General features: G+C 34.1%; 5 protein-coding genes across 8 annotated transcripts; 2 read left to right on the forward strand and 3 right to left on the reverse strand.

The window, feature by feature from the left end:
- Window positions 1–3084: 3084 nt before the first annotated feature.
- LOC142610521 (uncharacterized) lies at window positions 3085–11776 on the reverse strand. Of its 4 annotated transcripts, none has more exons than XM_075782331.1 (7): window positions 7980–11776; window positions 6389–6728; window positions 6154–6240; window positions 5439–5560; window positions 5015–5093; window positions 4170–4565; window positions 3085–3468 (listed from the first exon to the last, which is right to left on the reverse strand). In XM_075782331.1, the coding sequence occupies exon 1, from the start codon at window positions 11740–11742 to the stop codon at window positions 9088–9090; it is 2655 nt and encodes an 884-aa protein (XP_075638446.1). In that variant the 5' UTR covers window positions 11743–11776; the 3' UTR covers window positions 3085–3468; window positions 4170–4565; window positions 5015–5093; window positions 5439–5560; window positions 6154–6240; window positions 6389–6728; window positions 7980–9087. The 4 variants fall into 4 exon arrangements, with proteins under 4 accessions (XP_075638446.1, XP_075638447.1, XP_075638449.1 ...); XM_075782332.1 differs by having other exon boundaries at window positions 5015–5098; XM_075782334.1 differs by lacking the exon at window positions 4170–4565.
- Window positions 3420–8104, reverse strand: LOC142609314 (cytoplasmic tRNA 2-thiolation protein 2-like). The gene is made up of 7 exons (XM_075780887.1): window positions 7980–8104; window positions 6389–6728; window positions 5435–5560; window positions 5015–5098; window positions 4837–4943; window positions 4170–4565; window positions 3420–3468 (listed from the first exon to the last, which is right to left on the reverse strand). The coding sequence occupies exons 1-7, from the start codon at window positions 8102–8104 to the stop codon at window positions 3420–3422; spliced, it is 1227 nt and encodes a 408-aa protein (XP_075637002.1).
- Window positions 11777–23579: 11803 nt separating the features above from the next.
- Window positions 23580–32806, reverse strand: LOC142611021 (cytoplasmic tRNA 2-thiolation protein 2-like). The gene is made up of 8 exons (XM_075783019.1): window positions 32681–32806; window positions 27636–28230; window positions 26910–27249; window positions 26645–26731; window positions 25930–26051; window positions 25520–25598; window positions 24675–25072; window positions 23580–23971 (listed from the first exon to the last, which is right to left on the reverse strand). Exons 2-8 carry the CDS (start codon window positions 27914–27916, stop codon window positions 23923–23925), a joined length of 1356 nt encoding a protein of 451 aa, XP_075639134.1. The 5' UTR covers window positions 27917–28230; window positions 32681–32806; the 3' UTR covers window positions 23580–23922.
- A 14754-nt stretch (window positions 32807–47560) lies between these two features.
- LOC142610378 (cytochrome P450 81E8-like) lies at window positions 47561–50296 on the forward strand. Its single transcript, XM_075782187.1, has 2 exons — window positions 47561–49081; window positions 49419–50296. The coding sequence occupies exons 1-2, from the start codon at window positions 48188–48190 to the stop codon at window positions 50043–50045; spliced, it is 1521 nt and encodes a 506-aa protein (XP_075638302.1). The 5' UTR covers window positions 47561–48187; the 3' UTR covers window positions 50046–50296.
- Window positions 50297–67953: 17657 nt separating this feature from the next.
- On the forward strand, window positions 67954–70545 carry LOC142610908 (cytochrome P450 81E8-like). The gene is made up of 2 exons (XM_075782889.1): window positions 67954–68881; window positions 69698–70545. Exons 1-2 carry the CDS (start codon window positions 67988–67990, stop codon window positions 70322–70324), a joined length of 1521 nt encoding a protein of 506 aa, XP_075639004.1. The 5' UTR covers window positions 67954–67987; the 3' UTR covers window positions 70325–70545.
- Window positions 70546–72089: the final 1544 nt, after the last annotated feature.

Below are 72089 nucleotides of genomic sequence, written 5' to 3' on the forward strand. Positions count from 1 at the left end.
TTACCTTTATTTAATTTTTTAGTTTGATTGATTTTGGTATTTTGAGAATTAATTTGGATGAACTTAGGAATTTTGAATATAATTTGGACATGTTATATGAATTATAATAATTTATACCTCCAACCCAACCCATGCGCACCCCTAAGTTCACTTGTTAATTTTGTGTGAAGATGCATTGCAAGCTAATAATTTATATTGTCTTGGTTGGAATATGGTTTGAATTGGTGACAGGAGAATATTCTTAAAAATGAACAATCAATTGTAAGTAACTGAACTCAAAAAAAAAAAAAAAAAAAAAATTGTAAGTAGCTGATGTTGGATGATATGATTATGCTGCAGGCATAGGCACCTCCCGTTAGCATTATATAAAAGTCATTGCTCTCAGTCTCAGGCACACCATGACTGAAGCAGCAAAGAAGAAAGAAGCGAGAAGGAAAGCTCACAGTGCTCCGGGAAGCATATCAATGTAACCATTACGTAAAAGAAGAATTGTCAAAAGAATCTGAGTGAATTTTTTTTTTTTTTTTTTTTTTTGTGTGTAAAGCAGCAGGTGCAACTTGGTTTTATATGTATGTTTTGATGAATCCAACAATTCTATTTTATTTGTTGGTACCAGAATTAGTTCAATTTCCAAAAATCAACTCATTTTATCCGTGAGTTACATTAAATTTATCTAATGACTAGTTGACAAAAAACAAGATTCTTGTGAGTCTTGCTAAAACTATACATTGACTAAAATCGGACTTGCATTGAGTTGTCATTGATATCAATTTTTATCGGGTCAATGAATGGAGATATAAATTGGGGTCATTTGCTTCAGTCCAACTAGATTAAAATAAATCTAATGCGTCTTCACCCAGTTCAACTCAGCAACCAATTTACAACTAAAACTTCCAAACTAAAATTGAGACGCAAATCTCGTCTAGCCCAATAGCCCTTACATGGATCCAAAGTACCATTTTCCAGCCCACTCTATTTGTGAGGCTCAACCAAAAACCCAGTTTTACTAAAAGCCTTTGCCTAGCAAACTTTATGACTCATCCCTAATTCAATTTTATGATATCCCCGTTACCTTAAAAATGATAAAAATGCCACAAAATCACTAGGTTACCTTCTTAAAAACCTTCAATGCTGAGAAGCCCAAAAACCCCTTAAGTGAGGTGAGGTGAGGTGAGAGAGAACCAAAATCACACAGACTCCTACATTGCCTATGTTGGAGGTCCTATACCTTATATGAAAGCTCGAAATTTTAATTAGTATGAAGCAATTTAAAATCTGAACTTGTTGTACAATTTGACACAGTACTCCACCTGGCTCATTTAATGCTGATTCTTTTTCTTTTCTTTTTTTCATCTTTTTTAATTCTCACCCCTTTTCCCACCATGACAACTCTGACTCGTATTATATATAATGGATAAGAACTAACATCATTCTCCACAAAAAAAAAAAAAAAAGAATGAATAGCATGTGTTGCAAGTTGCAAGTTGCAAGTTGCAAGTGGGTTATCAACAGAAAATAAAAATTTTGGCTCTCTTCATTCTCTGTTAATTTTAGCATTGGGTTTTAAGACTTCTAACAACTTGATGGGTATAGATATAGATTATATATAGTCAAAGAATCTCATTGAACACCCACCTAATTACATTTGTAAGATTTTGATGCGGTGCATTAAAAAATCAAACTATATAAAAACAATACTATAAAAGGTTGCTAACTTTGTCACCATGAAAAGAACTTCACTATGCATTTATGTTCTCTCTAATTTAAATTTTGAATAAATTTAAGGAGTTTTTCTTAATCTTAATTATTGTACTTTGACTTCTTAATTTAAATTCAAATACACACACACACAAATATATATACGAAATTATCTTCCAAAGGATACTAAAATTTACTAATGTAACTCAATGACAAATATAATACAATAACATAATTAAATTTAATTAGAGAATTTTAGACATCTTACTTAAGGGACTATGTTTTTTTTTTAAAGAACTGGATCGTGGGGACCCAAAAGTACAAAAGATCTCTTAATTGGGCTAAAGTAAGGGAGAAACAAATCATGATTAAATCCCACGTCACCTAGGAAAGGAAAGGTCTTGAGCCTTATATGGAAGCCTTACACTGTCAATCACCTTGGTAAACTTTACTAGTAGCAAATGAAAAAAATATGTATATGCATGATTTTAACAAGAGTTTCAAAAATATAATATCATCCCAAACATACCACAAATTCTAAATTCTAAAAAAATTTCCCTCCATTAGACCAAATCGAAAAAACTGTCAACAACCTAGCTCAATCATTTCAAATCTAATCATTCCATCTTAATCTCAACATTCTCATTTAAAGAACAATTAGTCCTATATATCTAATACACCACTCTTAATGCCAAGTAAATCTCATGTTCACAAAAGTAATCCAACAGAAAACCAATATTCAAACATCTCAAATTAATTTTAATTTCATCCAACGAGAAACATGTATGAATCTTAGGCCGTTGCTCACAGGCACACCATGACTAAAGCAACAAGGAAGAAAGAAGCGAGAAGGAAAGCTCACAGTACCCCTGGAAGCATTTTAACGCAACCATTCATTATGATAAAAGTAGAATCATCAAAGAATCTGAGTGAAGCAGGTGTACATTGTGTGCCTGTGCATATCCCAAATTGGATTTGGCTCGATGATTGAAAAAGTTGGTTTGAATTTGTGATCAGAAACAGAACTGCACAATATTGCTCCTTCCTCTTTAGATAACCAATTTGGTTAACTTGAAATACTTGAGCTGCAACAATGAACTATTTAATTACCCTTTGCAAGTAAAAACTCTTAGACCAATCATCTCTCACCATCTCTGGGAATTGTGGGTGTGCCACCCACAATGGTTGGAATCTGAAGGGTCTGGAGTCTCTGGACAAATGGAGAGATTGAGAGCCTTTGAACTCCATATGCGATAATTATTTGATCTCATTTTATTACTATGGATAACTGATAGAAACAAGTTGGACAAAAACAAAATTCTTAGGAACCAAGGCAAACAAGATTTATGAAGCGAAGGGAAAAAAAGAAAAAAAGAAGAATATAAGTTTTCAACCAATGGAGGGGGATTCAAATTGATTAATAGGTAAAATGATAAACACTGTAACCAACTAGTAATATCTTCCACTTCAAAGTACAAAAGATTTAAAAACTGTGATAACCGTTTATATATCATCTTAGACGGCAGGAAAGCTATGCTGTCATTCATAAGGCAGGCAATTGAACTGATGTGAGTAAATACTTTAGATTCTTGTTCATTTGTTACCGCATGTTGAAGCTATCTTTGTGTAACTGTCTAACTGAGCGATTTGTAATAGGATCCAACACCAAAAATGAATTATATGCTTCAAAAATTGAGGACCATAGGAAAGGGAAAGTCAAATCAACTTTCATCTTCACTGTCTGAAAGCAAGCAATCTTGTATCTGCTCCCTGAAAACAACACATAAAATAGGTTAAACCTGGTACAGAATGCTTGACGCTTTGTGTGTAGAAGATTTAGAGTTACAATGTACCCATAAATTTAGGGCACTCATGCTACTATTTTACACTCAGAATCGGACCAGGCCCACTAATAACAAAGTGCAGACAAGTAATCCCAAACAATTTCCCATATTGCTGTGGGATGAGAAAGACATAACTGAAGTACCAAAATACTTGTAGTGCAGAAGACAAAATGTGGCAAATATCTAGCATGTGATCCCAGAACCAAGTGCAGACAAGTGATCCCCATTATGTAGCAGATCAACATTTAGATAATTAGATTGCCTCCATTCAAAAATACAATCTCCATAAATCATTATCTAATGATTATGACAAATCCTAATTTAGAACTTCCCTTCCACATCTTCAAGTTTGCATTCAAAAAGGATGATACAATAAGCTCCAACATATTTTCTTCTTCCCTTTCTTTTAGCAGGTACAAAATCTGCTCCAAGTCATCTAGCATCCAACATTATTCTTTTATTTGCCAATTGACACCCATGTATGTATCTATCTATCTATTTACACACATATATATCAGCTATGCTATTATGCCCAATGTGAGATCAATGTGTTTATAAAAGTTCCAACCATGTGTAATCCCCAAATAAATCTAAGAGTTAGTGCTAATAGTAAATGAAAACTCTCACCTAAGAAAACTAAGATTATCATAGCTACTACGCTTCGCTCGGGCAACCAATGGCTGGGGTAAAAGGGAATAGAAGTGATCTATTGATGAGGGATCCTTTGGAAGTATCTGAAAGCGGCAACTTGAACAGCAGGCAGTACCAAAACTATCAGAATTTGTTTGGCAACTCCCAAGATTGCTCAATCTTAGCATGTAAGATTTGTTAAGTGGGCTATTGCAGATAGGACAGAATGACTCTGAGGATATTGACTCATTAGGCTTTAGATTATCTCTTTTGACACCTTCGGGTTGCCAAAGGGATGATAGAGTCATCGCTCTCCGGAATCCTGTTGAAATGAAATGGAGTAAGTTTTCCAGCTGTTCTGACATTTGTGCACTCTCGGGATGGATTTTCTTCCTGGACAAAAAAGATTCATAGAAAATTTGCTGATCAAGGTTCTATTTGGAAAAAAAAAAAATGTAGAAAGCTGGAGTGAATATTTCTAACAAGCTCAAAAAGGCATTCTCTTTTAAGGTGTAAAATTTGTATACAAGTAGCTTCAGTAAGTTAATCTATTCTGATCTCTAAAACCAACATTTCGATAACTACTTTTACAATCACATCTACAGATGCATTGGAACAAATCATATACTCTTTTTATTGGTCCAAAGGCAATATTGGACTTTACGGTGGGGTAGCCTTAACAGATCCATAAATCCTCTCAGCAGTGATGAACACCACAAGAATCATACTTTTCAACCAGTCAAAAGAAGCTAATCTTCCAATGAGTTTCCCCTAAAGACACTCTAAAAAATATTTGAGACCACCATAAAAGAATTAGAAGATATGCAATCCCATGTGTCTACCTGCACTATCCTTACAAGTGACGATACCAAGCCATTAATGCCAGAGCAAGGACCTTTAAGCAACTCCACTGTCTTTAAACTGTCCTGTCAAGATAAGATGAGAATCATCATCAATTAGTAAAAGACCAGGTTTATTCATAGTCCTATTTGATGTACGTGGGCGCGTGAATTAAATAAAAAAATGTATACAAAAAATAGGTGCAAAAGAAATAAATATGACTCGGTTATAACAGCATTTTATTAATAGTCATGTAAACAAAAGTTTTTTTTTTTTTTTTGATAATTCAAGAGTTGGAGGTGGGGGAATTTGAACCCTGATGTCTTCGTTGGAAGCACTAGGAGGTGCTAGTTAATTTACAAGGCTCTTTACATATATTAGAACAAAAGATTATAAGATGAATGGACAAAAGCATGACTTACAAACCCATCAAGGTGGCAAAGCATGTTCAGCTCTTGCACAAGACAGTCACGGAGTGGAAGCACTATTGGTATCTCCCACCTTGAATCAACATATTGTATATCTGCCGGCAAAGAATATCCTTGGCCCTGTTAAGAGGGGTAAAAAGCAACTATAAATTTATAACAGCACAAGGTGCCAACCAACATTGAGCAGTATTTTTCAATGAGCTGAAATTTTAATTGGTGCTTACTAAAAATTCAGCCTTTTTTTTTCATGCAATATTTGATGCGAAAAGAAAGCTGATTAAGAGAAAATGGATGAAATTAAATATAATGATGCAGCATTCCTGATAAAGGTCAGACAGATTGATAAGCAAGTTGAAAAGTTGTCAAACGATGCATTATATTGTTTTCTAGGAAAGTCGGTATCGTATATACATCACTTCTTAAGGTGAGTTTTTCTTTGCTAAATGTTTAATTGAAGTTGATTGACAGGGTGTCGGTCACCACAACAACTTTAGACAATACGAAATTCTGGAAATAATTTCAATAGGATATTAGGAATCCATGTCTGAGAGAAACATAAAATTGCATCTCACAAATGGACATGACGCTAAATTGCAGTAGTAATATACCCACCGTGTGAAAAGAATGCATGTTCCCAAGTTAAACAGGTGGTCAATTGGCCTCCATACGTGATTATGAGTTTATGACACATTGAAGAGTATATAAAAGCAAACCTTTACTGTGGCTGAAATCACATGGCAAGCAATCCTCGATGTGCACAATCCTAGTACAATCTAGTTGTATCCACTTTCAGAGGCAACCTGCAAAACAAACAAAAAATTATGCGATTAGTCAATTTTTCTTACCTTTCTTATATGCTTTATATTGTTTTTTTTTTTTGAGAAATGCTTTATATTGAAATTGAAATGTCTATAATGAACTTTTTTTTTATAAGTATCTAGAACGAACCTTTTGCAAGGACGACATCTGTAAATGTAGCAAAAGATCTTCTTTTCCAGTGGTATCACTAACAGCATCTAGCAAATTCTTCAATCTGTTCGTCCCATCACCAGAATAGATGTTTTCGATGGGAACCACATGCAACTGTTTTATTGGCGGGGCTAGATTGGATACGATCAATCTGATGTCTTGAATTGCTCTGTCGATATCGTGAGAAGGAAGTGGAGAAATGGTTGTTTCATCAATAAAAGCAACTCCAACACGAAACACTAGTAACGACCTATCTCTACTTGCGTCAAAGTTCTTCAGGGACTTGTGTTGCAACTCATGTACAAACTGTAAAGCCACCCTGAAATAAAATAAAATGAAATAAAAACATATTTACATAAGGTTGCATTTGGATTTGAAGATTTATTCTTTTTTTTTTTTTTTAAATCAAGGGATTTGAATGTTTGCTGCTTGGTATGAATTAGATTTTGCTCCAACAAAAACACTTAACATGTATGTTATGGATCTGAAATAACACCAATACACCTAATCATTTGTAATCCACATATTACAAATTTATACAATATTAGTAGAACAAGGGATGCTTGGGTCTCTGAGGTTATGTGCTATGCAAATGGGAGTATTTTTGGGAACCTACAATTTTGCCGTTTTGTGAATGATCAAGAGTCACACTCTTTGGATTCGTGTATGGCTTTAATCTATTCCACAAAGGTGCGGGGTGTAGGTTCTGACAAGCTTTGTTGGAAGCTAGCCAGCAGCCGTGGTTTTGTGGTGAGTGGGTATTATCACTCCCTTTCCCCTCCCCCCATTGCCACTCCCTTCCCTTGGAAAATGATATGGCAATCGAAGGTTCCCCCCGGGTTGCTTTTTTCTCTTGGATTGCTGCTCTAGGCAAGATTCTTACTATTGATAATCTTTGGAAAAGGCACTTTGTTGTCCTTGAGTGGTGTTATATGTGTAAAAGGTGTGGGGAATCTGTTGATCATCTCCTCCTTCACTGTCCTATAGCTTTTGAGATGTGGAGTATGGTCTTTTGCTTGTTTGGTACTTGTTGGGTGATGCCGCAAAGGGTAGTGGATCTATTGGATTGTTGGGCTTGCAATTTCAGGCGTCATCACAATATAGTGATTTGGAGGATGGTGCCACACTGTTTGATGTGGTGTATCTAGCGGGAACGGAATTCTAGAAGTTTTGAGGGTCGCGATCGGTCCATTCTTGAGATTAAGTCTTTTTTCTTTTTTACTCTTCTGGAATGGTGTTTAGTTTTACCATCTTTTTCTTGTCTTTCCCTTCCTATTTTGCTTGATCATTGTAATTTGGTTTCTTGATGTTTTTGCCTCTTTAGTACATTTCCTATGTACGGGGCTGTGTTCTTCTCTAATATATTTTTTTCGTTACTTATCAAAAAAAATAAATAAATAAATAAAGCTTAAATATACCCAATGAATTTTATCAATAGAGAAAATTTGCCCTTTTTTCAACTTTATTGGAAGTTATTGAAACCAAAAACTAAAATCCAAATCATTCTCTTGAAATAATTGCATCCAAATGAACCATCAATTTAGAGTTCTGAAAAGAGTGAGAGGGAAACCTGGAGGAAGGGCCGTCAGAGAAGGCAACAAGGACGTTATCGGTAGGTGTAATCATGGCATGGGAGGTGACAGCCAGCCTGAACTTTCCATATAAGTTGCTTCGAAAGCATTCGATGCAGAACATCCGCCCCTCATCGCCACCAATGGGCTCCTTGCTCTTGCATTTTATACACAGATTCTGATTCTGATTGGCAGAGACATATTCTTCTCCTACTACTACCTTTATTTTGCCTTTGGATGTTGAAAACTAAACCTAAAACCCCACCTCTTTACAAACCGAGTGGAGGCTTATGCACATGAAACAAAGTGGTCTCCTAACAACCAGTTTATGAAAAATGATAATAAGAATCCCGCACAAATGGATTAAGCTTCTCGTCTGCTCTCACATAAAGCAGTATAAGATATGCAGTATGCAATGTAAGAAAGCTACAACAGTGGTTTATGCACACAATTACATTATGCCTAGACTTGGTTTATAGTGGAAACTTACACCATTCATATAGTCATGACAGGTATCCAAGTTCAAATGAATGATAAGCATCTTACACACAACTATGAGGACATACAACAACAACCAAAAAAAAAAAAATCTCATCAATTTCCTTTCAGCTAAGTTACCGTTTGAGGATTTATTTCCTCCTCCGCTAATTCTTCAAGTATAGCACGCTGGTGTTCATTTAATTCACTAAGAAATAGAAAAAAAACAGAACACAAGCGAGTCAATACAGCTCACTGAAGCAAATTAGCTCCAGACCTTTAAAATATCATAGGAAAGAGAGAAAAGATATTGTGCACACCAACTGACATGGCCTGGCATATTTTTACATAAAAAGGTAGGAACTTACAGAATTATAACAATTAAAAAAATTTCAGAGCTGCCATCATATCACTAAAATCATCTTCCGATTCTCAGAAAACTAAAAAAATCTTTCTTGATGTATTCTGTACAAAAGCAGTTTCTGAAGTTTCATCAGATCACATGTAATCTTTTCCTCATTCTTCCTAAATAAAACTAAAAGGAGGGGAAAAAAAAGAAGAAGAAGAAGAGATGGGAGAAAAAAACTTGGGAGGGGAATGTTTACAAAATTTGGGGAGAAAACCTAACTGTCATGCCGATTGCTTTTGGAATTTAGACTCTGTGCAAAATTGCTGATATAAATTAAATCCGTCTTGCCATTTAGACCATTTCTTCTTCAAAACTTTGTATATCTTTAATTCATTTGGCCCGAAGTTCTTGGCAGAAGTATCAAATCTCATATCAGCAGGGCAGAGATCATCAAACAGTTCTGGTCCAACGGTTTCCACCAAGCCATTAGGAACATGCTTCTTCTCAGGCACTTTAAAAATCAGGTTATCAAATTTCTCATCCTTAAAGACATTGTCCTGTACGTGATCCATGGTAGAGCACTTAAATGCAACTGGATGGTATAAACAAAAAGGTTTTGGTTTTTGAGTCCTGCCCCACATATCTTCTCTTTCGTCAGCCAGGGAGACAGCTTGGTCACCATGAAGCTCACAACTGGAATCTGACAAGGCCATTTCACTGGCCACCTGCTTGATTTCATCACATTGCAGGCTAATTTCCCTCTCTAATGAAAATACACCTGCTTCTTCTTCCGATTCTGAGTGGCCATTACGATACTCATGAAGTGTAAGTAAAATAGGAAGAGGAAGTACTGGACCCACTAGAGCGTCATCTCGCTGCACTTTGTGTGACCACTTATTGCTACGGCATGAAGGCCTTCTTAGGAAGAAAGGAGGCAATTGAGGTAGGTCAGGGACAACTAGAAATTCCAAAGATACTTTTTTCTGGTCCAAAAGTACCTCAAGGAACTCTGAGTAGTTGGAATAGGCCAGTTGTAAGAGATCCATTGGCAGGCCTGCCCACAACCTTCTCAAAGCAACCTCATGTATGCTTGCTGGCGAGCTGATGTCATTAAAAACAACAGAGACTGCAGGAGGCGATCTCGATCGACCAAACCCACAAGCCTTCAACTTCTCACACAAGATTTCATGAGATTCTGAGCTAAAAGATTCCTTTTCTCGAGGACCCTTGCAAGGCTTTTTCAATTTTGAAACCAGGACTTCAGTTAGACTACCATTCAAATATGCAGAGAGTTTATCAAGTTTCACATACTTAAATCTTCTAGGAAATTTGTACTCCTCATCATCCAAAATATACAGGGAATTATCTTTAAAATGGAACCGTTCTGTGTGAAGTTCTTTCAACTTCCACGAGGCACAATAGCTTTGTGATTCAAGCTTCCCTGATGACATAAGTCTTATCAACGTAAAACCACCAAATTCATTCGACTCAGAAAGCATTGCTGATAGATCTTTGTTTAAAATGACAAAACCCAAAGCCAATTCCTTCTTATGCTGCCAATCAATCCATTCAGGAAGATCATCCTTCAAAATCTCCTCTCTCACAAGACAACTTCCACATTGACACTCACGACCCGACAATAAGAGATCTGAAGGAAGCTCCCATGCATAATGGGTTTTCAAAACTTTCGAAACTTCAGAAACAATGGATCCTCTCGGGGTTGGTATAGCAGGTCCATAACAAAATAGATTAAACTCACAATTCCGAAAAGATCCCAATATTATACAAAAACCCGATTTAGAAGCCCACCTATATTTATCATCCCTTGAGTTTGATCTCAATTCCGATAATCTAAATACATTAATATGGCACGGATTATCAAGACCGTGAGCCCATTGCAACAACGGCATCATTGGTTTCCGCACATCACAAAGAACCAACAAACTATCTGAGGCCAATGCAAAACAGAAACCATCAGATCCCGCCATTGTAAACGTAAGGAACCGTTCATTTTGAACGGAAGTATACATCCTCAGCATCTCAACCTTAGCTAAACAACTCACAGCACACCCATCAAACCTCAAATCGACCAAGAAAACAGCATCAGACCGGGCAACAATCAAAATCCTAGGATGCCAACTGAATTCACAGCTCAACCATTTACAGTTCCCCGAATCAGCATCCCACGATACAGGCAACTTAGTCCCTCTAAAACGCGCATTGGAATTGGAATTGGAAGTCCTACTACTACTTCTTCTAAAACAAGACTCCAAATCAAACAAGAACAAAGCACCACTTTCTAACAAAACTACACTCTCTTCGGGTATATGTGGACTCCAACAAGCATACACAACAGAACTAGTCTTAAAAACCTTAGAACCCAAACAAGAAACTCTGGGAAATTTAGCAGAATTATGAATTTCCTGAACAACAAACCAATGCACAGAGCACAATGTAGAAGCCAGCAAATACCCAACAACAGTAACAGTGGAATGATTTTGATTATGATTATTACCTGGAAAGGGGTTGGGGTTGGGGTTAACCGCAATCCTGAGAATGCGGTACTCGAAGCCGGTAGTTTCGTGTAAAACGTCATCGTCTTTGGCGCCCCAGGTGTGGAAACAGGAAGCTTTGATAGAGAGAAGCAAGAAGCCGAGTCGGTCGGAGTTGGGACCGGTGGGGAAGAAGAGGAGGAGGGAGTTGGAAAGAGGAAGGCGAAGGGAGGAGAGGAGGTTGTGGGTTTGGGTTTGGGTTTGGAGGAAAGGGTTTGGGAGAGATGGAGAGGTGAAGAGAAGAGAAAGGGTTTTGGGTTCAGGGTTGAAGAAGAGTGGACCCAATATGGGTTTTGAGTCTGAGTCTGATTCTGTGAGGAGCAGTGGAGGTTTGAAAACTGATGATATTGGGAAGAGGGATTTCCACTCAGACGATAGCTCCATTTTGCACTCCTTCAACCTCAACCTCTCACTGGAACCCAGCCTCAGCACCGATCTCTTTTAGGTATATGGTATTGTGGGTATTTTGGGTGTCTTTGGCTTCTACTTTTTCTTCTTAACTTTTACTTGGGTTTCTAATTTTTTTAGGTTAGAAGAGCTTGAAAGAGGAATAGAGAAACAGATAATAAAAAATAGGGGGATATCTCTTCTCTTCTCTTCTTCTTCTTCTTCTTTTTTATTTCTCCGTTTCATCAAAATTTATTTATTTTTTCTTAAGATCTGTGTTTGTATTTGTTTCCTTGTAGGTTTCAATATTTGATTGTTTGCTGATTTGGGTCTTTTAGGTTTATGTATTGTTCTTAGGTGGGTATTTTTGGTTTCTTAACTTTTACCTGGGTTTCTAATTTTTTAGGTTAGAAGAGATTGAAAGATGAATAGAGAAACAGATAATAAAGAAAAGGGGATTTGGTTCCATTTTTGCCTAACACAAGACAGGTAACATCCGTCTCTCTCTCTCTCTCTCAAATTTCCAGTTTAATTTGGTTCATTTTTGTTCGTTTTTGCCTAATTTCATGCCATTCTCTCTATTTTTACGAATATATAGTCTCTCTCTCTCTCTCTCTCTCTTGGTTAAATAAATTTTTTGGGTGCTAATTAGTTATATTGGATTTGTAGCCACCAAGCTGAGCTGCGCGATTCAAAAGCAGGGACTGATCTTTTGGATATCAGTAAGGTATGCTTTTGAATTTTGGCAAAAGTTGATTTTCTTTTTTTGTGTAAATATTTAATATATTGATTCAAGATATAACATGGGTGATTTGTAATCAAATTAAATAGTGGGTGAAGAAAGTTTTTTTTTTTTTTTTGAGTAATGGATGAAGATGAGGTTAAGGTAGTGAGTCAGTTTGGTACGGGATAAGTTATAATCTTACAAGTTTGGGCAATAGAGTAGTGTTTTACCTTTCTTTTTTTTCTTTTTTTTTTTTTGGGTGAAATCACAAGAACGGGATATTATGTGTGACTGTGATGAAAATACACATGATATATTATAATACTTCCTCTCAATAAATTACAACTGAAAATTTAAAAGAGCAATAAATTTGAGTCCGTTTGGATAGAACTTATTGCTGAAAACTGAAAATTGAAAATACTGTACAAAAATAATTTTTTAATGTGTAAAAATTACTGTTCATCCCAAAAAGTACTGTTCATTGGCCTAAAATCACTGTTCATGACCAATAAACAGTGACACATGCGCGTGGAAGAAAAAAAAAAAAACTGGCCAGTGGACGCAGCCCTCCTATCCAAACGCATTCAAAATCCAAGAAAGAATTTACTATGCATGAGGACTAATATTCAGGTTCATAATCTTGGTTTCAATTTTTCTTCATTAAAATTTGGAGTTCAAGTAAGGTTCATATACACTATACAGCCACCTCAAGCATGATAAGACGTAACATCACAATACTTGTATTCCCTTCATTGTTATCTTCATTAGAATAAATATTCAAACTTGGAATTATATACAACAATTTGTAAGCAAGCAGTTAAGATTATAACAGAGCATTGGAGACATAAACTCAAGCTTGGATCTTTGAGTTTATTGGCCTTTTGTTCATCGAAGATTAAGTTCCTGTCTCTACTAGAGTTTATTTATGCTCATAAGATTTTTGCAATTTTCCTTTTCTTTTTCTTATGTGTAGGGCTCTTCTTGCTTATTAACCATTTAGCCAAGTCTTTATTTTCCCCATTTCTTTGTTCCTTCCCATAAAAAAACTCGTACACACTCGTAAATTTGCAAAATTTAGTAATTTTTAGTATCCATGTTGTAAAATATTTTTGTATACATGTTGTAATTATATGTTTCAGAAAATTGATTGATTAGATTAATTTATTTTTAAATCATGTTATTGCATCATAAATTCTTAACTATTGATGAGAATATATATTTTTATATCTGCAAAATGTTTTGTATGGTACAATAAATTCACATAAAACTCAATTTGGTTGCTAAAGAACCCATTAGGTCTTATTAATATAGTTGTGTGCTTTAACATTTTGACTTGTAGATAGCACAAGTACTGGATGGCTATTTGATTAATAGCATTTTGGTGCTAAGATTTAGGAGTGAGTTTTTTGGGCTTTTTTCACTTTGCACTTGAGAGTATTGTTAGAGTATATGCTACCCATGATTTTTTTGTCGTACCCTATGCTTTAGCTAATTTAATTGGAGAAATTTTTGTATTCTCTTATAGGAAGGCGAATGTCAAAACACATGTAGTTGTTGATGAACCAAATGAGAATATTTGTAAAGTTGTTGGGAATCAACTTTAGCAAGTGGATTTACTTGTGATGGGGTTTATAGTCTATTGTTGGAGACTAATGCATAAGGTTGTTATTTATATTGGCAATCTATTTGCACTTTAGAAAGTATTAGAATTGGAAGTTACTAGGTGTTTCTTCTATAATTTAAATCAAACTGGTGGCACCTAATAGGTTCTAAGCCTTGAACTTAGTTCACAGTGTTTATCAAAGTGCTGTTATTTATGAATTAACTATATATATCTTGATCTTGCTGTTTATGCCCTTTTAAGATATGTTGGTCTCACTTAGAGTTAGCTTCTTCATAATGAGTTCATCTTTTTTTCTTTTTTTTTCCTTTTTTGGACAGAAAGATAAGAAAATGTGGATTATTACTTTCTTTCTATCTAACATGTTTTAATTCCTTACTTAGTCATGTTATATATATATATATATATTTCATCTTGACTTGAAAGTTGATTGTGCTAAGAATATTTTAACACTCACCTATTGTAGGTTATGATGATACAGAAGAGTTAAATTTTGGGATAGTTTGTTTGCGTTGTGATAAGGACATTGGTCAAAGGTCAAGTTTTTGGTGGTTTGAGAGAAGGACTTGGGTTTTGTGTTTTCGATTGTAGCTTGCTTTCTTGCTTTTTTGGTTGGTCGTAGGTTTGAGACCTTTGTGGGATTGGCCTTGGTTGTGGGCAATGATGTTAGTTTTGGAAAATTTGTATTTAATTTTTTTGTTGTCTAATGTTTTCACCTGTTTATTCATTAGTAGTTCTAGATGAAAATTGTAAATTTAAGTGTAGAAGTGTAAGTTTGATTGATAACTAATGGTTCAATTATGTAATGTTGCACATACAAGAACTATATAAAATGTTTTGCATTTTGGTAAATCTTAGATGGCTTTAGGGAACCATAAAGGATTACAATATATAATTGTGTGATTTGCATATATTTAGCACTAAATGATTTTGGTAGAATATAATCCTCTAATAGACCAAGCACGTGCCTTGCACGTGCTACCAACACTAGTGACATTATAAAGACGAATCATACTTGGGGGAAAATGGCCTTTACCATTATTTTTTTAATATCCAGCACAATGTTTTATGTTTTAAAACTATTAAGCATCATATCTCTGTTTTAAATCTTGATTTTAAAAAAACTAAGTTACAGGTGGAACTCGACATATGTCACTTAAACATATACATATAACTCAATTTTGAAGATATTGAGTTTTACACCAAACTCAATTTTGTTAAAATCGAATTTCAAAAACATGAACATCCTACTAAATAAATTCAAAACAAAAAATGCTAAATATTTTTTAAAAAAATAAGAGCAAAAGCACATTTTCCTCGTACTTGTGTGATAATTCTACAAGGCTTTTCATTAGACATGTGGAGTGCAATTCCGAATAAGAAATCCATTGCATAAGTATGAAAGAAAAAGAGCAATTTCTGGGTATAGGATCCATCCAATTCTTAACAAATGACATATTTACATGCTTCGGGGTTCAGTGTACCAAGAAGAGAGAGAGAGAGAGAGAGAACATACCAAGTGACAAAAGCAAAGAACTGTGAACTGGAAGTCTCTGGTTTGATACTCTTGAAATCTTAGCAGCGAGCGAGTGAGCTACGTAGATAATAGAACGGTTCTTATTAGTTCACTTCAATGTTCAAATCGTAGGAGCACACAAAGGGAAGTTAGATGCTCAGCTTAACCAAGTTACCAAAAAAAAAAGTAAAGAAAGAAGAAGTATCTCGTGGCTAAAAATAACACTTGCAGATACATTCAGATTTTTTTTTTTTTAAATTTGTATCCAATTTTTGAAAACAAAAGCAAATTTGTTCCCTTTGGTTTTTTTTTTAAGTTTCTCTCCAAACTATCCTTCAAACTCTTCCTATATTTTTTTTATTTGTCAATTTTAAAAATCTAATCGTTAAATTGCATATAGTTATTATATCTTCTATGCTTACAATATTTTAAGAAAATAGAAAAACAACAAAACACACCAACACGCCCCACGAGCCACCACCGAACCCAACCGACCACCACTGCTTCATAACCACCAACCCACCCCACAACCCACTCCAACAACCCCCCCCCCCCCCATGACCCACCACTAGACCCAACTGACCTCCACTTCACAACCACCAACCACCACCACTGATCTTTATTTCACAAGGGAAAATGAAGAAAGATAGGGAGTGAGAGTTTCAAAAGAGAGAGAGATTGATAGTTATCCACGAACCCACCGATCTGAGAGAGAGACCCACCAAGAGAGAGACACCAATTAGAGTTAGAGAGAGAGACCCATTGATTTGTAAGAAGATTGACACTGATCTGAGAGATAGAGAGTTTGAGATGAGAGACTGGGAAGAAGAAAGAAGTAAGAATAGAGAGAGAGATCGGGAAGAAGAAAGAAGTAAGAAGAAAAGAGAGAGATAGATCGGGAAGAAGAAGAGAAAGAAGACCTCTCCCAATACACTACTACACCTGCTTACCTCCTTCACCTATAGATATCAATCTTCCACGGCACAAAGGCAAAGACAGATCGATAGATGCCTGAATACGTATGAAGTGACCACCATCAAATATTTTTGGATTAGTCGACCTTAAGACCTCCCCCAATACACTACCAATTTTCTTCGTTGCCTCAATTGTCATATATTTAATCGGAATTCCATGAATCTAAACCCTTTGTCCTCTCAAATTTTATATCTTGTAGCGGGGAATCGTTCTCATATCAACTCATTACCACCAGGTGTTTGTCAAAACTCCATGGTTTGCCTTCTAAAATTCTATCCACATCCTCCCTGTTTTCAAAGGTGAAAAGAATTTAGTGGTCTCCAAAACTCTAAATCTTGAAACCATTTATGGCTCTCCATAGCGGGGTAAAAGAATTAGCTATAACCTCCATGTTAATGGCTTGCTTAGTAAGAAAGTTTGCCGCAATGGAGAAATTCTCAATTCTATCATCATCAAGTAAGCAATAACCCAGCCCCTCTCTATCTGAAAGAGTAAGCCGATTCCATGATTAAGCTAAATCATCCATCCTCACACTCGCTCAAAACTGTTTCCCAAACCCCCGAAAAATAACCCAACAAACCTAGAAATAACAATGTTATTCCCAGGATACTAAAGCACATTCGTAGAAGGGACACACTAATTCTACTGTGTAAAAGAAATTAGAGAGAAAACCCACTTCTAAACACAGAGAAACAATTATGGTATTTACTTTTGCTTTTTAGTATCATTTGCACTGTCATTTCAACTAATATATAATTCTTTGATTTCATATGATAGTTCCATAAGACTAATATTATAATCTTCCATCAAAAGAAAAAGTATTTTTAATCTACACAGTTCCATAACCATACGCACCTTTTCTTATTATTCAATAGTTACATTAATTAGAATGAGTAATTACTTTTCATAATTTTCTACTAATCTCACTTTTTCTTTTTTTAAATTTCTTCTTCTTTATCTCTTTATCAAGTCACTTTCCTTACATAATTTTTTACTAATCTCACTTTTTCTTTTTTAAAATTTCTTATACTTTATCTCTTTATCAAGTCTCTTTCCACAGGTCCTTTGATCTTCGCAGATTTTTTTAAATAATGCTAGAGATACAAACTATTTTACAAACTACTGATGTGATGAGTGATTATTGGTAAATGAAAAAATGATATTAATAGTGGACCTAGATGAAAACCAACAAGAGGTTGGCCACATCAACATTTTGTAAAAATGTTGTAAAATAGTTTATGGCTATAGCATTACTTGATTTTTTTTTCTCACTTCATCACCATCTTGCTTTTCAAAGAGGTATGTTTCCTTCGACACTATTGAAGTTATTATTTGTACGTTTAGCACTTTTCTTTTCATAATTTTTTTCCCAAAAATTAGGTTTTTTAACCTCTTCTTCTCTATCTCTTTATCAAATCCTTTGATTTCCTCAAATTTTATCTTACTTCATTGCTACCTCCCCTCTAATATTGTGGAAATCATTACTTCATAGACGAGTAAGGTGAGAAGCATCAATTAGATGGAGGAACAAATTAGATATTGGAGGAATTAATTTTGGTTGTATAAGTACGACATATGTGTAATGAAAAATTGTATGAGTATTTCAATTTGTATAAACGGATTAATTTTGGTTGTAAAATGTCGGTGGCGGCTCTAGAAATCTTTTTTAAGGTGGTCATTAAGAGCATTCAAACTAGTTCGTATAAAATGGCATAAAGGAAAATTTTGCACAACTAGCTACAAAAATCATCTATTTCTCAGCAAAAAAAAAATTACAAAAATCATCTACATCAACTTATATATTACTATGCAAAATGCATTTGGAGTTACAATAACTATGCAAATATGCACAAATATTGTTCTTATACAAATCTATCTTTTAATACTTTAATTCTTTACTCATATGGAGAGAGATATAATTTGAGAGAGTAGTAAAAAATTGATAAAAAAAAAAACAATACTTTAATAAAATGTAGTGCAAAATAGATAATTTGATGTGGATTTCTTTAAAAAAATGGGACTTGATTTAAATAGAACATTTAGCCTTTGAAAATGTTATGGTAACTCTGTTTATCAAAAAAATTGACACCCCTTGTATGGGGAACTTGTCTAGACTCTAGAGATAAGCGATAACTCACTTTCTCAACTCTCAACAAACCCTAGAAATTAATACAGTCAGTCGTAAGTTTAAGAAAAATCTATTTACTTTTGTTTATTAGTATCATTTGCACCATCGTTTCAACTAATGTATAATTCTTTGATTTCATTTAATAGTTCCATAAGACTAATCTTTTAATCTTCCATCAAAAGAAAAAGTCTTTTTAATCTATACAGTTTCATAACCATAAGCACCTATTCTTAATTAGAATGAGTAATTCAATAGTTACATTAATTAGAATGAGTAATTACTTTTCATAATTTTTTACTAATCTCACTTTTTCTTTTTTTAAATTTCTTCTACTTTATCTCTTTATCAAGTCTTTGTCTTTCCATAGTTCCTTTGATCTTCACAGATTTTTTTGAATAATGCTAGAGATATAAACTATTTTACAAAAATTTTTACAAACTGTTGATGTAGTGAGTAATTATTAGTAAATAAAAAAAGTGATATTAATGGTAGACCTAGATAAAAACCATTAAAAAGTTGACCACATTAACATTTTGTAAAAATGTTGTAAAATAGTTTGTGACTATAGCATTATTCGATTTTTTTTTTCTCACTTCATCACCATCTTGCTTTTCAAAGAGGAATGTTTCCTTCGACACTATTGAATTTATTATTTGTAGGTTGAACACTTTTCTTTTCACAATTTTTTTCCCTAAAATTAGGTCTTTTTAATCTCTTCTTCTTTATCTATTTATCAAATCCTTTAATTTCCTCAAATTTTATCTTACTTCATTGCTACCTCCCCTCTACTATTGTGGAAATCATCACTTCATGGACAAGTAAGGTGAGAAGCATCAATTAGATGGAGTAACAAATCAGATATTGGAGGAATTAATTTTGGTTGTATAATGTACGACATATGTGTAATTAAGAATTGTATGAGTATTTCAATTTGTATAAACAGATTAATTTTGGTTGTAAAATGTCAATGGCGACTCTAGGAATCTTTTTTAGGATGGTCATTAAGAGCATTCATACTAGTTCGTATAAAATGGCATAAGGGAAAATTTTGCACAACCAGCTACAAAAATCATCTATTTCTCAACCAAAAAAAAAAAAAAACTACAAAAATCATCCCATCAACTTATGTATTATTATGTAAAATACATTTGTAGTTACAGACTATGCAAATATGCACTGATACTGTTCTTATACAAATCTGTTTTATAATACTTTAATTCTTTACTCATATGGAGAGAGATATAATTTGAGAGAGTAGTAAAAAATTGATAAATAAATAATACTTTAATAAAATGTAATGTAAACTAGATAATTTGATGTGAATTTCTTTATAAAAATGGCTATGTAATTTTAAAGTAAAAAAATTATGCTAAAATAGATTATAAAAAAAAATTTACAATACTCTTTCTCCCTCGCTCGCTCTGGCAGAAATAATTACTAGTCTTTTAGGGATCATCTCTGCAAATTTGCCGCTATGAAGGTCAAAACAATTTCACGCTCCACAGATGAATTCACTCGATCAAGAACGAACCAAAGATATTCAGGTCACAACCAACAGATTCTCTTTCAACCCATGCCTTCCCCCAAGAAAAGGCAATGGAGTATGTGCGTGCTATTAATTAAATTAGACGATTAAGGTGATTACAAAAAATTCCATGTGTCTACTGGTTGCGCTAGCTATTAAATTAGACAATTAAGGTGATTTTGATTTTTCTAACTAGAAGTTTCTTGCCTACGTACACAGGTTTTTGCGTGTCTAGTTCAGCCATGATGGAAGTTACACCAACCTTTAACCTTAGACTTTGGAATTGACATCATTAAATTTATATTTTGATATTATAATGCCTCCCTGAGGCTGAGGTCGTATTTTGAGGTATGAAAGAAAACACTTTAGCTTTAAGATAGGCCTTTAGTGTTTTTTTGAAGGGTAGAGATGGTAATTAGATTAATTCTCCCTCCTAATACAATAATACTAGAAACAATAATTGAGATGAGTTTTCATGATTGCATAAAGATGCTACTCGATTGTTTGGAGTTACCCACTTTTCTAATTTATCTACACTTGGCTTGGTTGCCAATATGAAGCATTCACATGTTGCTCCCACCAAAAACATAAGGGCTGCATCTACATGTTTGGCCTAGAAAGGTACTTATGGCACATTAGAGAGTGTCCCGGCTTGTTATTACCTCGTTTTTCTTTATATTTTTTGTAGTAGGAGAGTGTATCAAACCCACTAAACCCGAATAAACCAACCTAACTTGACACCTTAAGTTGGTTTTCGTGGTTTGTGAGCTGGGTTAGAATTTTATTTTGAGCCTTGAGTCAGGTTGGGTTTGGGTTGATAGTTTTTTCGACCCGTCTAACCTAGCTTGGCCCATCATGTATATAAATTTATGCTATTACCCTTATTTAATTTTTTAGTTTGATTGATTTTGGCATTTTGAGAATTAATTTGGATGAACTTAGGAATTTTGAATATAATTTGGACATGTTATATGAATTATAATAATTTATACCTCCAACCTAACCCATGCACACCCCTAAGTTCACTTATTAATTTTGTGTGAAGATGCATTGCAAGCTACTTGGTTGGAATATGGTTTGAATTGGTGACAGGAGAATATACTTAAAAAGGAACAATCAATTGTAAGTAGCTGATGTTGGATGATATGATTATGCTGCAGGCATAGGCACCTCCCGTTAGCATTGTATAAAAGCTATAGCTCTCGGGCACACCATGACTGAAGCGGCAAGGAAGAAAGAAGCGAGAAGGAAAGCTCACAGAGCTCCGGGAAGCATATCAATGTAACCATTACGTAAAAGAAGAATTGTCCAAAGAATCTGGGTGAAATATTTTTTTTTGTAAAGCAGCAGATGCAATTTGGTTTTATATGCATGTTTTGATGAATCCAATAATTTTATTTTATTTGTTGGTACCAGAAATAGTTCAATTTCTAATAATCAACTCATTTTATCCGTGAGTTACATTAAATTTATCTAATGACTAGTTGACAAAAAACAAGATTCTTGTGAGTCTTGCTAAAACTATACATTGATTAAAATCGGACTTTGCATTGAGTTTTCATTGATATCAATTTTTATTGGGTCAATGAATGAAGATATGAATTGGGGTCATTTGCTTCATTGCAACTAGATTAGAATAAATCTAAAGCGTCTCCTTCACCCAGTTCAACTCAGCAACCAATTGAAACGCAAATCTCGTCTAGCCCAATAGGTCTTCCATGGATCCAAAGTAAACTCAGTACCATTTTCCAGCCCACTCTATTTGTGAGGCTCAACCAAAAACGCAGTTTTACTAAAGCCTTAGCCTAGCAAACTTTATGACTCATCCCTAATTTAATTTTATGATATCCCCATTACCTTAAAAATGATAAAAATGCCACAAAATCACTAGGTTACCTTCTTAAAAACCTTCAATGCCGGGAAACCCAAATACCCCTTAAGTGAGTTGAGGTGAGGTGAGGTGAGAGAAAACCAAAGCCACACGGACTCCTACATCGCCTATGTAGGAGATCCTATACCTTATATGAAAGCTCGAAATTCTAATTAGTATTAAGCAATATAAAATCTTGATGGAGAACTTAAAATAGACAATAATATGCCAATGATAAGTTTTGGGGGGGGGGGGGGTGCATGGCAAAATGTTATCAGAGTAAACTCATATGCCACAAGGTGGTGGGTAGGTCCCACACTGAGGCCGCATAGTATTTTAAAGAACTGGATTGTGGGGACCCAAAAGTACAAAAGATCTCTTAATTGGGCTAAAGTAAGGGAGAAACAAATCTTGACTAAATCCCACATCACCTAGGTAAGGGAAGGTCTTGAGCCTTATATGGAAGCCTTATACTGTCAATCACCTTGGTAAACTTTACTACTAGTAGCAAATGACAAAAATATGTACATGCATGTTTTTAACAAGAGTTTCAAAAATATAATATCATCCCAAACATACCACAAATTCTAAATTCTAAAAAAAATTCCCTCCATTAGACTAAATCAAAAATACTGTCAACAACCTAGCTCAATCATTTCAAATCTAATCATTCCATCTTAATCTCAACATTCTCATTTAAAGAACAATTAGTCCTATAGATCTAATACACCACTCTTAATGCCAAGTAAATCTCATGTTCACAAAAGTAATCCAACAGCAAACCAATATTCAAACATCTCAAATTAATTTTAATTTCATCCAACGAGAAACATGTATGAATCTTAGGCTGTTGCTCACAGGCACACCATGACTAAAGCAACAAGGAAGAAAGAAGCGAGAAGGAAAGCTCACAGTACCCCTGGAAGCATTTCGACACAACCATTCATTATGATAAAAAGTAGAATCATCAAAGAATCTGAGCGAAATATTTATAGAGCAGGTGTACATTGTGTGCCTGTGCATATCTCAAATTGGATTTGGCTCGATGAATGAAAAAGTAGGTTTGAATTTGTGATCAGAAACAGGACTGCACAATATTGCTCATTCCTCTTCAGATAACCAATTAGGTTAACTTGAGATACTTAAGCTGCAACAATGAACTATTTAATTACCCTTTGCAAGTAAGAACTCTTAGACCAATCATCTCTCACCAACTCTGGGAATTGTGGGTGTGCCACCCACAATGGTTGGAATCTAAAGGGTCTGGAGTCTCTGGACAAACGGAGAGATTGAGAGCCTTTGAACTCCATATGCGATAATTATTTGATCTCATTTTATTACTATGGATAACTGATAGAAACAAGTTGGACAAAAACAAAATTCTTAGGAACCAAGGCAAACAAGATTTATGAAAAAAAAAAAAAAAAAAAAAAAAAAAAAAAAAAAAAAAGAAGAAGAAGAAGAAGAAGAAGAAGAAGATAAGTTTTCAACCAATGGAGGGGGATTCAAATGGATTAATAGGTAAAATGATAAACACTGTAACCAACTAGTAATATCTTCCACTTCAAAGAACAAAAGATTTGAAAACTGTGATAACCGTTTATATATCATCTTAGACGGCAGGAAAGCTATGATGTCATTCATAAGGCAGGCAATTGAACTGATGTGAGTAAATACTTTAGATTCTTGTTCATTTGTTACCGCATGTTGAAGCTATCTTTGTGTAACTGTCTAACTGAGCGATTTGTAATAGGATCCAACACCAAAAATGAATTATATGCTTCAAAAATTGAGGACCATAGGAAAGGGCAAGTCAAATCAACTTTCATCTTCACTGTCTGAAAGCAAGCAATCTTGTATCTGCTCCCTGAAAACAACACATAAAATAGATTAAACCTGGTACAGAATGCTTGACACTTTGTGTGTAGAAGATTTAGAGTTACAATGTACCCATAAATTTAGGGCACTCATGCTACTATTTTACACTCAGAATCGGACCAGGCCCACTTATAACAAAGTGCAGACAAGTAATCCCAAACAATTTCCCATATTGCTGTGGGATGAGAAAGACATAACTGAAGTACCAAAATACTTGTAGTGCAGAAGACAAAATGTGGCAAATATCTACCATGTGATCCCAGAACCAAGTGCAGACAAGTGATCCCCATTATGTAGCAGATCAACATTTAGATAATTAGATTGCCTCCATTCAAAAATGCAATCTCCGTAAATCATTATATAATGATTATGACAAATCCTAATTTACAATTTCCCTTCCACATCTTCAAGTTTGCATTCAAAAAGGATGATACAATAAGCTCCAACATATTATCTTCTTCCCTTTCTTTTTGCAGGTACAAAATCTGCTCCACGTCATCTAGCATCCAACATTATTCTTTTATTTGCCAATTGACACCTATGTATCTATCTATCTGTCTATTTACACACATACATATATCAGCTATACTATTATGCCCAATGTGAGATCAATGTGTTTATAAAAGTTCCAACCATGTGTAATCCCCAAATAAATCTAAGAGTTAGTGCTAATAGTAAATGAAAACTCTCACCTAAGCAAACTAAGATTATCATAGCTACTACGCTTTGCTCGGGCAACCAATGGCTGGGGTAAAAGCGAATAGAAGTGATCTATTGATGAGGGATCCTTTGGAAGTATCTGAAAGCGGCAACTTGAACAGCAGGCAGCACCAAAACTATCAGAATTTGTTTGGCAACTCCCAAGATTGCTCAATCTTTGCATGTCAGATTTGTTAAGTGGGCTATTGCAGATAGGACAGAATGACTCTGAGGATATTGACTCATTAGGCTTTAGATTATATCTCTTTTGACGCCTTCGGGTTGCCAAAGGGATGATAGAGTCATTGCTCTCCGGAATCCTGTTGAAATGAAATGGAGTAAGTTTTCCAGCTGTTCTGACAATTGTGCACTCTCGGGATGGATTTTCTTCCTGGACAAAAAAGATTCATAGAAAATTTGCTGATCAAGGTTCTATTTGGAAAAAAAAAATGTAGAAAGCTGGAGTGAATATTTCTAACAAGCTCTAAAAGGCAATCTCTTTTAAGGTGTAAAATTTATATACAAGTAGCTTCAGTAAGTTAATCTATTCTGATCTCTAAAACCAACATTTCAATAACTACTTTTACAATCTCATCTACAGATGCATTGGAACAAATCATATACTCTTTTTATTGGTCCAAAGGCAATATTGGACTTTACAGTGCGGTAGCCTTTCCAGATCCATAAATCCTCTCAGCAGTGATGAACACCGCAACAAACATACTTTTCAACCAGTCAAAAGAAGTTAATCTTCCAATGAGTTTCCCCTAAAGACACTCTAAAAAATATTTGAGACCACCATAAAAGAAATAGAAGATATGCAATCCCATGTGTCTACCTGCAATATCCTTACAAATGACGACACCAAGCCATTAATGCCAGAGCAAGGACCTTTAAGCAACTCCACTGTCTTTAAACTGTCCTGTCAAGATGAGATGAGAATCATCATCAATTAGTAAAAGACCAGGTTTATTCATAGTCCTATTTGATGTACGTGGGCGCATGTATTAAATAAAAAAATAGGTGCAAAAGAAAAAAATATGACTCGGTTATAACAGAGTTTTATTAATAGTCATGTAAACAAAAGTTTTTTTTTTTTTTTGATAATCTAAGAGTTGGAGGTGGGGGAATTTGAACCCTGATGTCTTCGTTGGAAGCACTGGGAGGTGCTAGTTGATTTACAAGGCTCTTTACATATAATAGAACAAAAGATTATAAGATGAATGGACAAAGGCCTGAATTACAAACCCATCAAGGTGGCAAAGCATGTTCAGTTCTTGCACAAGACAGTCACGGAGTGGAAGCACTATTGGTATCTCCCACCTTGAATCAACATATTGTATATCTGCTGGCAAAGAATATCCTTGGCCCTGTTAAGAGGGGTAAAAAGCAACCACAAATTTATAACAGCACAAGGTGCCAACCAACATTGACCAGTATTTCTCAATGAGCTGAAATTTTAATTGGTGCTTACTAAAAATTCAGCCTTTTTTTTTCATGCAATATTTGATGCGAAAAGAAAGCTGATTAAGAGAAAATGGATTAAATTAAATATAATGATGCAGCATTCCTGATAAAGGTCAGACAGATTGATAAGCAAGTTGAAAAGTTGTCAAACGATGCATTATATTGTTTTCCAGGAAAGTAGGTATCGTATATACATCACTTCTTAAGGTGAGTTTTTCTTTGCTAAATGTTTAATTGAAGTTGATTGACAGGGTGTTGGTCACCACAACAACTTTAGACAATACGAAATTCTGGAAATAATTTCAATGGGATATTAGGAATCCATGTCTGAGAGAAACATAAAATTGCATCTCACAAATGGACATGACACTAAATTGCAGTAGTAATATACCCACTGTATGAAAAGAATGCATGTTCCCAAGTTAAACAGGTGGTCAATTGGCCTCCATATGTGATTATGAGTTTATGACACATTGAAGAGTATATAAAAGCAAACCTTTACTGTGGCTGAAATCACATGGCAAGCAATCCTCGATGTGCACAATCCTAGTACAATCTTGTTGTATCCACTTTCAGAGGCAACCTGCAAAACAAACAAAAAATTATGCAATTAGTCAATTTTTCTTACCTTTCTTGTATGCTTTATATATATATATATATATATATATATATTTTTTTTTTTTTTTTTTTTTGAGAAATGCTTTATATTGAAATTGAAATGTCTATAATGAACTTTTTTTTTATAAGTATCTAGAACAAACCTTTTGCAAGGACGACATCCGTAAATGTAGCAAAAGATCTTCTTTTCCAGTGGTATCACTAACAGCATCTAGCAAATTCTTCAATCTGTTCGTCCCATCACCAGAATAGATGTTTTCGATGGGAACCACATGCAACTGTTTTATTGGCGGGGCTAGATTGGATACAATCAATCTGATGTCTTGAATTGCTCTGTCGATATCGTTAGAAGGAAGTGGAGAAATGGTTGTTTCATCAATAAAAGCAACTCCAACACGAAACACTGGTAACGACCTATCTCTACTTGCGTCAAAGTTCTTCAGGGACTTGTGTTGCAACTCATGTACAAACTGTAAAGCCACCCTGAAATAAAATAAAATAAAATAAAAACATATTTACATAAGGTTGCATTTGGATTTGAAGATTTATTCATTTTTTATTTTTAATTTTTTTAAATCAAGGGATTTGAATGTTTGCTGCTTGGTATGAATTAGATTTTGCTCCAACAAAAACACTTAACATGCATGTTATGGATCTGAAATAACACCAATACACCTAATCATTTGTAATCCACATATTAATAAAGCTTAAATATACCCAATGAATTTTATCAATAGAGAAAATTTACCCTTTTTTCAACTTTATTGGAAGTTATTGAAACCAAAAACTAAAATCCAAATCATTCTCTTGAAATAATTGCATCCAAACGAACCATCAATTTAGAGTTCTGAAAAGAGTGAGAGGGAAACCTGGAGGAAGGGCCGCCAGAGAAGGCAACAAGGACGTTATCGGTAGGAGTAATCATGGCATGGGAGGTGACAGCCAGCCTGAACTTTCCATATAAGTTGCTTCGAAAGCATTCCATGCAGAACATCCGCCCCTCATCGCCACCAATGGGCTCCTTGGTCTTGCATTTTATACACAGATTCTGATTCTGATTGGCTGAGACATATTCTTCTCCTACTACTACCTCTGCTTTTTCTTCATTTCCATAGCAATTTGACTGGCAGTTTGAGGGGTTACACGCCATCGAATCTGAGCTTAGCGTTTTCCAGTTTCCACTGTGAAATAATATTAGTATTGGTACTTGGGTAGGAGAAAGTATCTCTTGCAGCAGGCTTACCACATCAGCTTCCCTATTTGGTTCTATACACCAATGGTTGATCGACCCGTGTACAAAATGACCACATCAGCAAATGGGTTACAAACCCAAAAAGTACAACTGCCTAAAAAGCTTCTACAAAAAACCGTCCAATAAAACCATCCAAAACTATTCAATATACTTCAAAATCTTGAAGCATCCTTCCGTGGCTGTATTCTCTCTAAGTTTGATATGGTAGAGTCCTGCATAGATAAAAATAGGAACAAAATAATGACAATTTTATGGAACAAAACAAAAGCACAAAAGCACAAAAGCATATGTTGAATCTTTCAAATAAATCATGATTACTGTAGAGTCCAGCAAGGTGTTGTGGAGCATTTTGATCTACCATCCCTCCAAAAGAGATTTGCCATTATATTATATTGGTCTATTTGCACTAAAGAGAAAAACATCGGATTTGGATCTTCATTTTGCTTTTGTTTGAAACAATTATAAACACTTTGCCCATTCCCAGCTTCAATCACTTCTTTTCTTAGTGGTTTTCCAGCAATAAATTGACTTCAACTACCCATTTATTATTATGCAATCCTAGAAATAAATGACCAATGGGGTGCATCAAAGAATTTTATAAGTTACTAATCACAGAAACCAGGTATTATGCATCTAACAAGTGACAACAGTTTGACCTTATAGACCCATCACTAAATCCACTTCATAAAGAGTAAACATGCGCAGTCCTCTCATTCATGTTTCAAGCAATAAATAGATAATAGGTTCAAGAGTCTTCCTAAAAAAGATTAAATTCCAAGGATTAAGGAATTAAATTTTGGTCTAGTGATTCCATTCTTGGCATTGTTGCAACCAACTATACATTTCTTTGCGAAGTAAATGTCACTTTTAAAAAGACGAACATTTTAAATATAACAATTTTCAAAGGAGGCTAAAATGCTCCACCAAAACCTAAGGCTATGTTTGGAAAGTGTTGTTTTCTATTTTCAAAAACTTGCTTTTAAGAATAACAACAAAAAGCTGCTTTCTTGTGATTTGAAAAGTCCAAAACAAATTCAAAGACAAGAAATAGAAAACTTATTTGGTAATTATTGTTAGGAAAAAATTTGTTTCTTTTTGTAAGTGCTTGAATAAAGAATAGAATAGATCATGACTCCTTGAGCAGTGTTTTGGACAGGTGGTGCTTGGTCCTGCATAATTACTACCCCAGCTATTTCCCATTGTCCACCTCTCTCTACCCCTTACTTGCTTTTGTCATTATTACAGCCTGTACTGTCTCATTGTTGGAAAAGGTTAAAACTGTTGCTTCTTGTTTTGAATACGATCTTAAAGTAAGAATCGCTGTCGTCCCCACCATTTGAACAAATATCTGAAGAATCTCCCACCTTGAACAAATCAAATTTTGACGCTCCAACACCTCATCTCAGACTCGTTGATCTCTCTTCAATTTTCTGTGTGTGTGAAGTGCTGAGGAAGGAGAGAAAAAGGGGTTCATTTGGGTGCGAGAGAGAGAGAGAGAAGTGAAAAAGAAAACTGTGTTTTGTTATTATGTAGGTTTTGAACTAAAGTGCAGGTTCATTCAAGTGGTTTGTTTGCATTGTTTTTTCTGTGTTTTCTTTGGCGTTTAAAACCAAGAAATGAAAGATAGCAAAAGAGCTGTTTTCAATTTCCTTTATAATTTGGAATTTCAAAACAGTTTTCGTCTTTTGTTTGTTTCCAATTACCAAACAAGTTTTTTGGCTTTGAAAACCTAAAACTGTTTTTAAAAAAGAAAATTAAGGATAAAAATAGTTACCAAACATAGCCTAACGAGAAAAATTCAATCTCCACAATTCTCAACCAGAAAACAAATTCTGGACTTGGAAGCACTTCAGAAACGAAGAAATAGCAGAGTAGTTAAAGTTTACATGACATCTAGAATGGTTGCGATACATAAAACAAAGAAGAAACTATGGAAGCCTGCTTGGTAGCTTAAAAAGGCTTAGAAGGAATTCAAAAATTCAATGTGAATGTTCCAATTTAGGATCAAATATCCTTTGGTGGCCTGGGATAAGGTGTGTATTCCCGTCGAGAAGGGTGGTTTGGGGTTAAGAAAGGTGGTGTCATTTAATCAGGCTTTATTAGGGAAGTGGTTGTGGAGATATGGCCACGAAGATACCCACCTGTGGCGTCGTGTTATTTCTTCTAAATATGGCGAGGGGCTAGGGGGGTGGAGGACTAGGGATTGCAGGAGGTCCCATGGGTGCGGCCTTTGGAGAAGCATTAACGAAGGTTGGGAGAACTTTTCTAAGCATCTTTCATTTGTAGTGGGGGAAGGCACTCGTATCCGCTTTTGGCATGACAGGTGGGTTGGTGATGCTACTCTAAAAGTTCTCTATCCTGAGCTTTATGAGTGTTCATCGGTCAAGGATGCTTGTATCTCTGAAGTTTTGTGGACTCCAGAAGGAGGTACTGTTAGAGTGTGGAATATAACGTTTTATAGAGCTTTTGAGGATTGGGAGTTGGCGGCTTCGTATTCTCTTCTCCGGCTTATCCAAGCTCGTATCCCTCAGGGTAGTAGGAGAGACATCCTCTATTGGAGGCTTAAAGGGGATGGTATGTTTGATGCTCGGTCTTATTACCTCGCGATCCGGGGTGCTTCGGATTCTTGGCTTCCTTGGAAGGGGGTTTGGAAACCTAAGATCCCTAAGCGGGTGGCGTTCTTTCTGTGGTCTGCTGCTCATAGCCGGATTCTCACCCTGGATAACCTCATGCTTAAGGGTAGGCCTTTGGTTAATAGGTGTTGTTTGTGTTGCATGGATGGGGAGTCGGTTAACCACCTTCTCCTGCACTGTCCTGTTACCCACTCTCTATGGTCTTCGATGCTTCAGGCCTTTGGGATTCCTTGGGTTATGCCAGGATCGGTGGCGGATTTGATCTCTTGCTGGCATCAGTGGCATGGAAAGGATAAGTCGGACATATGGAATTTGATTCCAGGGTGCTTAATGTGGACTGTGTGGTTGGAGCGGAATCGCCGCTCCTTTGAGGACAAAGAGAAGACCTTGTTTGAGCTAAATCTTTTATGCCAGCGTAGTCTATTAGAGTGGTCTCGGTGTTGGGGGTTTACTAATTGTTCTTCTCTCTCAGTGTTTATGTCCTCTCTTAGCTTTGTTCCCTAGTAGCTTTTCTCATTCTCTTGTTGTTCATCATCATGAACTTCTTGTATGACTTTCTTTATCTCATTTATATAAGCTTTCTGATTACTTATCAAAAAAAAAATTTAGGATCAAATAACCAAAACTCAATCCACTGCACTTGAGTCAACTTTTCCACTGTCCATTGAGCATAAATAACTTAGGACATAGAAAAATAATAATAAAAAAAGTGTCAAATTTCAGTCTTCACTTTGTTTTCCTCTATTTTCCCATCAAGCAGATAGAGAATAGAAAAAAAAAAATCACACAAATTGGTAGCACAGAAACTTGTTTTTGATAAGTAATAAGAATTCATTGGGAGCTGCAAGAAACTTCAATATACACATGTGTGAAATTTCATGCTTCCTCGTTAAAGCTATCATCACCAAACACACAACAAGATACAGACACACATGAAAAGCAACACAACTAGAGCAGAACCAAAAATATTTTATGAGAGCAACTAGTGATTGCCATTGAAGTGCTTATGAGACAGGGTGGAGATATTGAAGAAAATATGTTTAGGGAGAGGGAGGGAGAGGGGGAGGGGTGGAAATCAATCAACGAACTGAGGGGAGTTTCAGAACCTTTCAAGCTGCGAGCAGTGCCATTTTGGAGAAATTTAAATCCACATATTTTATAAACCCAATATATTAGCCCCAATGCATTAGCACAATACATTAGGCCTAATAGCACACATATTTTATAACCCCTATTTTTCCCTTTTTGTTTGTGTACTGTCCAAAATATCATTACCGAAACATGTGAAAGACCCCAGAAATTCTGGCATACAGCCATACAGGCCAGTATTTTATCCGATACGTTTCATGGGAAAGTTTTGGTACTGGTTTAGTGGCCAATACGATAATTCATTCTTGTGAATACCATACTGGAAGCTGTTTTAGTTTGGTAAGGTTAACTAAATATTAATATTTCTATACTAGTCAATACGGGTATATCATTTTGGGTTGACAGCTTTAGATAAAAGGAATCAAAAGAGAAAATAACTTCATCTAACTCATATAGAGAGAGAGACTAACATCATCTCAATTCAAAACAAATTAATAAAGCCTCTCAGCATCCACATAAACATAATACAGCATAGTCACAATCAAATTGGACCATTGAAGCCCAAACTCAATCCTAACGATAACAGTAGCATTTTCAAGATACATAACCCACAATCAGAGTTGTTTACAATCAAGATAATTGAGTCGTTTGCAACGAAAGTTAGAAACTTTGTCGCACATTCAGCTTTGACAAAGTGAAAGAAGTAAGATTTTCTCTAAAACGCAAAGTGGGTCATTAGTATTATGAGTGGGAAGAGTTAAAGACACAAACTTTTAGTTAGTTTTTCGTAGGGAACCGAACAGAAACAAGTTCAAACTAAGATTAAATGGAAATCCACAGCAAAAACATGAAACTCTAGCCCCACCTACTTATCAAGTATTGAAAAGCAGAACATGAAAAGAAATTATTAAAGGAGTGAGAGAAAGAGAAACTGACTTACCCGTGTCACCGATGAGCGGCTGAGAGAGAGAGAGAGAGAAGTCGGACTATCGAAGCAAACACAATTGGCCCGAGAAGAGGCATCCGGGCATTTTGTTTTAGGGGAAACCGAAATTACAAAAACGCCGTCCTTTCTAACAGTACTTTTTAGGCTAATTAATCTTTATATATCTACTACAAGGGGATATTTGGGGCCTCGCATGATGATGAGATAGAATATAAAAGTTAACACGAGTTTGAAAGAAATTTGTAAACTAGCATCTCGAATTTTATAAACTCGAATTTTATATAAAACTCAAGACTTAAAGATTCGTTTCCTACTTGCTGTGTTGGACACTATTATGCCACATAGATCTCGAGTCTTATAGACTCAAGTTCTACAAAACAAAACGGAGTCTTTAAGACTTGATTTTATTCGAGAAATACAATTATGTCACATAGATCTTAGCTTTATAAGACTCGAAATTTAATTAAAATATACTTGGATCTCAAGTTTTATAGACTCAAGTTTTGCTGGGCAAAATTTTATAAAACACAGATACACATCAGTAATTCATTGAACACTCACCCATAACACTCAGTCTTTAACACTTCTCAGTAACTCACTGCCTCACTCACCCATAACACTCACACTTCTCACACTACATTATATCTGATCTCGCACCACATTGTCTTTCTTTGTCATTGCTCCTCCCTCTTAACAAATTTACATTTCAGGTAAGGATTTGGATTTTATTGTCATTGCAGTTGGGTATTATTTGTTGTTGGGTGTGGATTAAAGAGTTTGACTTTTTTGTTTTTTGGTAGATAGTTAACATAACTTAGTTAAGATACCAATAATATGAATTATAGAACTTTGTTTTGTTAGTGTAAATTTTTTGAGTATTTATTTGCATGGTTTTTCTTATCAAAGTTTATTCATCATTTCTAGGCTCTTATCTTTATCATGATCTTACAAGGATTTTGGTTTTTTTTTTTTTTTTGGTGTGTATTGGGTACAAAATGGGTGGTGAAATTCATGCTCGTCAAATGAATTGTAATGAAATGGGTATGTAATTCATGCCCTTTGAATATGTAATGAAATGACGCCTTTTGTATTGGGTATGAAATAAGTATGTAATTGTTATGGGTATATAACTAGATAAAAATGTTGTATACTTTTACAAGGATTTTGGTTTTTTTTTTTTTTTTTATTGGGTATGAAATGGATAGTCTTAGCATGACCGAAAAAGGATTTGGGTATGAAATGTGTAACGAATGTGTAATGAAATTTATGTCCTTTGAATGAATTGGAATTTGTACTTTGTGTAGTTTGACTAGATAAAATGTTTTCTAACTAATATAGTAACTTGACTCTAACAGGTTCACAATAACTGTAATTAATATGATCCTATACTACGGTGATCCACTTAAGAATGCTAATGTGAACAAGGGATTGTCATTTGAAGGGCCAGGTATAAAGTGTTATTATACTCAAATTAATCATAGGTTGAAGACCCTTGATGAATTGAAGATGATAGTTATGGAAGAATTGTGTGTGAATCATGTTGTGCACAACATACAAATTACTTATCGTTCTCCACATGAAGTCTTGAAGCAGACAAACATGTAAAGATCATGTTTGACAAGTTGGAGAGAATACCCGAAGTAAGTGGTATTGAGTTATACACACAATTGGAGCCTCGTTCAGAAGTTGGTATTGAGGAAATCCAACAACCTACGACAGGTTTACAAGTTACAGTTCCGGATGCTCAATATGAGTATTTTACACATGTAGAGGATGATGATATTCATGAAGATGATGACGACGACAATGATGGCTATGTTGATGAGACTACCATTAATGGTGAAGATTTTGTCGATATAGATGAGCATGAAGAGATGATAGAACGAGGGGACTTTGAGAGGGACATTGAGAGAGACATTGATGACGATGAGATATTTGACCATAGTGAACCTAATGCAGACAATGTTATTAGTGTCCAAAATATTACAATATTATTAGTGTCCAGAATATTACAAGCACAATCTCTGCCTACGCACCTCCTGCCTTGTCATTTTCTGCAAATACTTGGGCAAATATAGTTGATTCTTCAAATATTAAGATACCATTTGTGTCTACTTGGAGAGAAGGGATGAATTTATGCAAAAGGTTGACTTTTGCTATTAAAGTGGAGGTGAAGTGCGCATTAACAATTTATGCCCTCAAGAAAAACAAATATTTTACGATCAGTAGGTCGGCGAAGGTCAAATTTTGTGCGAAATGCATGAATGATTCATGCAAGTGGTATGTTGAGGCAGTTATGAAGCCCAATCTCCACGGACTATGGATGGTCACCGTGTATGTGGGTCCTCACACGTGTATACCGATTGGGTTGCGAAATGATGGTAAAATGATGGATTGTAATTTTATTGCACCAGACATCCTTAAGAAGTTACGTGAGAATCACACTACCCCAATTAAGCATCTCAGATCCATGATAGAGTCGAAATATGATGATCATAAGCCTTCTTACTATAAGGTATGGAATGCGAAACAAAAGGCGATTGGGAAGATATTTGGGAATTGGGAAGAGTTTTACCAAAGGTTGCAAAAATTGCTAATGGCATATATTGATTAGGATTCGAATACCCAGGTGTTCTATCGTACCACACCCACCAGTGTAAATGACATTGTATTTTTGTATTGTATGTTTTGGTCTTTCGGTCCATGCATTGATGGATTCAAATATTGTAAGCCGGTTATCAGTATTGATGGGACCCATCTATATAGTAAATATCAAGGAAAGTTGTTGGTTGTAATGGCAACAGATGCGAACAGCAAGGTATTCTCTCTCGCCTTTGATGTTGTGGATTGTGAGTTAAGGTCCAGTTGGAGGTGGTTTTTACAATGCCTCAGAGATACGATAGGTGATGTGATACCTGATAAAGGCATTTGCATAATTTCTGACCAATATATTGGTATCAAACATGCCATTACAGCCTAGCCTACAGATAGAGATGGAAGAACACGGGTATTTCATAGACATTGCCTTTGACACGTTGCTAGCAACTTCAACACACATTTTTAGAACTTGACTCTAAAGTGAATGGCGTTGAAAGCAGGATATACTACTCAGACAGTTAAATTTGACAACATAATGGAGGCTATTAAGCAGGTGAAAATTGAGGCTGTTAGGAAGAACAAGAAGGTGACGAGGAAGAATAACTGAGAAAAAGATTATCTTCCATACACATATCTAATGAGTGAGTCTGTGAATATGTGGACCCTGTCACATGATAGTGGGACCTACCAGTTGGCCCAACCAAGACCTCACTGTCTATAAAAAGTCCCAAAATGACTTCCACATCTTGTAGGGTGATTGACATCTCACCATGTGGAAGATGGAATGTATGGGTCTCCTGCTGCCATCGCTCAACTAGGGCTGATATTAGGCCATGATTGATCTCTCTGGACGGGGCCCTAAATAATCCTTCTAGCCCCACCAACTTGATAATGTCTATCACCCGATTGTCCAGCATCGATATGTTTGCCATCTCCTTAGAGCGACCACGGCAATCAAGTGGGTCCGAGTCCTGCAAAATCAATAAAAATTATAGCGATTGTTAGAACTAGATATACAACTTTGAACGAACTTGCTAAAAGTCATAGAGAATGTAAAAATTAAAGCGGTTGTTAGAACTAGATATTTCACCTCACCATTCCAAATGTCGGTTGATCGATGATTTGGTTCTTGTGTCAATACTGAATTATCAATGGGACTAGGGTGCACGATCTCTGGCTCCTCACCGATTCCGAGGGTCCATACTGCAAAGAGTGCTACTGTGAGATCATTTAAACCCATCGTAACATTTATGATCAACGATTTTACAAAGTAAGGAGAATGTCTGAAAAGATTTAATATGAGTACGCCGCTAGTATATAATAAAAGCAGATTTAATTTTATCATATGAAAAATAAAACAAATCATACAAGAATGAAGAAACTAATTAAATTCAATCATAATATGACCCCAATGTTACTAAATAGAGTCCAAATAGCACATGAGAGAACCAACATTGTGCCCAACAAAAAAAAAAAAAAAATCAATACAAAACATAGATCCCAACTAAACTAAACTAAAAGCATGAACCATAATCACACTTGTCTTGTTGTCTGAACACTCCCACATAATGTCTTTGAATCCAAAAGCCACCATTACACAAAGGCAAATAATCCTCATAAATTTTTCACATGGGGCACCATGAATCCATGAAAATTATTAGTAAAATGTTTGATTATTAAAAAATATATATATATATATATATATATATATATATATATATATATATATATATATATATATTAGTAAAATGTTTATCACATGGGGCACCATGAATCTATAAAAATTGAGTATGCAATTAGTGGCCTAACTAGACAAGCATGTGGTGTGTACCACTTTTGAAGCCTACCCCTTCCTTTAATTACAAGTTCAAATTATCTACTGACAATTTAACTCTATCTGCTATAATAATTTTGTTAGGATTACATGTAAACGAGAAATTCCATTGTTGAAGCAACCTCTAATAAGATGCTTGCTTCAATATAACTTAAATTCCAATATAGATCTCTCCACTCCATCCATATTAACCACGTAATGAGAAGCCACTACCCACACATTACCATTATGATGCCTTCCATGCACCTCTATCAAAGAAGAAAAGTCATCTATCACCTTAGACCACAACACTCAATGCAACCCAAAAATAAAAGAAAACGAAGGACCATAACTCATAGTTAAAGATGGCAATGGTGAAAAAGATGATCAATAGATTTGCCACTCCTTTTTATAAGGCTATGTTTGAAATCTTACCCAACTAGAAGTTCACACAAAGAAAACTGTCTTCTTGGGTACCATGTTGTGCCAAATAACCTCTAATGAAATGTTAACCAAAGAAGAAACTTTCAATAACTTTCCTTTTCACATTCCCGACAACCAAACAAACTAAAAGAACACTATGAACAAACATAAATAGAAAAATGTGATTTTGCTCTTTACCATCAGATGGGTCAGTGAGCCCAACACAAAATGTGGCAGTGAAATCAACACCAACCCAAATATAGACCACCACACATAAAACCCTGTTCATGTAACCCATTGCCTCAGCATAACCCACTTCAAAAAGCCCAGCTTTCTCTTTGAGCAGAGGATACATATCACTTCATACATAGCACTCCCTAAGAACCTAATATCTGAATAATTTTCTTTTTGTTTCCTACAATATTTCATCAGCCAAAACCTTAATTTAATTAAAAAAAAATATAAAGAACATGGAAATTAAAAAGCTAACTCAATACTATACCCTTAAAAACTCTATTACCCAACTCAATATCATTTATTTCCAGCATTTTTTTCATCAATCGCACACACCAATTAACAATAGCCAAACAAAAAATGGGTACAAACCAAATAAAATCCATCAAAAGAACAAAGAAATTAGGTCCAACTATAAATGAATATAGAAAGGAAAAAACATACCTTAAGACCTTAAGAGGGTTTTGGTGAGCATCTCCGGTGTTTGGTTTTCTGAATGTTTGGTTTCCGGTGAGGGTTTCAGTGTTGAAGGATGAGAGTGTTTGAGGGCGAGAGTGAGTGATTTGGGTAGGTTTCAGTGTCTGAAGGAGGAGAGTGTTTGAGGGTGAGAGTGTTTGAGTGAGTGATTTAGGTGTGAGAGTGAGTGATTTGAGAGTTTCAGAGTGAGTGATTTTGAGAGTGACGAGTGAGTTTGAAAGTTTGAGAGTGACTTTGAAAGGGCCGAGCTAGTTTGAAAGTTTAAGAGTGAGTTTGAAAGTGACGAGCGAGGTAATGATTTAATTGGTCAGAAATCAAGTATTTGTAACTTGAGTTTATAATACTCGATTTCTACGTGGTAAAATGGCTCCATCCACGTGGCAAATTTGTCCATGGCTCCATCACATAGGCCAAACAAAAGAAGTCCCATAAATAATAGTATAGATAATATAATTTATAAGTGAATAAACTAATTAATTAATTAATTAATTTTTAGTGATCCTATTTTGTAGAAAAAAAAATTGTATTTAATTATTTTATATATATAAATTTTTTATTTTAAAATCTAATTTATAAGTGAATAAATTAATTTAAAAATTAATGAGAGGGTGTCCTATTTTTTAGGCAATATTTTAGGCAATGAAGAATCCAAATAGAGAAAGCCTCTTAAATAATAGTATAAATAAATAAAGAGAGGTGCTACGTCCACAATATTTTTACAACAAATCATAAGTGGTTAGTTATTATTGGTTCAAATTTGAACTTAACACTAAGATTACTTTTTTGCCCCAACAATAATAACCAGTAACAACCTGCCACTTAAGATTTGTTGTAAAAATATTACGGACATATCATTTCTCATAAATAAAAGCTGAGAAAAAAATTAATTCCTATAATTAAAGAGTGTTGACAAATAAAATAACTGCTTATTTAAAATTCAAACACATATAACTCTAACAAAAAAAGGTAAATTATATTATTTGGCAACGCTACAGCCCGGTTTAAAATCCCTTCCTTATAAATAACAAAAAATAACCGGTTAAAATGAAATAGTACACATAAATAGAAATAGAGACAGGCGATGAAATCGAGAGAGAGGCTATGAAGACACGGCGGAAGAAAGAGGCAAAGAGAGAGGCGATGAAGACACGGCGAAAGAAACAGAAAAAGAGAGAGGCGATCCTGCTTCCGCCAAAACTGCAATCGCCGTACTCTGACCACCAGAACTGCAGACACAAAGTCTCTTCCGTTCCGATTCTCCTTTTCCTTCGACAAATTCAGCCCTTCGCTCTGTCTTTCTTAAAATAAAAAACCCTAACCATTGAGTTTTTAATAATTTGGCTGGATTCTTTATTTTATTTTATTTAACTTTCTGGGTTATATATTTTTTGATTAAGGTATTTGAGTTAGATTTGATTTTGTTTTTGGGTATTTGGTTAAATTGATGTGTGGGTATCTATTTATGGTGTCCTGTAGAAAATAGAGCAATAGATTATTCTACAAAAAAATATATAAGCCACACGAACAGGGTAGGAATAAAAAATGGCAATTGGGCTTTTTCCTTATCTCTAGGTTTTTCGATTAGGAGTAGTTTTGTTTAATTAGTTTAAATAGATGGGTTAGATTTGGGTTTGAGGGATTTTGGTTAGAATGCCTAGGTGTTTTGCTCTTCTTTTTTTAGAATTTGGTTTTTGATAACATACCTCCTATTTCATTTTGCCAGCCCCTAATATAGGATGAAATTACCCTTTAACTTTAACTTTAACTTTTGTGATTTTACTTTACTGTTATATAAATCTCCACGTGGAACAAAGTCTAAGCTAGGTTGGTTCTAAGTAGTATTGGAAGTAGTAAAAGTAGAATGCATGGATCTTTTTAACGCTCTCTGATTTATTATTATTTTGTTGCTTATTGTGTCGATGTTAAGGACTTAATGTCAAATTTATTTTGTATAGGTACTATTATTTTAGTCATGGGCACAATTCTATGAAGCACGGGTGCGTTTCGGGATTTGGGTGCGGGTGCGGAAGTGGGTGCGAGACTCGGCAATTTTTGAAAAAGTAGGGTGTGGGTGCGGCGATTAAAAAATTATTATTTATATTTTTAATATATTGCTAAACATACTTTTTTCACATTATATAAACATATACCAAATTTAAGAGCAATAGTAAATAATAACTAGAATACAGAGAATGGGAGAGAGCCTAGCTGAAGAGTGAAGGCAGAGAGTGGGAGAGAGGCACAAGAAAAATGAAGAGGGAGATGGCTGGGTCTTGGTTTTTTTCCAAATGGTGCGTTTGCACTTTTTTTTTTTTTTTTTTTTTTTTTTTTTTTTTTTTTTCGGCCAAGTTAAACGATGCGTTGCGCACCTGTTATTATATTTTTTTTTTGAATTTCGGCCGTATCGGCCGATTTCGTCGGTATCGGTGTTGCCCCGGATACGGACCGATTTGGGCCAAATCGGCGTGAATCGGTCCGATTTCGCGCGCGTTGGTCATAATCGGCGCTGTATCAGCGCGAATCGGCACGTATCGCGCCGAAAAAAATCTTTTTTTAATGTCCGATGCGGCATGGACGCACAGGCAGCGGTGTCGCCTGCGTGTCCCCATGTCGCGCCACGTCGTATGCGGGTGCGGCGGCCCAAACGCCGCACCCGTGCTTCCCAGGCACAATTTGATGTGTTTTGATATCTGTGTTTGTGGTTCAATAGTAGAGGGATATTACTCCCCTGGATGTGAATGGCGATGTTGGGGTCTCAGACAAAGATGGTGAGGTACATGTCTTTGATATCAAGGTTTCTAATTTCCTTTTATATCAAGTAGTGATAGTTAGTTTCTTTAAAAGCATTCAAACTTAGTTTTGTTTGTAGAAAAAGCTAAGCAAAAAAGGACTGCTAATTTATTGGTTTCAGTTTTGTTCAATGTTTTTATTTGTAACTTTTAAAATTTTTTTTTCTTTCAATGCAAGGTTTAGTCCCTTTTTCATAAGGATTATGTCAGTGATATGCCCTTTTTTTTTCTTTTTTTTTTTCGTACGGATAAATCACCTATGGTGGGGTTTTATGCTTTAAAACATTTATATTGTTTCACAGCCTCAGAGCATCCACAGCAGTGGAGCTAAAAATTTAGCTTTTTAGCTCCATAAAAAGTTACTTTATCTATTTTACCTATACATTTTACAAAACATGCTGCAGCAGTGGATCTATTTTAATTTTCAACACAATAAAATAATATAAACCTCACAATAAAATAATATATCTACTACAATAAAATAATATATTCATTACAATAAACAACAATCACAACCAACCGCAACCGCTATCACTACCACTACCGCCACCGCCACCGCCACCGACTCTTCCACCACCACCGCAATCGCTACCGCTGCCCACCGTCACCGCCGCCACCGACTCTTCCACCGCCATCGCCGCCACGTAATAGAATAATATATTCTCTACAATAAACAACAATCACAGCCACTACCATCACCACTGTCACTACCACCACCGTCATTGCAACTGCCACCACCACTGCAACCGCCACCATAAAAAAAAAAAAAAAAATTTCTCACCAATATTAAATAGTAATAATCTACCACTTAAAATTTATTACAAAAATATTATAGAATATTTCTTAATTTTAATTTCTTATTATTCTTAATTTTATTTATCTTATTTATCTTATTTTATTTATCTTATTCTTTATTTTATTTTTCTTATTTATGCTTCTCCATTATTTAAGTTTCTTTAAGTTTCTTCTGTACTTTTCTTTCCGATGTTTGCTTCATTTCTTCAATCCTCTGTACTTTTCTTTCGAAAGTGAATGAGAGACGCACGGTGATAAAAGAAAGGAAAAAAAAATGGAGCAAAACCCACTCGGGTCGCGCTGCCAGGATCGGCGGTCAAACTCAACCAAAAACTGCGCTGGTCAAACTGCCAGGATCGCGCGGTGTGGGTCGCGCTAATTAGCGGCTTGGAGGGTCGTTGGGTTTGAGAGCCTGGGCGCGCGACCCTGCCTGGTTGCACGACCCGGCAGCGCGACCAGGTCGCGCGCCCAGGCAGCGCGACCCAGGTGGGCTTTTTTTTTTTTTTTTTTTTTTTTGGGGGTGGGTTTTGCACTGAGAATGGATGGACTTAGAAAAAAAAAATTTGCTTGTAAATCGAGTCTTTAAGACTCGATTTTCAAGTAGTCGCCACGTGGAAAAAATGCCACATCGGACAGAATCAGACCATGAAAATCGAGCATTAAAGAGTCGATTTATAGCCCCAAAATCGACTCTTTAAGAGTCGAGATGTTACTATTATATATTCTTTCAAACTAATGCCTACTAACTATATTCTTCAGCATTTATGGCTAATTTCCCATTTTGGCCGCGATACTGCGATACAGAGAAAGAAGCAGAGAAAGGGAGAAGCGATGAAATGCGACACAGAGAAAGAGCCAGAGTTTGAGCAGAGTTCGTCTGAACCATACACCGTCCGTTCCCTTGCCAGATTTAGACCACCAGATCGCCGGAACTGACATTGAGAACGGTACTTTTTTTTTCCCAATTTTGTAGGTTTGGGTATAAAACGTTACTTTTAATTGAGTGTTTTTGTTGGGTAGGTTTAGATTTGATTCATTTTTGTTTTGGGTTTTTGGAATCTCTGTCAAAATGATTGTTTTCTCAATTTTAGATATTTTGTTTTGTTTTTTGTTTGTGTTTTTAGATTACAGAGATCACTAAAAATATTGATTTGGGTATGAAATGTTACTTTTGATTCAGTTTTCCTGTTGGATAGGTTCAGATTTGATTTGTTTTTGTTTCGGGTTTTTAAAACACAGAATGATTTGAGTCCTACACCGTCAGTAGCCTCGCCATAGAAGAAAAATCTATGGACTATCAACACCATAAGACCATATAGCGATAGAGTGAGAACTACCACCAGTAATTTTCTTTTTCCTTTCTTTCTTAGATCTATAGGTACGAAATATGAATTAGTTTTGACAAATTTGGTAATCTCTGGTCATTCTCCAAACTCTTTTCATTCCAAATTAAATTCGTTTAGTTTAAAGTCAGGGTTTTTGAAATTTCAGTTATAGTGCCTGATAGGTGTTTGATGCTGGTTCTCAGTTAATAAATCCTTACTGTTTGTTTAAAAAAAAAAAAAAAAAACTAAGATTCAATGTCTGCCTTCTACTTTGCCTAGATTTGATCCTTTAAACTTTAGCAAAGGGATTACTAAATAGCAGTTTGTGTGTGTATAACAGTAACATTCCGGATGATTCTCTATAGAGACAACATCTTTTATAACTACTAGATACCCTGTTGTGAATTGTTGTAAAAGATCAAAGTTGTAAAGAATTTAGCTTCAGTCATATCTAACTCTATGAATATTTTTACATAAAATTTCTTTCATTTAAGTCATGGGTTACAACCAAATACAAAATATGTCCACTTTCCTGATTTCTTTAAAGTTGCTGCTATACAGGGAAAATATACAAGGGATTGCCTTTAAGTAATGTTTCTTAAATTTCATTATGGATTATTTTGAAGTTTTTTCCTTCACTTCTGTCAATGTTCAATTGTAGTGTGCTTAATTTACGTGCATTTTTTGGGTGTATTCATGCTGTAAACATTCTTTTCATTCCCATTTAGAATATGTACTCCACGTGTTTGACAAAAAGTCTCACTCAAAATTGAAACTTAATGCTTAAAATTGAAACTTACCAAACAACACCATTTGAAATCCCAACCAAGTTAGTTGTGACTTGCACCCAAGTTGTTTCGAGGGCTATGGTTATATCATAGGAAAAGCAGGTAAAGATTCTAGAATCTTTAATTGTTTTCATTTGAGTTTAGGGTGAGAATTTCAGCTGAAGGCTCGCTTCGCTTCTTCAAGCTCCACCCCTTACTTTAAAATAAACTCAGCCCGAGTCCCCAAAAAATTCAGCCAGACGCAACGCATGCTCTGCCCCTATTCCTCTCACTCATCTGTTTCTGCCTCCCCTCCTCCAACCTGTAAGTTTTTCTCTCTCTCTCAAGGCAAACACAAACATAATTTTGCAATCTCCTTCAGTTAACCCGAAAAAATTTGTTCCACTTTTTGTTGACGCAATTTTCTTTTCATTTGTGGTTGAGATCTTTTATTGCATGGATTTAGTTTGAAATTTTTTAAGGCTGAGAAACTTACAGATTTATATGCAAATTTTTAAGTTTTCTCTGGGATACACACTTTGTTTTTTGAGTCAATGTTGCTGATTGATAACACTTTGTTTTTAAAATTTCTTTCCATCATCTTTCATGAGATGATCGTGTGTAGTGGATCCTAAGTGGGTTTCATTCTGTTTAAGCCATTGTAAGTCTTTTCTTCCATGGGCTTTGTCAGTTTTGAGTAGTTTTGTTGTATTAGATGCCCATGTTCATCAATTCAAGGGTAGCACCGTAGCAGTGATAAGTCTTTATTAGTTTTCTACTTTAGTCTCTATTTGTTTTTTGCTGCATCATTATTGGCAATTTATTTCTGTGAAGAATCTGAAACTGGACTATTTGTGTTTTAGATTAAGATATCAAATGCTTATTAAAAACTTGGTGAAGAGTTAAGTAGCTTGAGAAGTTGAGGAAAGAGGAGCCTAAGAATAGGAGGAAATAGATTCTTGCAAAGCATTGATAAAGCTTCAAGATATAAGTGTAAATGATTAATTTTTTTTGTAATACTTATTAAACCAAATGTATAGCACATTATGATGACTGTAATATTTTACTTTATAATATTTGTTTGCTCTCATTTATAAGGATTGTATATATAAAATTTTATTTGTTTCTCATTTATAAGGATCTTATATATAAAATTTTGAAGGTTTTTCATGAGAAATGTTTAAACTACAATTTTCATCTTATATTAGAGCCAATTCAGCTTTCAAACAGTTTAATCACAATTAAAAACTGATAAATTATATTGTTTCACAATCTTAACACCATTTGATAGTTTCTTGGTGTGTGTGTGTGTGTATATATATATATTGCACAACTTCGACTTTCCCCTATGATAAACAAGACCCTTCTGTCTCTGAATTGGATTTCACCTCTTTGTTATTGTAAAGACACTCACATGCAGAAAGTACAAGCACTGTTTCTTACCAATACACTTGAAAGTTAAGCAAAAAGATAACAATAAAGAACCATAATAATCTATCAATAACATTTACAATACAAATATGTATCACAAAGTTTGAATTGCAAATTGTTGCAGAGAAAAGGTCGAATTACAAACTATGGCAGAGAATGGCTTAGTTGCTTAGGTCCAGAAAATCTTGGCCCCACCCGTACACTATATTATTATCATTTATGTTTATTGAATTGAATTTTAACCCTATTTGCTTTTATAAGACAATAATATGTCAGATTGTCTGATATTCTTTAAAGTGCATTATATTTGTTGCTCTTTTCTTAGATTTAGTCATGTACACATTCTAATGCTCAAGGAAAATTGTCAAGCTGCTATGAATGATGTATATAGTGTGTGAAGGGTGGTTGCCATTAATTGGTTGTGTCAAAACCATAATAATCTTTTCAGAGCTTTTAAGTTGGTAAATTTCTATAAGATGCAATGTATAGAATAATAGGGATGTACTATAATGTAATGCCCATTCGTATTTTTTAAAAGTGTTGAAATTTCCTTATCTCTTTTATTCTGTTCTACATGAAAATTGTCTTTTTGAATATCTTTAGCTGTGCCAAGAGGGAGAGTTGTGAAACCAAGAGATAGTTATGTTGAAGACAATGGAAGAACAAGTGTATTTCCATAGTTTCAAAATGAACAGGAGGTAGATGTGAAAAACACACCAACAGTTTCGCTGCCCAAGAAGAATTATGATTCAGTCATGAGCCGCATTGATATGGAGTTCTTGCCACCACGACTGCCTCCATTTTATCCTTTCAAGAAGGTCTATGTGGAACCGATGGTACCTTTTAAAGTAACTACAAGTATACATCCTTCAAAGAGTGCAAATGCAAGTTCTGCAAAAGTTCACTGTTGTGTTGCTTCAGCAGTATACAATTAGCTTTTCTCATGAAAATTTTATTGGTGAAGGTATGCTTGGTAGTGTTTATAGGGGTAAGCTGCTCGATTGAAAGGTAAGATTCTTTCAACTTAATAAGAACTAATTTGCCAGGATGATGGCGTGGCTGTTTGATTGTGTGGCTTCTACTTCAAAATGCCTCACGTACGTTTGTATTTGTTGTCTTTTTTCCCCCTTCATCTTCTCTATCCTCATTAGGAGTAGGTGAGTAGTCGAGAAAGAGCCATAGACAAATAAGAAAATGCATTAGTGAAGTTTAGAAGAATGCAAAAATTGTCAATATTCTTATGCTTTAAGAAATTTATGGAAAAGGATTGTGCTAAAAAGCATCAATCAAATGTACATGGATTAGGAAAAGAGTAGGTAGCTGTAGATTTCTGTGTGAGATTTCACAAATGTAACTTTGATTTAGTGCCACCATCTTTTAGTTTTTTATGTGGCAGTACAGTGATTGGTATTGATAAAACTCTACAATTTAACTTTTTCAAGAGTTTTGGTTTTGGTTTTGGTTTTGGTTTTTTTTTTTTTCCCCTACCTCAACAAATATCTTTTGTGCGGTTTTTGTATGTATTCTTGAAATTAGTTGTCCTCTGTGTAGTTTAATTTGGATAGCTATAATAAGAATCCTATAATCGTGACAACATAGTTTGTATAATTGAAGTTTTTTGTATTTTCTTCATTTGATCATATTTAATGCATAAACACCCCTTCAATTTTAAGGGAGTTTCTCATCATTTTAAAAAATAATAATAATTAAGAAAAAAAAATGGGAAGTTTTTTTCCTTTTTCTTTTTTTTTCCTTTTCATATTCTTTTAAAAAAAAGCAATTAATTTAATTTTAATTATCTATGGAGTTGTCATAATTTTTTTATGATTTTACATATTTTTCCATGAATAATAAGTAAAAGTAGTGTGCCCATTGCGCAGGTCATACACTAGTAATAACTAATAGTCGAAACATTTGACTTTTTGTTGACCGTGCTTTGCGCAGGTTATACGTTAGTAATAACTAATAGTCGAAACATTTGACTTTTTGTTGACCGCGCTTTATTGTGCCATGTGACTACATAAGTGACCGACACATTCACAATTAAAAACACCAAAATGATGTCTTTTCGTTTGGGCAGTAGTTACAGGAAAAAAAAAAAAAATTTTTTAAATAGCAACAAATCAGCAATTAAGCCTTTTTAAAAATAAATTATAAAAAAAAGACAAATTGTAACAATTTATTTTTAAAAGCCCCACACGTTTCAGTGGGTAACCACTTTATCTGTGTCTATTTATATTTTTTTAACTTCTCTTCAATTTTATCCTTCTCAGTAATGCCCCTTTTTCCCCGACGAGAAGATGCGTACATAGTGAAATTTGAAGAGAGAACAGAGCCTGCCGCTACCATCAGCCAGCAAGCCCACTGTCGGTAAAGATGACTTCTTTCGCTTTCCCTTTCAATTGTATTGATCTGCTTTTTGTTTTTTTAATCTCTTCTTTATTGTTTTTTATTGTTCTGTTTGGTTTTGGAGATTAAAAAAAAAAAAGTTATATATATTAAAAAAAAAAAGGTTACAGTGCTACCCCTGTTTCTAACCAGTCTGAGAGGTAACATGTATCCCTGGATATCCTCTCCTTATCCACACATTATATATATAATAATGCGTGCAAAGCCAAATGCGATTGCGTACTCCGTGACGCAAATCAAATGAGAGAAAGAAAAAGGGACCACATCTGTCCAAACTCCAAGACTTCAAACGTGATCTTCGATCAATGTGGTGTACACAAATGATATTCTAACACTAACTAGCTAGTCCCTAGTCCCTATAAATATATACGTAGTGACCACATGCAAGCATCTTCAATCCCAGATCACCAGAAATCATTTCAGTATCATAAAAATTAAACATGGTAGCTATCTTCCTATATTTGTCTCTCACTCTTCTCATATTTCTTGTTGCTATCAAGCTCATCGTCAAAACAAGAACTACTCGACCAAAACACCTCCCACCTAGCCCACCTTCTCTTCCAATTATTGGCCATCTCCATATCATTAAAAAACCACTCCACCGTACTTTTCGTGCCCTCTCACAAAAATATGGTCAAATATTCTCACTCAAATTTGGTTCACAACTTGTGATCATTGTGTCATCTCCATCAGCAGTTGAAGAATGCTTTACAAAGAATGACATAGTATTAGCCAATCGTCCTCCCCTCCTATTAGGCAAGCACCTTCACTACAACAACACTACCTTAATACAATCCCCATATGGCGATCACTGGCGCAACCTCCGCCGCATTAGTACCCTTGAAATCTTCTCAAACTATCGCCTCAACAAGTTCTTAGGCATCCGAAAGGACGAGATCAAGCACTTGCTACGAAGGTTGTCACGCAATTCTTGCCACGGTTTTGCCAAGGTGGAGCTACAATCAATGCTTTTGGAGATGACATTTAACAGCATAATGAGAATGGTGGCAGGGAAACGGTACTACAGGTACGGTGAGGACGTGAAGGACGAGGAAGAAGCGAGACAGTTTAGGCGGATAATTAAAGAGACAACAGGGTTTGGAGGGGCATCAAATCCAGCAGAGTTTGTACCCATTTTGCGGTGGATGGATTATGGAGGTTTGGAGAAGAAGTTGAAGAGTCTCTCCAAGAGGACGGATGAGTTCTTGCAAGCACTTATTGATGAGCAAAGGCGTAAGGAGGAAGAGGGTAACACTATGATTGACCATATGCTTTCTTTACAAAAATCACAGCCAGACTACTACACAGACCAAATCATCAAGGGGCTTATATTGGTAAGTGCACTCAATAGTGCTTCAATTCTTATTGAGAAAACTAGGACATCAAGGTTTTGTTTGATTCTTGCATCTTAAAAAGCAGTCATGCAATTATCTGTTGTATTTCTCTTTAGTAGCTTCATCGGAATTGCAATCTAGTGCGAAAAAGTGACATTCTTAGTCCCCCACAAAAAAAATCCACAATAACATTAGACAAACTAGTTACATACAATTTATCAAATAAAAGCTAGTTACATGCATATCATCATCTTTAAATGTCTTAGAACATAGAAACAAACTGTTTTTATTTAATATATTATTGTTCTATTCTAAACACCTCGTGTATAATGCGTAGGTATTGTTATTTGCTGGGACTGATACATCAGCAGTCACATTAGAGTGGGCAATGACTAATCTATTGAATCATCCTAATATATTGAAGAAGGCTAGAGATGAGATAGATAGTCAAATTGGAGAAGAGAAATTGATTGAGGAATCAGATGTTTCCAAATTACACTACCTTCAAAGTATTATCTCAGAAACCCTTCGATTGTATCCAGCAGCACCATTGTTAGTACCCCATATGTCCTCCGTTGATTGTACCATTGGAGGATATGATGTACCGAGTGGCACAATGTTATTGGTCAATGCATGGGCCATACATAGAGATCCTAAAGTGTGGGATGATGCAACTAGTTTTAAGCCTGAGAGGTTTGAAAATGGTGAGGTTGAAGGACATAAGCTAATGCCATTTGGGATTGGGAGGAGGACTTGTCCTGGGGCGGGCCTCGCCCAACGTACAGTGAGCCTGACTTTGGGTTTGTTGATTCAAAGCTTTGAGTGGGAAAGGGTTACTATAGAAGAAGTTGACATAAATGAAGGTAGTGGGATCACTATGCCTAAAGCCATGCCATTGGAGGCCATGTGCAAAGCACGCCCAATCATGCATAAACTTCTTTTTAAGTCGACGGATGATGTTTGAATGAGCTCCTTGAGTTACATTTTAGAGACTTGCTTAGTTATTCAAAGATAATTTTAATCATTTAATAAACTAAAATAAACAATTACATATTCAATTTGAAAGTTGAATTATTGTATCTATATAAAGTTATATCCTTTTTTTGTTTTTTTATTTTTATTTAGGTGTGGTGGTGTTTTTTTTGGCTTGTACTAGATAGTAATTTGTATATGTGTTTAAGGAATAAGAAAGGATTTGGATAATTTTACTTTGCATTTCCAAATTCTTATGTTAAATTAGTATATTTTGTTATATGATATAAATAAATCAAAACGTCTAAAATTCGAAAGTTAACTGAAAAACACTTGTTTATTTATTAAATTGGTGAGATGAATGTCTAGAAATTTGAGAAATATTTTCAGATAATATATATATGATTTGCATTCTTGAATTGACTTTACTTGAATATTAAATTCAGTTGCATCTTTCCTTATTTAAAACAATATTATCAAAAGCAAATAAATGAGAAATAATTTTTTTAAAGGGAAAGACAATGGTGAAGAAGAAAGAAAACAATCAATCGAGCATATTCTAGTTAGCTTTTATGTGTGGGGTTTGTCTTCTCTCTTCTGCCCTTTTTTTTTTTGTTAAGCTCTCTCTCTCTCTCTCTCTCTCTCTCTCTCTCTCATGCAGAGATTATGTGACTACTATGTTATTACACAAACCCTTGCTCTATATATACAAGACTGTAACCAATACACATGAAATGAGGTGTACCAAGCTCAATGATGAAAATAATCACAAATATTAAGTGGGTTATTTAGTCTTGTCTCTTAATCTTCTAAACATTCAAACAACTCTGATATTATTTTGCGATGCAAATAATTAAGGATTATGTTGCCTGACATTAAGTTAAAAATCTTAGACTCTCCCACTTGGGAAACATAGGTTATTCATACCTTTTTTTTTTTTTTTTTTTTAACTTGAAAATTCGGATGAAAGCTGTGTGGTTTCAACAGATATCCAACACCTTTTTGATCTTGGTATATGGAGCAATAAACCTCTCAATGTTATTCAATGGGAGAGGTAGAAAGATTGCAGGGATGTTTAATGGCTTTATTATTTACCTTAATCTTTAATTATTTACATTTGCAAAATAATATCAAAGAAGTTTGAATTTTCAAAAACTAAAGATAAAGACTGAATAATAACCCACTTATTTGTTTGTGATTATTTTTGTTGTTGGACTTGGTACACCTTATTTCATGCGTAAGGCTTTACAAGCAAAAATTGATTATCTTTTATAATTTTTGCCCACTGCTACTCCACATGATTTCTCCTTGCAAACGGATGAATGAAAATTCACTTTCGCATGGGGCTCAGAGGGTCCTAGGTGTTGCTTATGTTTATCTCAGTATCTGCATAGTCTAAAACAATAGGTGGTCAAGGTATATTTTATTAATTTCTTTACTTAAGAGCAAAGGTTCAAGAGCTTCTCTCTTAGTTTGTCTCATCGTTCGATTTCTTGCCGTGAAAGCTCCATGAATTTTTTCTACGAAGTTAATTAGAAGATGAATCTTGAGGAGGAGATTAATTTTGTGTCTACATGGTTTTATTACAAATTTGTCCATAGTACTAAAAAGATAATAAAAGATAAATTATAAGTTAATTTGGTATATTGTTTCTTTATATAATGAACATAATATTATGATTGTTAAGATAAAATCTTGGAAATAATATATTGTTTTTAAATACAATATTACTTTGAAACATTGGCGTGATGGTCACTTTATAAATACAAGTTTTTTGTAGGGGTGGGAGGGGCAAGGACCGAGGTTTAAGTCTCTAAAAGGAAACTTTACACACACATATGCACTTAGATTAAGCAAGAGTGAGATTTTTATCTCAAATTAAAAAAATAAAAATACAATAAAGATTTTAATTATATTGTTTTTAAGTAAACTTTAATGATTATTGCTTAGAATATTTTTATCAATTAGCTTATGCCTTTACTCTGTACAATTCTTTTATATAACAATTCAACTCAACTTTGACAACTATTGGTCTTTGTAATTATATTAAGAAAACTTTTATTATATTAACATTTGTTTTTGTCTTCACTCAATCACTCCCTTGTCCCACCCCCTTGTATAATTATTTATTTAGAATCACCCATTGTCTTTTAATGTTAACATTTATTAACTATTGATTGACTGTCTGGCCCTTGTCCCAATCCCCACTTAACAAATAACAAATTAAAAACACATTCAAATTCAACCACTCCTCCACCCACATATTTGATCAAAAGTATAAATTAATTGTAACTTTATTTAAAAAGTCAACTCAACTTTGACAACTATTGGTCTTTGTAGTTCTTTTAAGAAATTTTTTGTTATGTTAACATTTGTTTTTATCTTCACTCAATAAGTTCCTTGTCCTACCCCCTAGTCAATTTTTTTTTAAAATTTATTTAGAATCACCCATTGTCTAATTGTTTAATTGTATTTTAGTGTTAATATTTACAAATACTGATTGACTGACTGGCCCTTGCTTCAATCCTCACTTACCAAATAACAAATTAAAAACACATTCAAATTCAACCACTCCACTCACATATTTGATCAAAAGTATAAATTAATTGTAACTTTATTTAACAATTAAATTCAATTTTGACAACTATTGATCTTTGTAATTCTATTAAGAAATTTTTTGTTGTATTAACATTTGTTTTTGTCTTCACTCAATCACTCCCCTGTCCAATTCCCCTTGTCTATTTTTTTTTAAAAGCTTTTTTAAAATCACCTCTTGTCTAATTGTTTAATTGTCTTTTAGTGTTAACATTTACTAACTACTGATTGACTGACTAGCCCATGCCCCAAACCCCACTTACAAATAACAAATTAAAAACACATTTAAATTTAGTCACTCCACTTGTAGATTTGAAAATTTTTAGTTAATTGTAATTTTATTTGCAAGAATAGATTATTAAGGAGATAATATTCAAGTTTATTTCGGTTGGACTTAGACTTAGAAAAAATTTAGAGTTAGGGACTCAAGATGTTCAAATTTTTATTTTAGGGGGTCAAAACAAAAAAATAAATAAATTATAAAATTATGTATATATATTTGCTAGCTCAGGGGTCATTTGAATCCCCTGGACCAAAGCAAATGCCGCTGCTGTGATTTTTGCTGCTCCTGATTTTTGTCATTTATATCATATTATAATAAAGGGTCATGTTAATGGGTGCCCTTAGGATAATTATTAATAAATCATATTAAGAAAGTTTTGACATCATTTTTGTGAGAAATCTAAAAAACTGTTAACAAAATTAATTACTTTATCGCTTTCTCATAAAATATTTTTTTAAAATAGTTTCTAAATCAATGCTCTCAGAGCATATATTCTTCAATATTTCCCATAACAAATAGTTGCGGAGAATATAAATTTTCTCTCTTCCTCTATTGGTACTTGCAAGTTAGTTTCTACTGATTATTTTGGCGGTAGAAGTTAGTTTCTACTAATTACACAAGGTGAAAGGGACATTCTATAAAAAGATGAACTAAAGTTTCCATCCCTCTTTTGGAACATATGTTTAGTTGGGATTATCTGCAGTCACGCTATCTTCCAAAGAGGTAGTTTAAATGTCCTTCTTGGATCTTGACTTTTCACAATTTCCTCCGTTAATTCTTATTGCTTTTCAATTAATTGGGCCACATAACATGTATTCGACAATAGTCTGTGTACATGGTCCCCACACCAACTACTTTTCTTATAAAACATCATTTCATTATAATAATTAAAAAAAGAAAAAGACAAACAGACCGAAATCATTTCCTGATTCTACGAAAAAATACTTTGTTTATTGCTTAGTTTTGAATAAATTTCCCTTTCAACTCAAAAAAAAAAAAAAAAAAGAATCTTACGAAAAAAACAAAAGCATCGTTTACAAAAGCATCCTAATCTGAGATCTTAAGTAGTATCTTTTATATTTAAATATCAATTAATTCAATTGACTTTATAGTAATCAATGTTGAAAAGGCTCATCTCTTATGCAAGTAATGTTAAAGATACAAAATTTTGTTACAATTTTTTTTATAAATTACTGATATAACGAGTGCTGCATTATTGTGGTTTGAAAAGTCCAAAACAAATTCAAAGACCAAGAGCTAGAAAACTTATTTGGTAATTATTGTTAGGAAAAAAAATTGTTTCTTTTTGTAAGTGCTTGAATAAAAAATAGAATAGATCGTGACTCCTTGAGCAGTGTTTTGGACAGGTGGTGCTTGGTCCTGCATAATTTCCACCCCAGCCGTTTCCCATTGTCCACCTCTCTCTCCCCTTGCTTGCTTTTGTCGTTATTACAGCCTGTACTGTCTCATTGTTGGAAAAGGTTAAAACTGTTGCTTCTTGTTTTGAATAAGATCTTAAAGTAAGAATCGCTGTCGTCCCCACCATTTGAACAAATATCTGAAGAATCTCCCACCTTGAACCAATCAAATTTTGACGCTCCAACACCTCATCTCAGACTCATTGATCTCTCTTCAATTTTCTGTGTGTGAAGTGCTGAGGAAGGAGAGTAAAAGGGGTTCATTTGGGTGCGAGAGAGAGAGAGAGAGACAGAGAGAGAAGTGAAAAAGAAAACTGTGTTTTGTTATTATGTAGGTTTGAACTAGAGTGCAGGTTCATTAAAGTGGTTTGTTTGTGATGATGTCGAAAAAACCACCAGTGAGTTGCAAGCACTCCTCAAACCAAAGCAATACCTGCGAAAAGAAAATAAAGAACTTAAAAGAGAGCACCAGTGTGGTGCCGGCCAAAAACCCTCCGAAGGTCAAGTTAGAATCTTGTTTCTTCAACCCTAGAATGCCAGAGTTAAGAATATTGTGCGTACCTTGCTTTGTGAGGGTTTTTGGAGTATATATAGTAGCGTAGGGCCGAAATTCTCGCCTTGGTCAAGAAATCCTTTCCTTCTAGGAGAGTGACTCGTTTGTATCCCTTAGAGTTTTTTTCCTTATATGAATCTTCAATCAAGGCTAACGTGTAGTGCAAGAATTCTTCATATACACGTTAGCGTGTATTACAATCAAGGCCACGTCAGCCCCAATCATATAGTGTGATTTGAGGTAACTCGGAGAACGACGGGAGAAATTATGTGCATGCATTCTACCTATCCGTCCACTACGCATCCGTCCTCCTTGGTCGTATAATCCGTCACACTATCGTAGCCATTTCGTGGTGGTACCGTCATGTTGGTTTTATCCCCGATCAGTTTGCATTGTTTTTTCCATGTTTTCTTTGGCGTTTAAAACCAAGAAATGAAAGACAGCTGAAGAGCTGTTTTCAATTTGCTTTATAATTTGGAATTTGAAAATAGTTTTCGTCTTTTGCTTGTTTCCAGTTACCAAATAAGTTTTTTGGCTTAGAAAACGTACAACTGTTTTAAGAAAAGAAAATTAAGGATAAAAATAGGTACCAAACATAACCTAACTAATGGAAGCTCTAGAAAAACCAACAAAACCAGGGATAAGACAGAGAAATTCAATCTCCACAATTCTCAACCAGAAAACAAATGCTGGACTTGGAAGCACTTAAGAAACGAAGAAATAGCGGAGTAGTTACAGTTTACATGACATCTAGAATGGTTGCGATACATAAAACAAAGCAGAAACTATAGAAGCCTGCTTGGTAGCTTAAAAAGGCTTAGAAGCTTAAAAAGGCTTAGAAGGAATTCAAAAATTCAATGTGAATGTTCCAATTTAGGATCAAATAACCAAAACTCAATCCACTGCACTTGAGTCAACTTTTCCACTGTCCATTGAGCATAAATAACTTAGGACATAGAAAAATAATAATACAAAAAGTGTCAAATTTCAGTCTTCACTTTGTTTTCCTCTATTTTCCCATCAAGAAAACAGAGAATAGAAAAAAAAATCACACAAATTGGTAGCACAGATACTTACTTTTGATAAGTAATAAGAATTCATTGGGAGCTGCATGAAACTTTTTTTTTTTAATAGGTAATAAGAGTATTATTAAACAAACCGTAAAACTAAGAAAGCAAATACAAGGTATTCATGATAGTGAACGCAAGAAGAAGCAACAAACAACAAACAGCAACAAACAAGAAGGAAAAAACTTAAGGTGCAATACTAAGAGAAGAAAGAAACTCAATGACACGTGTTAAATTTCACACTTCCTCGTTAAAGCTATCATCACCAAACACACAACAAGATACAGATACACATGAAAAGCAACACAACCAGAGCAGAACCAAAAATATTTTATGAGAGCAACTAGTGATTGCCATTGAAGTGCTTATGAGGCAGAGTGGAGATATTGAAGAAAATCTGTTTAGGGAGAGGGGGAGGGGTGGAAATCAATCAGTGAACTGAGGGGAGTTTCAGAACCTTTCAAGCTGCGAGCAGTGCCATTTTGGAGAAATTTAAATCCACATATTTTATTAACCCAATATATTAGCCCTGATGCATTAGCACAATATATTAGGCCAAAGAGCATGCATATTTTATAACCCCTATTTTTCCCTTTTTGTTTGTGTACAGTGTACTATCCAAAATATCATTACTGAAACACGTGAAAGACCCCAGAAATTCTGACATACAGCCATACAGGCCAGTATTTTATCCGATTAGTTTCATGGGAAAGTTTTTGTACTGGTTTAGCCGATTCGATAATTCATTCTTGTGAATAGCATACTGGAAGCTGTTTAGTTTGGTAAGGTTAACTAAACATTAATATTTCAATACTAGTCAATATAGGTATATCATTTCGGGTTGACAGCTTTAGATAAAAGGAATCAAAAGAGAAAATAACTTCATCTAACTCATTATTATATAAAGAGATAGACTAACATCATCTCAATCCAAAACAAATTGATCAAGGCTCTCAGCATCCACATAAGCATGATACAGCGTAGTCACAATCAAATTGAGCCATTGAAGCCCAAACTCAATCCTACCGATAACAGTAGCATTTTCAAGATACATAATGCACAATCAGAATTGCTTACAATCAAGATAATTGAGTCGTGTGCAACGAAAGTTAGAAACTTTGTCGCACATTCAGCTTTGACAAAGTGAAATAAGTAAGAGTTTCTCTAAAACACAAAGTGGGTCATTAGTATTTTGAGTGGGAAGAGTTAAAGACACAAACTTTTAGTTAGTTTTTCGTAGGGAACCGAACAGAAACAATTTCAAACTAAGATTAAATGGAAATCCACAGCAAAAACATGAAACTCCGGCCCCACCTACTTATCAAGAATTGAAAAGCAGAACATGAATAGAAATGATTGAAGGAGTGAGAGAAAGAGAAACTGACTTACCCGTGTCACCGATGAGCGGCGGAGAGAGAGAGCGTGAGGGAGAAGTCGGACTATCGAAGCAAAACGCAATTGGCCCGAGAAGAGGCATCCGGGCATTTTATTTTAGGGGCGAAACAGTATTTTTAGGCTAAATTAATAAATAATAAAGGTAGAGACATTTTATCAAAAAATAAAAAATAAAGGCAGAGAGTCAGAGCCACAATAATTTCACAACAAATTTTAGATGACAATTTATAAAAAGTAATGTTAGTGATGAGCCAAGATAATAATTAATAATAGGTTGTCATCTAAGTTTTGTTATTGTAAAAATATTATGGATATAATATTACTTAATTATAAATTGATTTTCTAACTTTACTCGAAATTCAATAAAGTCTTATAACTTTAGATTTATTCATTTTAGTTCTAAGAGTTTTTCTTTTATTCAATGTAGTTATTTGTCTAATTCCATCACATTGTGCAGATAGGTATCCTAAAAATGATTTTGTTTTGTAAATTTTTTGTTAAAAAAAAAAACTAAAATTACGACGTTTTGGGACACAACTAAAATCTCTCTAATTGAAGTGGATGCAAGGACTACATTGAACAACGAATAGAGTACGAGTAAACTAGAAGTTACAAAACTTAATTAAATTTTGAACAAAGTAAGTTTAAGGGTGCAATTTGTAATTTAACTAATTTTTATTTCTTTAAAAAACCGGGAGGGGGGGGGGGGCCGGGGTGTCTGTATTTTATGGGTTGATTTCCTTGAGTGCACTTGATTCATACCCATATGGGCTAGTATTTGATTCAAAACTAAAAAATTTTCACATGTAACCATGACAAATAGGTCAAATCAAGCGAATTCAACTCAATTGGGTAAAAATTGGGCTAAAATATTTTTGATCTTTGTCCAGTCTTAGGTTGAATCAATCTAATATGACTCATACTTTCTTTCACATACAAATATAACGAAAAAAAAAACGAAGAGCATATTCTTTTTGTTTTCTTTTGATACAAATAAGAGATTAGAGAAATGAAATTAAGGTTATTTTTGTTTCTCAATAAAACTTGTTACCTATTTATGAGAGAGAGAGAGAGAGATGAAATAATAATAATAATACATAAATTCAAAGGTGAAAGTCAAAGTTTACTAGTTATTGATACCTATTTTCATGACACATTTTTTTACAAGCTTGATTCATGTACTGTATTATATATTTTTTCTTTTAAGCATGACTCAAGCTTAGGTGAATATATTGGGGAAATTAAGAGAGTGTGATTTGGAGGGAATGGGTTGGTTCCTTTCAGACCTTTTGCATAAGCTCAACCTAAGTGTGCTATCAAGTAGGCAAGGGACGCTGGTAGCACCTTAAACTCATAGAGGAGGTCTTGTACCCAAAAGTTCCACTCTAAAAGAAGTCTTATACTCTCGTTGTCTGTGATCCAAAGTTTTTGCCTTAACCCATTTTTGTCTCTAAAACATAGTAAGCTCTCATTGACCAACTATAGTTGCTAGCTCTCACTTTAAGTGAGCCTCCCAATTAAGAGTCTAAAATGGCTAAAAAGGAGGAGCCAATGGGGGCTTAGTCAAATCTTTCCCAGATTATGCATAAAGCAAGCTAACTCGTTTACCTAATTAAAGCAAATCAGAAACCAAAGATCAATTTAGCACCTTGAAGGTCCATAGCCTCACCTTTTAGCCTAAAAACTAGTCAGGAAGGACACCTAAAGGCTGCTATAAAACTCTCCCTTCAGCTCAAAACAAAGTTAATTATGTTTTACCCATATAGCTAAAACTTTAGAGCAAAAGCTCATGGAGCCAACAATGATTCTTAGGGCCTGTTTGGTAAGGGCTTTTGAAGAGTGTTTTCTATGATTTAAATGCTCAAAATTGTGGGTCCCACTTTGGAGTGAGTTGTTTGTTAAGGATACTATTTCATGGGCATTTAGATAACTCAGTATAGGTGCCTTAAAACATGTATTTAGAGAACTATTAAAGAAGTTTATTCAACATTTAAATAACAGTTCTGAATGGCACATTTGTAATATTGTGAAAATGGTGGGACCCACACAGTTCGTTGATATAAAAAGCACAATTGTTTGTTTGTTTGTTTTTTTTTTTCTCTCTCTCTCTTCTTCATGCGTTGAAAATCTCCAGATTTTCATCTCTTATAGAACGACTACATTTTACTTCTTGAACTCATCTTCATCAGTAAAATTCAAAGCTCTCTCTCTCAATGACTCACTCGAATTTAGAATCTGCCTCATTACTTCTCTTCATCAATATAACTCTTTTATTTCTTTGGTTAGATTTGTGAAAATAAGTCTCACTTGTATAGGAATGATTATATATATATATATTAGCTCTCTCTCCCTATAATTGTGTGACGTATAGGTTTGTGATAGAAAATAAATGAAAAGATACAGCCAATAGGATAAGTTTGAACCATAAATGGATGAATTTGCTGCAGAGCACAAAGTTTGAACTCTCCCAAATTACAGCAACAAAATTGTAGTGGGTTGTTGGCAAATAAGTTTGTAGATAAGATGGCAGCAACATATCGAGTTGAAGAAGTGAGAGTGAAATTCAAACCTAACAATGAAGAAGTGAAGGATTTACAGTGGACTGTTGGCGGCTACGAAGAGAGATAGCGATGATAATGAATATATTTGATGGATGTTATGCATCGATAACATGATAAATACATTTTTTTAAGTTTTATATGTGAAATTCAACATATAAATTTATAAAACTTATATAATAAAATTTATATTAACCATAAGCTTCACTCTTAGATAAAATGTCAACCTTGTAATGGCTTTGCAAAACAATTTATGCATGGTAATGGTGTGTTTGGATACCGCTTATTTTGCTGAAAACTAAAAATACTGTAGCAAGATAATTTTTAAATATATGAATAGTTCTGTGGGACCCATATTTAATGAAAGTTTTACTGAAAAAAGAGGTTTGTGGGTCTCGTGAACAGTACACGGGATCCACTGGAAAAGCATAAAAGTCACAGAAACGCACTTCTTAAAAAAAAAAAAAAACCGCAAACGCAGATGCAGTTTCAGCACTATCCAAATGGGTACTAAATGTAGTGGCAGAGCTAGGAAATTTATCCGGGGGCAACTAATTATAACAAAATTCTTGAAAAAAAAATTCATCAAAACAAATACTTAGTTCCATATATTAACTTTAAAAACTCACAGTTAAAAGCTAAATATTTGAAATTTATAAACTAGTTAAATAATTAATTTCAAATATATATAAACTAAAGAATAATACATATTATATATTAGATGTTAGAATATGAATAGTGAATAAGTTGATTCTAAAAACTAAAGAATAATTTTTCTCAAAAAAGAAGAATAATAAATAAAGTTATAAATAAACACATACAGCCATACATGTGTTTTAGCCAAAGTTTAGAGTCAGTCAGTTTAAACTTTGGGGGCTGTTTGATTTTTTAAAAGTCCTCACTCATCACTCATCACTCTTCACTCATCACTCATCACTCATCACTTAAAATACCCCAACTCCCTAATACTGGCATGTTTGGCACATTATTTCCAACTTCTTTTAACTCAAAACTTTGTACTTGCTGTGGGACCCATACCTGAGCACCATGTCAGGCATTCCTGTTAGCCTACCCGCCTCACACCATTTCATCATTTCATATCACTCACTTTTCATTTCCTTTTCCCTTCAGCCCTGTTACTCTCCCAAAACCAAAGACTTCAATCCAACGGCTGATATTAGAAGCTTGGACCTACGACGATCTCCACCGTCACCAGGGCTGCTTGATCTCCTCCGACTTGTAGTGGCAACACCGATGAACTCCGTTGTGACCCAGTGGTGCCGATGAAAGACAAAAATTCGTGATCCATTTCCTTGATTTGTCACGGACGATACTTTCTAATTTACTTCATCCCTTTTTCTACTCTCTCAACTTTTGATGTTCAAGTTTGAGTGTGTGTGTTGGATCTGATTTATGTTTTTGGCATTTGGGTTTTAAGAAAACCCTTAGCTTGTAGCTTGAAATTGTGTTTGCTTTCATTTTTCCCTGTTGTTTGGTTATTGAGAAAATAATAAAGGAGAAGTTTTTTTGGTTTGTTTTTTGTTTATATGATATTATTATGCTTACCCATATGCTGGTTTAGCTTGAATCTCCTTATTTGTTCTTGTTTGGATAATATTATATCGTTTTTGTGTCTAATTTTGTTTGTTTGTTGAAATCAGCTTAAGTAAACCAACTGAAATATACTGCTTAAGTAGCTTTAGAGGCTTTGAATCTATTAAAGATTTTCTGGGTTGTTTATAATTAGAATTTGGTCTGAGTTTTCACAATAGCCTTACTATTATATCCACTAAAGATTGTTTTGTTTTTTCAAATCTCTTTCTTACCAACTCCAACTTCAGGTTGTAGCATGCAACATATTAAAAATGACTGCAGATAATATAATCAAACTTTGACTTAATATTGCATTGCTGCCAATACACTGATACACCCAATACAGGGATGATGGTGGAGAGATGAAGATGGAGTATAATGAAATTGGTAAAGAGAGCCGTTGGTATTGTTGTCAAAAGTAGCGCTTAGTGTGACTTTGCACTGACAGTGGGTCCTATGTATGTGTGTTTATTTACAAAAATGCCATGGAAATAAGTTTTGATAACTTGAAAACACCTAAAATATGTTTTCAGTTTCCATAACTCACCATTCAAAAATCAGAGAATTGAGTGATGGAAACAAAAACTAGAAACACATCCAAACAAACTACTTAGCCATGGGACCCACTAGTTTTGAGTTATGGGTGATGGAAACAGAGTTATGGGTGATGGAAACAGAGTTATGGGTGATGGAAAACAATAAATCCAAACAGCCCCTTAAAGTTACAAGACAACAGTAAAACTACTAAAAGAGCTCATGGTATTGCCAAAAAAAAAAGAGCAGAGAGAGGGAGGAAGAAACCGGTTGCTATCGACTTGGATTGGAGCATGAACTGAGTAGACTATGTTGGCGAGGCAATTCGATTGATGGCGTGGTGGCGTGAGGTTTTCACACAACAAACTGATCTGTTTTATTTTATCTGTACTTTTTTTCTTTGTTAATTTGGAATTTTTTTGGGGAGAAACTATTGATTTGGATTTTAGACAATTGGGGTTTTTTTTAAGTATTTAAAGAAGCCACGCCCACAGCTAATTAATGGGCCAATGCAATAATTTTTTTTTTTTGGGTTTTTCTTTTCCAATTTAATGTTTTGGGTTTTTTTTTTCCATTTCTTTTTATAAGTTTAAATATTTGAGGATCAAATATAAATGTTTAAGGACTAAACTAGTAAACTCTACTCTATCTATTTGCTAATAACAAAAAGTTCTAATTTTTTTATTTTGGGAGGTCAATATCTAAAATTTCAGGGGGCCAAGAAGTAAGTTGTAATTGATTTTTGTTTGTTTTTGACAAATCTAATGGGAATTTCAAAAATTTAGGGGGGCAATGTCCCCTCTAGCTCCACCAGTGAGTAAATGTATAGTCCAAAAGACTTATACTTAAAGAAAGCGGAGAAAATACATCCTGTATTGGGTGTATGTATATTTCCTCCCTCTAATATGGAAGTAGATCTCACACAGATAGTAAACATACATGAACTAGATGCATGATATATACCTAGCTTGAAGTGCTATTGAGAGTTTAGAGACTAGAGAGTTTGACATGTTGCCTTCCCAACTGCCACCTAAGACATTGGGCAAGAAAATAAGTACGTAATTGAATCTTCTCTTTTTTTTTTTTTTTTTTTCCATTTCTAACCTACCTGAGAGGTAACATATACCCGGTACAGGTACAACTTCTCCTTATCCACACATTATATATATACTAGTGATAGCTCTTTGAATATCTATGTACTATGACAATTTCTTAGAACTTATTTACTAAATGTGATACCTACTCACCATAAAATGCTACAAAGAATGATAATGAATGTCATCATCTTTCTACAATATTTAAATTTTCGCAATGAATGATAATATATGCTACAATTTTTTTGAAGATCTTCATTAAATTAAATATCTGCAATCATCTACAATAAAGATTTTGTTATTCATATTTCATTCTTTATTATCTTATTTTATGAGTCTAATTATGATATTTAGCTTACTTATTTTTAATGAATACCCTTTTAAGCTGGAAATTAAATTAAAAAAGAACAAAATAACAAATGACATATGTCATCAAAGTTTCTATTAGATAAAATTATAAGTCTAGAAGATTTAAACCTAATAAATTAGTGTTCTCTAGGTAACAAATAGAACACCATATATCATCATTCTAACTTTCGAAGCATGACTACCAGCCTATCACATAAAATTTGAAATACACAAAGAAATTTTTTGGGACATTAAAATTTAGTAGGAGTATATTAAACATTGCACAGTGGAATATTTTTGGAATTATAAGATTTTGTTAGGGTTTAACCAAGAGAGAAACAATAGGGGTATTTGCTCATTTACAAAATATAATTGATGAAATTATTCAACTTTAGTTTAGGGGGGAATGCAACTACCCCGAACATAAAGGAAGAAAGTGTTACTTGGTCAATTTGTGTGTGTAAAACAATATGTGTGTGTGTGTGTGTGTTTATTTAAAAAAAAAACTTGAAACAATGTGTTAAAAAAAATCAACCTAAAAAAAATTATGCATTACAATACTTTCATTTCTAGCTATGGTGGATCAGAGTCTGATATTTTATGATTTTAATTTAGAGTAATGTTACGTCCACAATATTTTTATAATAAATCTTAGGTGGTAAATTGCTATTGGTTTTAAATTGGGCTAATCACTTTTAACCGTGCATTTAAAATAAAATAAAAAGCCAACTGAAGAAAATTGTGCCTAAAGCAATGAATTTTGGCTTACTAAATTTGACTGAACAAAAAAAGAAGCATAAGAACACAACAAAATGTCACAAAAAAAAGAAGTTTAGGAATATAGTAAAACGTCACAACATTTTCGTAATATTTTTTATTTCCAACTGTGATAGGTCCCAGTTTGATATTTTATTAATTAATTTTTACGTTCACAACAAATCTTAGGTAAAAATTTATTACTGGTTTTAAAATCGTGCATTAAAAAAAAAAAGACAATACAAGAAAATTGTGCGTGAAACGTACAATGAATTTTGGCTCACTCAATTTGACTATATATACTAAAAAAAAAGTCTAAGAATACAAAAAAATATTAAAACATTTTCACAATACTTTTATTTTAGGATCTGAATAGATATATTTTTATTTTATTTGAGAGAAATGCTACATCCATAACATTTTTAGAACAAATTATAAATGACAAGTTGTTATTGGTTTTAAATTGAACCCACTACTAATATCACTTTTTTATCCTTAAAAAAAAGTGTAACTATACATACACATATAAATATTTAAAAGAAAATACAAAAACAGCACAACTAAAACCGGCGTAGTGTGGTTTGTGGAAAAAAAAAAAAAGCCTAATGAACAATGTTGTGAAAGTGTTGTGAAAAATGTTGTGGATGTAACATTTCTTTTTTCATAATACTTTTAGTTTTAGTTGTGGATGATTCTAGTATGATATTTTATTTTAACCTATAAGGAATTAACATATCAACAATTGTAAAAATATTGTGACAATTTATTGTGTTAACTAACAGCTTTGTATATATAAAAATAAAATAAAAGAGTGGACAGGATGATATTACCCCCAAAAAAAAGCAGAGAAAAAAGAAAAGAAAAGAAAAGAAAGTAGCAGAAAAAAAAAGGAAGGAAAAGAAAGCAACAACAGTGCAGAGGTTGACTAAACCAAAGCACTGTAGCTACAGTGCCAATTGAACAAACCAAATTGGCACTGTAGCAACTATTCAAAACTTGAAAAAAAAGGAATAAAGGAAAAGGATAAAGGATAAAGGCGACTCAATAAACCAAAATACTGTTCATTGAGCTTATTGGCTCTTTTTATATATACTAGTTAGTCACGTGCTACCTCTTGAGTAAAAAAATTAAGCTAAAATTTCTATTTGAAGAAGTATAAAACTATATACATAAAAAAATGTATGTCACACACAATGTTAGGGTAGCTATTTAACATATGAATATCTATTTTATTATAACAATTTCTTAGTACTTATTTGCTAATGTCAATATCCACTCACTAAAAATTTCTAAAAATGATAATGAATATTATCATCTTCCAACAATAATCAACTAAGTTTTGTTAAGATATTGTCATAATGTTTAAAGTTTCATAATGAAAGATGTCATATGCTATGCTACAATTGAACCATTTCATCAAATACATTCAACCATACACAATGAAAATTTTTTCATTCATACTTTCTTCTTTATCATTCTACATGAGTCTAGGTACAATGTTTAGCTAGCTTGGTTTTTAATGAACACCCATTTTAGGCAAGAAATGAAAAAAAAAAAAAAGGCATGTGTCTCGAATTTCCCATTAGATAAATTATAAGTTTCAAAGATTTAAACCTAGAAAATCAATCTTCTTTAGGTAATAAATAAAATACCTTATATCATCATTTCAACTTTCTAATCATTACTACCATCTAAAACTCAAAATATGTGAAGAAAATTTTTGGAATATTAAAATTTATTGGGAGTATTTTAGACATTAGGCAATATAATATTTTAAGAATTATAAGTTTTCATTAGAGTTTAACTGAAAGAATAACAATATGACATATTTGCTCTTTTCCAAAACACTAAGGGGAGAATTGCTTGATTTTAAAGTTTAAGGAGGAACTGTGAACTATTTCAAACATAAAGGATGAAATGTGTTGTTATCCTTTTTTTTTTTTTGGGTCTAAAACTATGTGTTTTTACTTAAAATTTACGTAAAGATAAAATTACAATAAATAAGAATAAAGTTTAGTTATAAAATTAATTGTAGTCTTAGACTACAACCTTATTAAATATCTTTTTATTGGAGGTGAGTTGTAGCCTTAGGTTATAACCTTACTCAATAAAATAAATATTACTAAATATTTTGAAAATCTAATCGTTGAATTTCATATTCTTTACGCTCTTAATATGCATGTCAAATTTTGTATCAATTGGATATTATTTACTATATGATCTATAAGTTTATATTTTATGCATAATTTTAAACTACAAAAACTTATAATTTAAACAATTTATTGATGACATAGCTATTGTTCTTTAATTTTCTTAAAATTTTGCAAGCATGGAGGATATAAGAATAAGATGTAATCTAATGGTGGATTTGTTAAAATTCACTTCCAATAAAAAAAATATATTGAATAAGGTTGTAGCTTAAAGTTATAACCAATTTTGTAGCCAAATTTTATCCTAAAAAAAAAATACAAAAGTTAATTTAAGAAAATTGTACGTGAAATAGTGAATTTTGGCTAAACAAAGTTGACTAAACTAAAAAAAAATTTATTGAAACACAACATAATGGTCCAACATTTTCGTAATACCATAATTTTGTTATATTTTATCTTGATTTGTAAATAATTGATACTATAGTAGTTTTAAAAATATTATGATGAAAACAAATTATCTTAATATTTTCACAAGAGAAATTCTATGTTCACAACATTTTCACAATAAATCATAAGTAGTATGTTGTTTCAGGTTGTTATTGGTGAGCAAAAAAGTAATTTCAATGGTAAATTTAAATTAGAACTAATAACAATTTACCTCTTATGCTTTGTTATGAAAGTGTTGTGAAAAATGTTATGGATGTCACACTTTTTTTTTTTACAATACCTTTATTTTTTGCTGTGATTGGTTCCAGTATGATATTTTATTATTTTATTTTGGCCTATAAGGAATTAACACCTCAACAATTATAAAAATATTGTAACATTTTATTGTGTTAATATTTTATTTTTTTAGAGTAGCTTATATGTATATAAAAGAATAAAAAATAAAAAGCGTGTTCAATAGGCCAATTTACCAACCAAATTTGAAAAAGAAAAAGAAAAAGGCAAATGAAAGTAAAAAGTGTTGAATAAACCAAATTTACTGTTTCTATGGCATTGACTCTTTCTATATATATATAGATAAAAAGCGTGTTCAATAGGCCAATTTACCAACCAAATTTGAAAATGAAAAAAAACTAAGTAAAAGTGAAAAGAGTTAAATAAACCAAATTTACTGTTTCTTTGGCATTTACTCTTTCTATATATAGATAAAAAGCGTGTTCAATAGGCCAATTTACCAACCAAATTTGAAAATGAAAAAAAAAACCAAGTAAAAGCGAAAAGAGTTGAATAAACCAAATTTACACTTTTTATATATAGAGATATATAAAATCATGCATGTAGAGCCAAATGCAATTACATACTTGGTGACGCAAATCAAATGAGAGAAATGAATAAAATATACGCAGTCAGTGATGTAAGGCACTGGGTAGGCATCATTATTATTATATTCGTTTTGGGCCAAAAGGCACCTCATCTGTCCACCAAACTCCAAAGTGTGAAACATGACCTTCAATGTGGCGTACACAAATAATATTCTAACACTAACTAGCTAGTCCCTATAAATATATATGTAGTGACCACATGCATGCATCAATCTTCAATCACAGAGCATTAGAAATCATTTCAGTATCATAAAAAATAAACATGGTAGCCATCTTTCTTTATTTGTCTCTCACTCTTCTCATCTTCCTTGTTGCTATCAAGCTCATCATCAAAACAAGAACTACTCGACCAAAACACCTCCCACCTAGCCCACCTTCTCTTCCAATTATAGGCCATCTCCATATCATTAAAAAACCACTCCACCGTACTTTCCTTACCCTCTCACAAAAATATGGTCAAATATTCTCACTCAAATTTGGTTCACAACTTGTGGTCATTGTGACATCCCCATCAACAGTTGAAGAATGCTTCACAAAGAATGACATAGTATTAGCCAACCGTCCTCCCACCCTATTAGGCAAGCACCTTGCCTACAACAACACCACCTTAACACAATCCCCATATGGCGATCACTGGCGCAACCTCCGCCGCATTAGTACCCTTGAAATCCTCTCAAACAATCGCCTCAACAAGTTCTTTGGCATCCGAAGGGACGAGATCAAGCACTTGCTACGAAGCCTGTCACGCAATTCTTGCCACGGTTTCGCCAAGGTGGAGCTACAATCAATGCTTTTGGAGATGACATTTAACAGCATGATGAGAATGGTGGCAGGGAAACGGTACTACAGGTACGGTGAGTACGTGAAGGACGAGGAAGAAGCGAGACAGTTTAGGCGGATAATGAAAGAGATAATAGGGTTCGGAGGGGCATCAAATCCAGCGGAGTTTGTACCCATCTTGCGGTGGATGGATTATGGAGGTTTGGAGAAGAAGTTTAAGAGTCTCTCCAAGAGGATGGATGAGTTCTTGCAAGCACTTGTTGATGAGCAAAGGCGTAAGGAGGAAGAGGGTAACACTATGATTGACCATATGCTTTCTTTGCAAAAATCGCAGCCAGACTACTACACAGACCAAATCATCAAGGGGCTTATAGTGGTAAGTGCACTCTTGGATGGAGCCATGTTTGGACTTGGGGGCAATGGCCCCCATTTAAAAAAAAAATTATTATTATATATATTAGGTACTAATTTTAGCAATTTTGTTTTAGAAAATTACACTTTTGCTCCCTTAAAAATATCATTGATTCTTTTAAGAGTATTGTTATAGTCACAAAATTTTCTATAACATTTTTATAGACAATTAAGGTAACAAATTCTTATTGGTTCGCATTTGGACTCACCACTTACATTATTAGCAATTTATAAAAAGGTTTGTAGTTCAAACATTTTCCACATTTTAAAGACCATTAAAAAAATATTTATATGTCTAAAATCTAAAAGAAATATACAAGCCCAAAAAATTAGTACAACAACAAAAAATTAAGCGACTAAGTAGCAACAAAGTCGAAGGCCGAAGTCATTGCACACAACCAACAGCAGAGCCGCCTCCCCTAACTCTAAGTTCTGGCTCCGTCCCTGAGTGCACTCAATAGTGCTTCATCTCTTATTAAGAAAACTAGGAAATCAAGGTTTTGTTTGATTCTTTCATCTTAAAAAGTAGACATGCAATTATTTGTTTTATTTTTCCTTAGTAGCTTCATTGGAATTACTGTCTAGTGCGAAAAAGTGACATTCTTAGTTCCAAAAAAAAAAAAACCACAATAACATTAGACTAACTAGATACATACAGTTTATCAAATAAAAACTAGTTACATACATATCATCATCATTAAATGTCTTAGAACATAGAAACAAACAGTTTTTATTTAATATATTATTGTTCTATTCTAAACACCTCGTGTACAATGTGCAGGTATTGTTATTTGCTGGGACTGATACATCAGCAGTCACATTAGAGTGGGCAATGACTAATCTACTAAATCATCCTAATATATTGAAAAAGGCTAGAGATGAGATAGATAGTCAGGTTGGAGAAGAGAAATTGATTGAGGAATCAGATGTTTCCAAATTACACTACCTTCAAAGTATTATCTTAGAAACTCTTCGATTGTATCCAGCAGCACCATTGTTAGTACCCCATATGTCTTCTGCTGATTGTACCATTGGAGGATATGATGTACCAAGTGGCACAATGTTATTGGTCAATGCATGGGCCATACATAGAGATCCTAAGATATGGGATGATGCAACTAGTTTTAAGCCTGAGAGGTTTGAAAATGGTGAGGTTGAAGGACATAAGCTAATGCCATTTGGGATTGGGAGGAGGTCTTGTCCTGGGGCGGGCCTCGCCCAACGTACAGTGAGCCTAACTTTGGGTTCGTTGATTCAAAGCTTTGAGTGGGAAAGGGTTACTACAAAAGAAGTTGACATAAATGAAGGCAGTGGGATCACTATGCCCAAAGCCATGCCGTTGGAGGCCATGTGCCAAGCACGTCCAATCATGCGTAAGCTTCTTTCTCAGTCGATGGATGATATTTGAACGATCTCCTTGAGTTACTTTTTAGAGACTTGCTTAGTTATTCACAGATAATTTTAATCATTTAATAAACTAAAATAAACAATTACATATTCAATTTGAAAATTGAATTATTGTATCTGTATAAAGTTGTATCCTTTTTTTTTGGGTGTGGTGTTGTTTTTTTTTGGCTTGTACTGGATAGTGATCTATATATGTGTTTAAGGAATAAGATAAAATTTGGATAATTTTACTTTTCATTTCTAAATTCTTATGTTAAATTAGGATATTTTGTTATAGGATATAAATAAATCAAGTCGTCTAAAATTTGAAAGTTAATTGAAAAACACTTGTTTATTTACTAAATTGGTGAGATGAATGTCTAGAAATTTGAGAATATTTCAAATAATATATATATATATATATAAATATAAAATATGATTTGCATCTTGAATTGACTTTACTTGAATATTAAATTCAGTTGCATCTCTCCTTCCTTAAAACAACATTATCAAAAGCAAATAAATGAGAGATAATTTTTTTAAAGGGAAAGATAATGGTGAAGAAGAAAAAAACAGTCAATCGAGCTTATTCTAGTCATCTTTTATGTGTGTGGTTTGTCTTCTCTCTCTCTCTCTCTCTCTCTCTCTCTCATGGAGAGATTGTGTGACTACTATGTGTAAAAAGAGGAGAAAAACTATGTTATTACACAAAGCCTTGCTCCATATATACAAGACTGTAACCAATACACATGAAGTGAGGTGTACCAAGCCCAATGATGAAAATAATCACAAATCATTAAGTGGGTTATTTGGTCTTCTCTCTTAATCTTCTAAACATTCAAACTACTCTGATATTATTTTACAAATGCAAATAATTAAGGATTATGTTGCCTGACATTAATTTAAAATTTTAGACTCTCCCACTTGGGAAACATAGGTTATTCATAATATTTTTTTAAAAAAAAAACTTGAAAATTAGGATGAAAGTTGTGTGGTTTCAATAGATATCCAACACCTTTTTGATCTTGGTATATGGAGCAATAAACCTCTCAATGTTATTCAATGGGAGAGGTAGAAAGATTGCAGGGATGTTCAGTGGCTTTATTGTTTACTGAAGGGGAGTAAAAATGAATGTGACGGATCTATGTGGCTGGATGTGACGGCACAAGGATGACGGGTTTATAGTTGACACTACCAAGGAGCGCGGATCCATAGTGGACAGACAGATACAACGCTGTAGTCATCCTTCCAGGTTTGGTTCCAAGAATCCTTAAATGGGATTTACGCTTTACGATTAACTCTGATGTGGCTTTGCTTGTTCTCCACGCGAACGTGTATAAGAAGAATTCTTGCGTCACATGTTTAGCCTTGATCAAAGGACTCCTATAAGGAAAAGAACTCTAGAATGTATGCAAAAGGAAGGAGTTCCAATTCTAGAAGGAAAGGACTTCATGGTCAAGGCATGGATGTTAACCCTACACCACTATAAATACCCCAAAACCCTCACAAATCAAGGTACGCATTATTGACTCAACTCTGGCACTCTAGGGTTGTGAAAAAGCTCTAACTTGACCTTCGGAGGGTTTTTGGCCGGCACCACACCGATGCTCTTTGTTAGGTATTCTCTTTTCATTTTGTAGGTATTGTTTTGATTTGGGAGTGTGTGCAGCTTATTGGTGATTTTTTGGCATCATTAGTTGGCGCCGTCTGTGGGAACAGTGAGTGATTAGCCTTTGCTTTATCCCTGAGACAAAAAGTTGCATGGAACTCACTTGATCGATGGCAAC

This window comes from Castanea sativa, chromosome 9 (genome assembly GCF_040712315.1).
Source record: "Castanea sativa cultivar Marrone di Chiusa Pesio chromosome 9, ASM4071231v1".
In the NCBI taxonomy this organism is placed as follows: Eukaryota; Viridiplantae; Streptophyta; class Magnoliopsida; order Fagales; family Fagaceae; genus Castanea; species Castanea sativa.

What these genes read in the sequence shown, in the direction of transcription:
- LOC142609314 (XM_075780887.1), bottom strand. Translation starts at nt 8,104, where the DNA reads ATGTTCTGCATCGAATGCTTTCGAAGCAACTTATATGGAAAGTTCAGG. An exon ending in TCTGACGGCCCTTCCTCCAG is followed by an intron (nt 6,729 to 7,979) that starts GTTTCCCTCTCA and finishes ATTTTATTTCAG; the next exon opens with GGTGGCTTTACAGTTTGTAC. An exon ending in CACTTGTAAGGATAGTGCAG is followed by an intron (nt 4,944 to 5,014) that starts GTAGACACATGG and finishes GAGTGTCTTTAG; the next exon opens with GGGAAACTCATTGGAAGATT.
- LOC142610521 (XM_075782334.1), bottom strand. Translation starts at nt 11,742, where the DNA reads ATGGAGCTATCGTCTGAGTGGAAATCCCTCTTCCCAATATCATCAGTT.
- LOC142611021 (XM_075783019.1), bottom strand. Translation starts at nt 27,916, where the DNA reads ATGGCGTGTAACCCCTCAAACTGCCAGTCAAATTGCTATGGAAATGAA. An exon ending in GGATGTCGTCCTTGCAAAAG is followed by an intron (nt 26,732 to 26,909) that starts GTTTGTTCTAGA and finishes TTTGTTTTGCAG; the next exon opens with GTTGCCTCTGAAAGTGGATA. An exon ending in GATAATCTTAGTTTGCTTAG is followed by an intron (nt 23,972 to 24,674) that starts GTGAGAGTTTTC and finishes TGTTGTTTTCAG; the next exon opens with GGAGCAGATACAAGATTGCT.
- LOC142610378 (XM_075782187.1), top strand. Translation starts at nt 48,188, where the DNA reads ATGGTAGCTATCTTCCTATATTTGTCTCTCACTCTTCTCATATTTCTT. An exon ending in TCATCAAGGGGCTTATATTG is followed by an intron (nt 49,082 to 49,418) that starts GTAAGTGCACTC and finishes TATAATGCGTAG; the next exon opens with GTATTGTTATTTGCTGGGAC.
- LOC142610908 (XM_075782889.1), top strand. Translation starts at nt 67,988, where the DNA reads ATGGTAGCCATCTTTCTTTATTTGTCTCTCACTCTTCTCATCTTCCTT. An exon ending in TCATCAAGGGGCTTATAGTG is followed by an intron (nt 68,882 to 69,697) that starts GTAAGTGCACTC and finishes TACAATGTGCAG; the next exon opens with GTATTGTTATTTGCTGGGAC.